At 53.1% G+C, this 61,832-nt stretch overlaps 4 protein-coding genes across 8 annotated transcripts; 3 read left to right on the top strand and 1 right to left on the bottom strand.

Moving 5' to 3' along the window:
* Positions 1–2,141: 2,141 nt before the first annotated feature.
* CD93 (CD93 molecule) lies at positions 2,142–7,363 on the top strand. Its single transcript, XM_068675181.1, has 2 exons — positions 2,142–4,019; positions 6,232–7,363. The coding sequence occupies exons 1-2, from the start codon at positions 2,500–2,502 to the stop codon at positions 6,245–6,247; spliced, it is 1,536 nt and encodes a 511-aa protein (XP_068531282.1). The 5' UTR covers positions 2,142–2,499; the 3' UTR covers positions 6,248–7,363.
* Positions 7,364–11,551: 4,188 nt separating this feature from the next.
* THBD (thrombomodulin) lies at positions 11,552–14,830 on the top strand. The gene has a single exon (XM_068675179.1). The coding sequence runs from the start codon at positions 11,693–11,695 to the stop codon at positions 13,346–13,348; it is 1,656 nt and encodes a 551-aa protein (XP_068531280.1). The 5' UTR covers positions 11,552–11,692; the 3' UTR covers positions 13,349–14,830.
* On the bottom strand, positions 14,217–27,645 carry SSTR4 (somatostatin receptor 4). Of its 4 annotated transcripts, none has more exons than XM_068675175.1 (3): positions 21,959–24,841; positions 18,048–19,179; positions 14,217–17,864 (listed from the first exon to the last, which is right to left on the bottom strand). In XM_068675175.1, exon 3 carries the CDS (start codon positions 17,301–17,303, stop codon positions 16,104–16,106), a length of 1,200 nt encoding a protein of 399 aa, XP_068531276.1. In that variant the 5' UTR covers positions 17,304–17,864; positions 18,048–19,179; positions 21,959–24,841; the 3' UTR covers positions 14,217–16,103. The 4 variants fall into 4 exon arrangements, with proteins under 4 accessions (XP_068531276.1, XP_068531277.1, XP_068531279.1 ...); XM_068675176.1 differs by having other exon boundaries at positions 18,048–22,117; positions 22,215–24,841; XM_068675178.1 differs by lacking the exons at positions 18,048–19,179; positions 21,959–24,841 and adding an exon at positions 27,498–27,645 and having other exon boundaries at positions 14,217–17,351.
* Positions 27,646–57,277: 29,632 nt separating this feature from the next.
* On the top strand, positions 57,278–61,717 carry FOXA2 (forkhead box A2). Of its 2 annotated transcripts, none has more exons than XM_068675173.1 (3): positions 57,278–57,569; positions 59,064–59,133; positions 59,674–61,717. In XM_068675173.1, the coding sequence occupies exons 1-3, from the start codon at positions 57,487–57,489 to the stop codon at positions 60,934–60,936; spliced, it is 1,416 nt and encodes a 471-aa protein (XP_068531274.1). In that variant the 5' UTR covers positions 57,278–57,486; the 3' UTR covers positions 60,937–61,717. The 2 variants fall into 2 exon arrangements, with proteins under 2 accessions (XP_068531274.1, XP_068531275.1); XM_068675174.1 differs by lacking the exon at positions 57,278–57,569 and adding an exon at positions 57,797–58,325.
* The last annotated feature ends 115 nt before the right edge of the window (positions 61,718–61,832 follow it).

Genomic DNA, 61,832 nt, shown 5'->3' with positions numbered 1-61,832 from the left:
GAAAGAATTTCTCCCATTTCTTCCAGTAGGAAATTTTGAATAAAAACAATTCGAGATGGCATCAACGTATTTTCTCCCCCTCTCCCCCAAGCCAGTGCTGGGGTTTGGCTGCTGAACCAAAAGGCTCCATAGCTTGCAAGTGCTGCAGATCAGATCGCTGGGAAGCGGCAAAGGGCCTGGGTCGAATTTCCTTCCCTCTTGGCCTGCCGCCCTTTCCTGTCAGTCTGTCCTGTCCTGTCTGTCCTGCACTTCCTCGCCTCATTCCCGCTGTTTTTAACACTTTATCTAACAACCTGCTTGAGGCAGAGAAGCCCAGCTCAGAGCACCGAGCGGCTCTTCTTTCACATCTCCCTCCTCGTACACTCCAGGACCTGGCTTGGCCAAAGTGAGGAGAAAAATGGGCAGATAAGGGCCTGCCGCCAGCTGCTTCTTCTCCAACAGGAAGCCACTAACCACATTAACACCAGATTCAAACTCATTTTTCTCTGTGTGCTCCTCTTTCCCCTCTCCTTTGCATCTTACTTGGCCAGAAGAGTCGGGAGGGACACCTCCTTTACCTACATGACACTTTTCCCTTTGCTTGGTGAAGTCAGTTAACGTCCCCAGTGCTGGCCCAACCGTAGGTGTCATGAGATCTTGGTGACTCCAGCTGCAGACCTCTCCTTTGGACTGAAAGTCTTGGCAACCTTCAAGGCCTGAAAGCCAGCGCAAGTACTCCAGCACCCAGGTGTCCTTCAGGAATGTTGTTCATGGGCAACAAGAATAGAAATCTGTAGTCTTTAGTTTTTTGGAAACTTTCATATTTAAGGTATGAAAGGGGGAAGTGAAAAACGAGCTTTCTTGGTTTTGTTCCTCAGTTTGATCGCTCTATCTCACTACTGGGTAACTTTGCTAACTCAGCACATTAAAAAATTAACAAATAACAAGAGTGCTGGAAAGAACATAGAAATAATGGTAATTACGGATGCCCACTAAGCAAAAAGGAAGAGACGGAGTTGCAGGCCTAGACGTTAAGATCTGCATCAGCAGCTGAGAGAAGAAAGCTCTCAGAGAGGAGTGTGGGGATGCAGACAGGTGGGTGGCTGTCAAGGGGACCAGCCATCCTGGAGACAACTGCTCTTCAGCCCTGACCGAGACCTGTGAGGGTGCCCCCAATGCCCCATGAGGGGTGGCAGGCATGAGGACATCCCCGATTGCAGGTGTTTCTTATTCCACCTCTGCTTAACACGCTGCTTTTCCCTGCCTCCGGTGGCAGCTTCTTCATGTGCCAAGACACTCTGCTCCTCATTAGAGCTTTGCTCCTTTGTTATTCCACCCTCTCGTGTACCATACGTTTGATGATTGTGCAAATAAACTGCCCCATGTTGCTTGATGCATACGAACCCTCTATCAGCTGTCATCAAGCCTCCTCAGCCTGTTCATCTTCATCCAGGGATCTCCAAACACTGAAGGGAAAGTGAAAGGAGCCCTGTGTCTGGAGAGGCAATTCTGCATCTCTTCTTCGGGACGGGCCATTACTCATCTCCACTGCCTCTAAAGCTGTCACCATCTTGACCTCGGCGCAGACACTGCTCTAGCTGAAATGCAGCAGGCAGGAATCAGCTTTAAAAGGACAGTTTGCAGTAAAAATAAAAAAAATAATAACAATAAAGTGATGTGTCTGTTTAAATGTTACAGCACACTACACTAACATCTTTGTTCTGTAATTGACAGCCTTCTGCAGAGCTGCTGACACCAACAAAACCCAGCTGATTTTCTGCCCTGCACTGGGTTCGAGGTCAAGTGAGGAGTTATTAAGGTGGAGCGCGGCAGCAGAGATGCTCACCCAGGGCCTGAGGCCACTGCAGTGCTTCCTCGGCTTGGGAGCGGGTTCAGCACAAGCGAGCGGCTTGGCTCCCTCCTGGCAGCCTGGATGTTCTCATGACCCAGCTCCTAATCCAGGGCTCGTCCAGCTATTTAAAGCACACCAAGAGGGGAAAAGCACGTTGGAAATTTAGTCTGCTCATGAGACATTGCGCCAAATATTCAGTCTCTTTCATAGGCAGACAGCGAGGGATCCCACGGCTTGTTTTTTTTTTTTTTTTTTTTTTTTTTTTTTTCCCCGCTTTTAGCAAATGCATGGTTGAAAACTACAAGGCCCTTTTAGGGATTAGAAAAATTATCTACTGGGTGAGTGAGGAGAGTAAGCCCTCCAAAACCAAAAAAAGCACGATGTAGGCTACTTTCTCATACAGAAAAGCAGCACCGGCCAAAATAAAGAAAGTCCCTTTGCAGCGAAACGTCTGAAATGGGAACGAGCAGCCTGCCTCGCTGGAGGAGAAGAAACGGAGGCAAACATCCCAGCTGTGTCCAACAAGCAGCGAGTGGCGCAGCCACGCTACAGGAAGCAGTGGCCTCCGGTGATAAATAGGAGCCCCGGCAGCACAGGATACGAGCAGGGTGAGCGCGGCGAGCCGAGGGGATGTGAGGCAGTGTCTGCCCGTCCGTCCAACCAGCAGGATGGCCGCAGCCCTGCTGCTGCTGCTGCTGCTGCTGTCAGTGGCGAGGAGCGAGGACGTCGAGGTGCTCTGCGCCGGCACTGCCTGCTACACGCTGCACCGGGACAATCTGGGCTGGAATGGCGCCCAGGAGCACTGCCGGAACAACGGGGGGAACCTGGCTTCAGTGGGCAGCGCGGCTGAGGCCGAGCAGCTGGGGCAGCTGATGGCAGCCGGTGCGGCCAGCATGGCCTGGATCGGGCTGCGGCTGGAGCGCGGCCGCTGCATGCAGGCCGAGGAGCCGCTGCGGGGCTTCAGCTGGGTGGCTGGCGGGGAGCCCGGCAACTACTCAGCCTGGCTGGCCGAGCCCCATGTCACCTGCCTCAGCACCCGCTGTGTCATCCTGCGGCCTGCGGGCCCCGACGGCCGCCTGGGCTGGGTTGACCGCTCCTGCCGTACCGCGGTGCCTGCCTTCCTCTGCAAGTTCAGCTTCCAGGGGATGTGCGGGCCCCCGTGGCTGGGGGGCCCCGGCCAGATCACCTACGTGACGCCCTTCGCGGTGCGCAGCCCCCGGATGACGGCAGCCCCCTTTGGCTCGCTGGCGGAGGTGGTGTGCGAGGGGGGCAACAGGCCAGCCTTCACCGTCTGCAAGGAGCCGCTGGAGGGGGGTGGCTTCGCCTGGCACCCCCCCGGGCCCCTCTGCCCTGCCGGCTGCACCCACAACAATGGGGGCTGCCAGCAGCTGTGCCTGGAAGAGCAGGGGCAGCCCATGCGATGCGCTTGCCGGCCCGGCTACATCTTGGGCCCTGACATGACCTCCTGCCTGCTGGAGCACGCCTGCCACTCCAACCCGTGCCAGGGGTCCTGCCAGCTCCGGCCTGGAGGCTTTGAGTGCGTCTGCGAGACCGGCTACGTCCTGGCACCCGATGGCCGCCGCTGCCTGGATGTGGATGAGTGCCTGGAGGGGCCCTGCCAGCATGAGTGCCACAACACGGCCGGCAGCTTCAGCTGTGCCTGCCGACCTGGCTACCAGCGTGATGGCAACGCCTGCCTGGATGTGGATGAGTGCCTGCAGAACCCCTGCCGTGGGCTCTGCCGCAACCTGCCTGGGAGCTTTGAGTGCCTCTGCCTGCCCGGCCTCCTCCCACAGAATGGCAGTGGCTGTCCCACCACCCCCACTGACAGAGAGGAGCCTGCGGGCACCCCAGAGACCACCAGCATCCTCCAAACAGCAGGCGCCCCATGGACCACGAGCACTCGCAGCCCTTCTGCCACTCCTAGCAGGATGATGCTGCCAGCCCCCACGGTGCTGGGGTCGGATCACAGCCCCGACCACAGTGCCGACGGCCCCCGGCTGCTCCTCTACTACATCCTGGGCAGCCTGGTGGCCATTCTGGTGCTGCTGGCCTTTGCCCTGGTCGTGCTGGCCTGCAGGAAGAGGGCAGCCAAGCGGGAGAAGCGGCCAGCCAAAAATGCAGCGGACAACTACTGCTGGGTGCCCGAGCAGCCAGAGAGCCACGGTGGGGCAGGCGGTGAGCGCAGGTAACAGCACCCGCGCCTCCGGGGGAGCAGGGATGTGGAGCTACAAGTGGCAAGGAGCGTGATTTGTAAAGGGGAAAAAAACTGGGGGGGGGGGGGGGGGCAGGGGTGGGGAAGGAGAGGGGTGATGCTATCTGTCCAAGATGATTTTGCATGCCTTCACATCTGAAAGCTAGTCTTGGGGCTTCAGGGAAGGCAGGACCTGATTCTCTCTCAGAAAAGGCAGGTCTGAGAGGCAGATGCACAGATATGAAGGCATCCAAAATCATTCCTCATGGCAAAAGGTCTGGAATGTTAGCTGATGTATAAACCTCTGCTCCTTGAAGTAAAGGGTTAATAGGGAACAGACAGGTTTAGATGGGATGGGGTTGCAATTACCTGCCCAGGTTGCTCTTTAGCTCTGCAAAACCTAACTGGGCTTAAAAATGTCAAATGTGAAATATTGATTTGGCTTCCAAAGGAAAAGCAATTAATTTCCTGTGTCATTTGGTCTCCCCTGCTTATATTTAAAATGCAGGGGTGCAAAAGCAGCAGTTTCCCTGCTGCCCTTCCAATCTTTTGTCATTCCAAAAAAAATGCTACTGTACCCCCCCCCCCCCACTACCTTCTCTACACTGCAGCAGGAATCTGCTGTTCAACCCCCATCTTCCCCTTGTTCTCGTTGAAATGGGTTTCAAATTCTTAATCGTTTTACTAAGGCGAGAATCAGTAACTGCAGCCATGAGCAGCTAGTTTTTGTTGTTGATGTTTTTTCTTTTTTTTTTTTCCTTTCTTTTTTTTTTTCCTTCTAAAATGTAATTACAGAAGTAATCAAGTAATTGAATGAACCTTTTTAGAACTCCAGCAGCACAAACCTCCTCCAGCAGAGCAGGGACTGTAAGGGCAGTGGAGCTCTTCAGCCCCACACCGCTTCCCAGAGCCATACTCATGCCTGTGTGGGTGCACCGCTTTTGGTGGAGTGAGGTAGCGATGCTCACTCCCAAAGCATCAGACACCCTAAAGATAGGAGCTTAACCACCTTGCTGAGCTTGGGAGGTAAGAGCTTGCAGGAAAGCTGCAGAACCAGACCTTTTGAACAAGGGGCCAAGACAGAGAGCATAAGATAAAAAAGGTAGGAGAAACTATATTTAGGAAGAACCATTCTCCCATTTGCAGTTTATTCTGAGCAAACACACTTGCAAAGTACACAAAACAATGCTCTCCTTCAAACTCAGCCAGACAAAAGACCAGACTTTTCCTGTTGTATCATATTTTTTGGGCAGGATCCCTTCCTGATTGCTTGGGCTAAGCTTGTGTGGGGCCCAGCCTGAATGTTTTTTCCATCCTTTTCCCCGTAAACAATGCACTGGATATTGTATGTTTGCTAACTACTGTATAAAGCTTCTAACTTCCCTTCAAAGCAAATGCTCTCTCAGGGTAAAGCTGCTCCCCAGTTTCAGTGCTGCAAAGCAGAGGGAAGGTGCATCTCCCTTTGGGTTTGCATTGCCTGTGAAGCAGAAAGGGCAGAAGGAGCTGCTGGCCTCGCTACCAGCTCACAGGGAAATGCAGGCACCTGCTGCAGCACCACAAAGACCTGACCACTGTGCTTTGGGGAGCAGTCCTCTTCGTTTTGCTGGGACTTGATGCGAGCAAGCACCTTTCACCTGAGCGGGAGGGAGGCATCACACAGCCTGCACCGATGGTACAGCCTCCAAACAGGACAGGAAGATTTTTCCTGGCTTGCTCCATGCTTTACTAGAGATCAAACTGTAGGCTTGCTCCCTTGGAGGAGAGGGAATCCTGTAGGTTTGAAAACAGTCTCAAGTGAGCACTGGCATCATTGCAAAATGCTGCCTTAGCTCACCAGGAGTACATCTTCCAGGGCAAGCAGGGCTAGCTAGCTTCATTATGTACCGCAGCAACCCAGAGCTCTACAAGGCAAAAAGGTGCTAAAGAATAAGCATGTGATTTGAAGGGTACACAAGTTTCCTGAAGATTCTGCTGTTTTTATTGTATACTTGAGGCTTAATTGCAACAGAAATGGGAACTGAATACAAAGGATTTTGCTGTGGGCAGCGACCTGCATCCTGTTCTTCTGTGTGTGGAAGAAACCCCTTTCCTGCTGTTTTTAATTCTTCATTTCTCCATTGTAAAATAAAAAAACAGGAAAATGTAGCTCCTAGCTGATAGAAATGTTTTTTTAATGTTCTGTTCATGCTTCCTTTTCTCTGCACAGTGGTTTGGAGAAGTAGTGAATGCAGCGGTGGCATTCTTGGAAGTCCTGCAGAAAGTTCATACCGTGTCTTTGTTGTGACAACAAGCCAGCAGAGCATTTGGAATACATTAATAAATTAAACGAATGAATAATCCTACTGAAATCAGTGGGACAACCTACGTACATAAAATTAAGCCTGCACGGGTGGGCGATGCTGACTCAGGGTCTGCATGGGGAAGAGGCAGTCACAGCGATGCACCCCACAGCTCAGGGACTGCTTGGCTTGCTTGATCAAAAGCTGAGGTGTTTGCAAAACCTTAATAGCCTCGGGAGTTTTTCCTGCCATGTTTTTCAATTACAGTATCCATTAATTGTTGTAGGTAGCACACTGATTCCACCCTGAAAAATGGAAGAGGAGGCATGAATAGAGACTCAGAGCTGGTAAAAACCTGAGTTAATTATTCCAGAACCCCCTCAGTAAAACCTATAATCCTGATTCCTTCTACAGACTTTTGTATTCTGATGTGTGTACTGTGCTACCAGTGGAGTGTTGTAGTGGGTCCAGCAGAGGGAAAACACTAATTTGTGCCTAGGTTTAGGTCAGGTTCACTCAGGTGAGATTATTTCCTGATGTAGCTTCCTCCCCCAGGTGCCAATACACCTCCCATCTACCTGCTTTCCTCCGTGAAAGCAGCAGAAATGTTTTGGTCCTCATCAGGGAGTTATCCAGGGCCTGGTGAAAACCATGGGCTAAAGCAAATAGAAATGGGATCAGACAGTTTGGTACCCCCAGCATAGAGCCAGAAGAGAGGGGATGTTCAGCATCATCATTCCATCTGTATAGATGAGGTTTAGTGGTCAGCAAGACCTGTCTTGCTGTCAAGATGGCAGGACTGGCCAGCCAACGTGTCCGAAATGCTTTGAATGCATCAAATTGTTTGTAAGTGTTAATTGTTAGATTTTTATGGTCCAGAATTAAGATGTGCCTTGTCTTTCATGAAAATTGCCTATCAGTATTGACTTTGTCATCCGTACAGCAATGGTACAGCACTAAAGCCACACAGTTGCCTTCAACTAAAAGAAAAAGGTTCTCTCACATATTGAATAACACTGCTACTTTGCTGATGAAACACCAAATAAAATCTGAACAGAATGTGTCTTCAGTAATTTTTGATACATATATCATCAAAACCTAATCACTTGGTACATGTAATGAATTTCTCACAGCACAGGGCAGCACTAACAAATCATCCCACCGTCGGCGCTCATCGGGCACACAGCCACGCCAGTGGGATCTCAGCCTTTTGTGGGTATCTCCCAGGAAAGGCCAGCCTTGGAAGTCTAAAGGTTAATACTCAAAAGACAAGGGAAAAGCCTCAACAGCACAGGAAACCACTAATATCACCCATGCTTGCAGCGACATTCATGTGGCCCTTGACCAGTCACTGGCATTTTCCCTAAATAGCATTTAAAAATAAACAAGAAATGGACACTACACGTTGCGGTGGATGTTCAGTGCCTCCACACTCCCTAAAGAAGCATGTCCAGCCTTGCTCTGGCTGCCCTGGTATTGCCCCATGAGGATAAGGCATGGTCCTAGTAATGCGATTCATTTTGCGTGGCTGAGGAGCAGCTGAGGTCAGTGCATGTTGCATGGGAGCAGAGGTCACAGGGTTCCTCCTGGAAGGGCTTCACACCCAAGCCAAAGGAAAGGAGCACAGTGTGGTAATTCAGCCACCCCCAGTACTTTTTTTTTTTTTTGCCATTTCATGAGGAAACGTGCTGCAAGAAAACAGCCTCCAGCAGAGGAATTCAGAGAAAAGGTATTGAGTAATGTTAATATAATCTACAACAATACCATGTGCCTTGCTTTCAGTCCCACAGAGTCACACTATGCAAAACCAGATGTTTTAAATGTCTGCCCATTTCCTCATTTTATTATTTATATATATATATATATATATATTTGTAAATACTTCTTGGCATTTGGCTCCTTGAAGTCCTTCTGAGGCTGATAAGCAAGGCTGGTTCCTTGCCAAGGAGATCTGAGTGCTGCTGGTGACAATGTGGGGGAGGAACAAGGGGGGGTTCCTGAAGAAAGACCCAGCACGCTCCTTGGGTGGCTCCAGCTGCTGTGCAAGCCCTTGGTATGAAGCAAGGTTCAACAGAAAGCTCGCAGCAGAGGTTCAGAGTGTCGTGTAGTCACACAAACAAAACTCTCAGTATTTCCCCAGTCCTGGGACCTCAAACTTTGTCCAGCTGAGCAGAGAGGAGCTTAAAACACACACAGCTCACATGGAGGCAAGGGGCACTGCTGCTGAGCCACTCTGACCCCTCTGAGCGCTTCCCAGCTCTTCACAGCCCCTTCTTCAGGGCTCTCCCTGCAACCAGGAGGTAGGATTTCCTAAAACCTCGCTGGAGGATAAAAATCCAGCATTCCCAAGTGTGCCCCCTGCACCTGCACTGAAAATACGGCTTCAAGAGGCAATGGAGACACAAGCAAAGATATTATTTTCCCTATTAAAAACAAACAAACCCCTTCACCCATCACGCGATGTGACCTCCCCAACGCTGCCTTCTCCAACACCATTACAAGGAAAGCAGCCTAACCAGAAAACTGCCTTAAGTAGTTCTCTTAATTGATCTGCAGCCAATTAAATGCCCTTGGTGCAGATGTGCTCTGTGCCCTGCCGGCTGTGGGATGGCCAGGCTGGGTGCAATCAGGGCCAGCCACATGCCCTGTCAGGGCAAAAAAATATTTCAGACTTATTTTTATTTTTTCCAAAATTTGAAATCCCTGTTTCTGAGGCCGAGCCCCCAGCTGAGGCAGGCTAGCAGGGTAAAAATCTTGTCATAACATCCTCTCATTTCTGCAGTCAGATTTATGGCTTGGCACCTCTGACGCCGTGCTGCACCTCTCTCTGCAAGACACGCAAAATCTGCTTGGCAAAGCTGCAGGAGGAGCTGTGTTTCCCAAATCCAACACGCAAGCCAACAAGATCCGCATCGCATACCCCATAACCACAGGTCAGCCCCCCCGGCCATACCCGCTGCCAGCAGCCCCCTGGCAGAGGGGTGACGGTGACATTTCAGATGACTCAGGCTGCAGTCATGCAAAAGGTTATCACAATGGACAGCCGGCAATAGCCTTGCAATAACTTTAAATGGCAGAGCCTCATGATTAATCCACTTTTATAAAGCGGGATGTCAGCAGGAAAGGCATTTCTCTGGCTGTGACTCAGCCTGTCGGGGCCACATGAGCAAACGCCTGTGGTGGTTGGAGGCACCGGAGGGAAACGACCATTGGAACAGAAAAGCGTTATCAAAGCATGGTTGCCCTCAAGTCTCCTGCCCTGGGGACGTGTCTCCGCTCCCGGCAGGCCTGTGGCTGGCTGTGGGAAGGGACGCGGGCACACAGCCCATGGCTTGAGGGAGCACTGCCTGGGCACTGCCGCAGCTCCTGCTGGAACGCTTCAAAGCACTCTTCATCACGCGGGCTTGAATTGACACTTATGTTCGTATAATATCTTAAAAAACAACAACACCGATTTTTTAATTTTTTTTTTTTTCACTGATTACATTTTATCTTTTTGCTTTTTCCGTTGTTTTCTCTGACCCTTCCCCATTATTTTGCTGTGTTCCTTCTGAAAACAAAACAAACACAACAAGAAAGGAGAAGAGAGTTTAGGCACAAGAAGTGAAAAAAAAAAAGGACACACAAAATGAAAACAGGGGAAAAGCTCTTATTAAAGTGAAGGCAAGTCAGCATTACCAAGTGTCAGTGACAACTTCCCTCCAGGACAGCTCTGGGAAAGGGGGGTTTGCTCCTTCTGCAGAGGTGAGGAGCAGCAGAGAGTGATTTATTTTCACCCAGGGAGCAGCAGGTGCTGGACAGATCTCCTTTTTGAGGTCCCACAGATAGATTTGTCCTGCTCCAAAGCAATGGACTGTCCCATAAAGTCAGGGCAAGGGAGTCGCCCTGGGACAGGGAGAGAGCCCATTACAGTTATTAGGGTTATTAATGACAGCTATTACACCTTTCCCCCATCTATCCCTTTTTCCCCACTTGGAGTTGCTGCCGCCAGCCCCCTGGGGGGCAAAGAGGATGTCTGAGGAGCCGAGCCGTGATGGTAAATGAAATAAATGAAGTAACCTCCCTGCGGGAAGCGGGATGAGGCGGCATGGCCCTGGGGCTCTGCGTGGGTCCCCAGAGCTGACTGCTGCGGCTGAGCCTTCCAGGAAAAACACCGCTATTTAAACTGGAGAAAAAAAAAAGGCTGGATGCCCTTTTCCTTGAGTGGTGAAGCTTTAGATGTTTGCTTTTCAATTTTATTTTGCTCTTGGCTATGTTCCGATCATAGAGGTGGATCCTGCAAGGACAGGAACCTGGAAGGGGACAAGCTGTTGCAGAGCCTGGAGCCGTGGCTCTCCCTGTACTGCTCGGATGTGGTCCTGGCTGACTCCCTGCCACCTGTCCGGCTCTCTGTCCCCATGCTGCTTGGATGTCCTTCCAAGCAGGACTAGAAGGCGAGCGGGGGTCACAGGGCCTCACTCTGTTCCCTGGGCACTGCTGGACCCCCATTGCCCCTCTCCCAGCTTGGCCTTGCTGTGCCAGGGGCTCCTTGGCAGTTCCTGGCTGCCCTGTGGTGCTCTTTCTTCTCCTTCTCTTCCTCTTGGGTCTCTTTTCCTTATGCTCTCTTCTTTTTAAAAACTATTTGCTGTCTTTTCTGTTTCCTTTCCTTTCCCTTTCCTTTCCCTTCCTTCCCTTTCTTTTCCCTTTCCCTTTCCCTTTCCCTTTCCCTTTCCCTTTCCCTTCCCTTCCCTTCCCTTCCCTTCCCTTCCCTTCCCTTCCCTTCCCTTCCCTTCCCTTCCCTTCCCTTCCCTTCCCTTCCCTTCCCTTCCCTTCCCTTCCCTTCCCTTCCCTTCCCTTCCCTCTTTACGTATATTTTTTTTCTATTTTTCATTTCTTCTATTTCTCTTTTTTTTTTCTTTTTTTTTTTTTTTTCTTTTTCTTTTTCTTATTTTTTTTCTTTTTATTCTCTTCTAGTTTCTTTTCTTCTCTTTTTTTTTTTTCTTTTTTTCACTTTTCCTTCCCTCCCCCGCCCACCCCCGCGGCACCCAGCCCTGCCGCCCTCCCCCCGAGGGGGCGCACACCTCCCCTTCCCCCCCCCCCCATCCCCATCCCCATCCCCATCCCCATCCCCACCCCGCGGGAACGCCCGGGCGGGTCCTGCCCGGAGCCTTGCGGCGCAGGGGGGGGGGGGGGCCGGGCGGGGCCGGGGGGCGGCGGGGATTTACTCAGTGCCGGGGCCGCCCCCGCCGCAATCCCTGGGCGCAGCAGCGGCAGCGGCGGCGGCGGCGGCGGGGCCCGTCCCCGGAGGCGCTTCCTTCCTGCGGCGGGCGGCCGGGCGGGCCGGGGCGCCTATAAAGCGGCGGGCGGCGGCGGGGCCATGCCAGAGATTTGCCGTGCCGGCCGGCCGCCATGCGGCGGCTCCCGCTGCTGCTGCTGCTGGCCGGGCTGCAGCCGGCGCCGGGCGAGCCGGAGCCGCCGGAGCCGGAGCCGGCGGCGGTCGCCCCGTCGGGGGCGCAGTGCCTGGAGCACGACTGCTTCGCCGTCTTCTGGGCGCCGCTGCCCTTCGCCGCCGCCAGCACCGCCTGCGAGCGGCACGGCGGGCACCTGATGACCGTGCGCTCCACCGTGGCCGAGGAGGCCATCGCGCTGCTGCTGCAGAGCCGCGGCGGGCGGCTGTGGCTGGGGCTGCGGCTGCCCACCGCCTGCACCCAGCCGGAGCAGCGGCTGCGCGGCTTCCAGTGGGTGACGGGCGACAGCCGCACCGACTACGCCAACTGGGGGCCGTCGGGGCGCCGCTGCGGCCGCCGCTGCGCCACCGTGTCCCGGGAGCTGCGCTGGGAGGAGCGCGGCTGCGAGGAGCCGGCCGACGGCTTCCTCTGCGAGTACAACTACCCCGACAGCTGCCCGCGCCTGCCGCCCGCCGACGGCTTGGCCGTCGCCTACCGCACGCCCTTCGGCGCCCGCGGCGGGGAGTTCCTGGCGCTGCCCCCCGGCAGCACGGCGCTGGTCCCGGCGCTGGGGCTGGAGCTGCGCTGCGCGCCCGCGGCCGGCGGCGGGGGGCTGCGCTGGGGCCGCTCCCAGCACGGAGCCTGGGCCTGCCGTCTGGCCGGCGGGGGCTGCGAGGGGAGCTGCGCCGAGCCCGAGGGGCGGCCGAGCTGCTCCTGCCCCGCTGGCAAAGCGCTGGGCCCCGACGGTCGCGGCTGCGCCTCGCCTTGTGCCGGAGCTCCCTGCCAGCACCACTGCGTGCCCAACGAAGGCAGCTTCCTCTGCATGTGCGAGGCCGGCTACCGGCTGGCCCCCGACGGCAGCAGCTGCGAGGACGTGGATGACTGCACCGAGTCGCCGGGGCTGTGCGAGCAGGCCTGCCTGAACACCGAGGGCGGCTTCGAGTGCCGCTGCCACAACGGCTACGAGATGGTGGGGGGGCACTGCCAGCCCGTCTCCAGCTGCTACGCGGCACCCTGCGAGCACCGCTGCGAGGACGTGCCCGGCGGCTACCGCTGCAGCTGCATGCCCGGCTACGCCGTCCACCCGCACGAGCCCTCCCGCTGCGTGCTGCACTGTGAGCACAGCCAGTGCCCGGCTGAGTGCAGCTCCAACTCCTGCTACTGCCCCGAGGGCTTCGTGCTGGAGGAGGCCTCCGGCAACGACACGGCCATGTGTGTGGACATCAATGAGTGCGAGATGGGCTACTGTGAGCACAACTGCACCAACCAGCCCGGCAGCTACACCTGCCACTGCCTCGACGGCTACGTGGTCGTTGACGGGAACCACTGCCAGAAAACCCTGCTGGAAGACGGCTCCTCGGGAGACTTCGAGCTCTGGACGCCCGGCCCCAGCCGCAGCCCACCAAAAATGGAGCACCTGCACCCCGGTGCCCTGGTGGGCATCGCCGTGGGCGTCCTGTGCGCGGCCCTGGTCCTGCTGGCCGTTGGGTATCACCTGGCCAAGAAGCGCTGCCGGCCGCCCGCCTCCATGGATTACAAGTGTGGTAACCCCCACGAGAAGGAGATGGGACTTCAGCAGGTGACCGCGGGCTGTGCCGCCTCTGGCCAGAAACTGTAGGGAGACCGGGTGGGACAGAGCGAGAGGGAGGAGAACTGGAACTGGGTAAAGTTTATTTTCAGCTCCCCTTCCCTCCCCGGTTTTGTAATGGTAAAGAGAATTCAGGAGAAGCTGTGATCACCCCCACCACCAAAAAATACGTGCTGCTTTTCAGCTGGCTCTCGTGAACGTGTGCCTCGGTGAGCGGGGAGGGCTTGGGGCACACCGCTGCGCAGTTCCTATTTCTGCTCCCTTCTCCGAGCCCGCGGGCGGGGAGGCCCCAGAGGGGAGCTCTGTGCTAGGAGCAGCCCCGCATGGACCTGACTCGAGCTCGATCTGCCTCGCCACGGGGTGGGAGCATGCGCCCAGCAGCTGCCTTGAGGACCGTGGGCTGTGGGAGTTCGTCTCGCCTGAATTTTCCCTCTTCTCAGCTGGAGAGCGCCGCAGGCTGGGGATGAAGGCTTGCCCAGGGCGAGGAGGAGCTGGGATGCTCCAGCTTTTGTCTGGATTTGGTTTAGTGTTTTAAAACAGATAAACGATGGGAGAAGGAGCACGGGTCTTTTGGTCAGTATTTGCCTGCCCTCTGTGCCCCCATCACCATCATTGGCAGAAATTTGATCACTTTTTCGCTTCCCCATTTTTTGCGTACGTATCTCTGCGCAGCTGAGCACTTTTCTATTAAAAGGGGCAGCAGGCACCCTGCTGGGTTTCATCGTGGGGCGGGGGAGGAACGCTAGTTTCTCTTCCTTTTGACCATTTTGGGACTTTCGGGGGGTGCGGAGGTTAAAAGGGGATACTGAGAACGCCAGGGTAATTTTTTCCGTGCTAAGGAGGGTTGTTTTCAGCACCAGTGAGACCGTGCCTTGTGTTCTCCACATGTCTTCCGTCGTTTTCTGCCGCTGCTGGATTAAACTGCTTGTTACAGAGCAACTTAACCCACCCCTCCCATCCGCAAGCTTTTTTCCTGTTTTTTTTTTTTTTTTTTTTTTTTTTGTGTGTGTGTTTTTTTTTTTTTTTTCCCTTAGCTTTAGTCCAGGGATGAATCTAATTCATGTCGAAGTTCAGTGGCAAAACTTCCCAGTGGCATTCGCAGGAGCAGGATCCAGCACGGAGCTGGGGGAAGATCCAGGGAAAGTTCTCCGTGGGGTTTTCCTGGGGGGTGAGATCAGGGGCTGGGCTGCCGGGACTGGCAGTACGGGTCTGGGAGCCGTGCCGGGGTGAGCAGTGGAGCCAGTGCTGAAGGCTTTGGGCCCCGTTTTGGGGCTGGGAGTTTGGGGTCAGGGCTGGAGGGGCTGTGCCCCCCGGGGATGGAGCTCCACCACTGAGACAAACACCGGCTGCGTGAACTGTCGCTTTCCTCATGTAAATGGTTGACCCTGCTGTTTTATAGACCCAGCACGTGTGTAAATATTTATTTATTGGAAATGTACCCTACGCAATGCACAATCACGTTGTGATTTTGTGTGTAGACCAATAAAGCTTTTACCGTCTGGTTTATAGAAACCTGGGACCGAGCTGTTCTTCCTCCCCTTCCCCAGCCTTCCCTGCCTCCAGCCGACGTCTCGTAGCCTTTCCAGGGGCCACAGGCTCCAACAAAGCAAAAAAGGAGCTGTGGGCTCTTAGCAGAGACTCGGGCTGAAAGCACGCCCTCCTGGTTGTTTCCCCAGCAGGATTAAAATAGAAGGAATGAACCATAAATAGTGGAGAACAAGAATAACGTTAAAAGGACAAAGTTAAAACCAAACAAGCTGGAAATGGCTAATTTAATGCTACCTCGGTGCAGCCCGGTCAGTGCAGCTCCAGCGCCGGTCTTCAGTTCCTATGGCTATGTGCTCAAGATGCCCTTGAGGGCGATGCTTGTCTGCAGCAAACGGAGTAAGCAGGGCTTGGGTCTCCCAGGCTTTCTTGTGGAAAATGCCCAAGTCCTTTTCCTGGGGAATTTTTAGGGAGGGGAGGATTTTCTGTTTATGGGACCTGAAGTTTATCCTTATAGATGAAGGGAAGCTCAGGGCTCCGTGGCACCTGCTAAAGCTTCTGCTGAAGCTGCTGTTAAATTTGGCAGGTGGCTTTTTTTTGCCATGACCTCCGCTCCTTCAGCCCACTTTCTGCCCCATGAGGAATTGCAGCCCTGCAGCAGTTCACCAGCTTGGTCCCGTGTGGCAGTGGTGAGCCCAGGCTCGTGGGACAGGGCGCATCCTTGCCGTGACAGCAGCCTGGTGTCCCCCATGGGCAGCAAGTGTCCCCGCAGCCTGGGCAAGGGGCTCCTGCCTAACTCTGCCCTCCCATAGCACCCCCCTTCCCCCCGAGGCAGGACCTGGCAATTAGCCCAATTACTCGCCTGGTGTCAAGGGGCCACAGCGGAGGCTCCTCGGTGGCAAGGGCGATGGCAATGATGACTCAGCCGAGGCTGTTAGCTGTGTGACGGGCCAGCGTTATGGCTTTTTATTTTGTTGGGCTGCACAGCACGACTGGAGAGCACAGAGCACTGGGGGGAAGCCCCAGCCCAGCGCCTCGAAAAGCAGGGGCAGGAGCAAAGTCATCAGCAAAGTCGTTCTGCAGAGCAGCCCCCGCTTTTCCCCAGGGGGAGGCGGCCTGGCTGTGCACATCCTCCCCCCGTGGCTGTCCCCACTGCCTGCCAGGGGACGGGAGGAGCTCAGGATCTCTCCTCTGTGTTTCACAGAGGGCCACATCTTCTCCCCAGACCAGTGGGAGAACTCAAAGTGTCGTCCCCCATCGCAGAGTTCAGGCGCAGCGTTTCCAGTGGCCCCTGCACACCCTAGAAGGTGGTGGTCTTGGCCAGGAGGGTGCCAGGCTTGCAGCAGGGCTCAGGGTGTGCGGGCTCCTGCTGGCAGGGCAGCGACGGGCACATGCAGCCCTTGCCCTTGTCGTCACCCCGGGGCACGGCGCAGTAGTCAAGGGGCTCTTCCTCCTCCTCCTCCTCCTCGGCGGCCCCCGCCTCAGCGTGGCAGCAGCAGAGGCTGGCGTCGAGGCAGCGGCGCAGCACGCCGTGGAAGGAGTGCCGGAAATTTTCGGAGAGGAAGCCGTAGAGGATGGGGTTGGCGCAGCTGTTGGAGTAGCTGAGGATGAGGGAGGCGTTGTTGACCGTGGCATCCAGGCGGCCGGGCAGCAGCAGGTTCACCAGCTGCACCACATAGAAGGGCATCCAGCAGACCACGAACATGGCCACCACCATCAGCACCAGGCGCGTCAGCTTGCCCTCAGAGCGCCGCCGCTGCTGCCAGCCCACCCGCTGCGCTACGGCCCGCATCTTGCCCACGATCAGCAGATAGCACAGCCCCATGGCCAGCACTGGCAGCAGGAAGCCCAGCAGGGTGGTGTAGACCACGAAAGCGGCTGACCAGGCCGGGCTCGGCCACAGGAGGTTGCAGGCCACCGCCTGGCCGTCGCGGGTGGTCGCCGTGCCGGCAAAGATGGGGATGGGCGAGGCCACCAGCAAGGAGAGGAGCCACACGCCCCCGTTGACGATCTTGGCCACACGTGGGCGGCGGTAGGTGGCCGCCCGCAATGGGTGCACCACGGCAATGTAGCGGTCCAGGCTGAGCACCGTCAGGCAGAAGACGCTGGTGAACATGTTGAGCCCGTCCACGCCCAGCACAGTGCGGCACAGCGCCCGGCCGAAGGGCCAGTGGTGCAGGGCAGCTGAGGTGGCCACGAAGGGGATGCTGAGCATGAAGAGCTCATCAGCAATGGCCAGGTTGAGCAGGTAGATGTTGGTGGCTGTCTTCATCTTGGCGTAGCGCAGGATGACGAAGATCACCAGCGAGTTGCCCAGCAGCCCCAGCAGGCACACCAGGGCGTAGATGCACTGGATCACCACCATGCCGGCGATCTCGCCCGCCCTGCCGCCCCATGCCGATGGCCCCTGCAGCTGGCCAGCCTCTGTTGAGGCTTCACTGGTGTTGGGGGGCATCTCGGAGGTGGCCCAGAGGGGCAGCTGCTCAGCGTCGACATTCATGCTGGGGGTGGCCCATGGGGGGGGGACACCGGCGGGACGGGTGCCAGCCTGCAGGCAGGGCGCAGGGCAAAGAGAAGGGGACAGGAGCTGCGGCGTGTGGTGGACGTGGGGCTCACTCCCCTGCCAACCCCACAGATTGTGGCTGAGGGCCCCCGTGCCCCCCCAGCCTGTCTGTCCCCTCCCAGCAGTGTTGTACCCCGGGCCAGGGGCCCCCTGGTGCACTCAGGGGCGGTGGGGAGGGAACGGCTGCAGCGTGGGGCACCCTGGCAGCATCGCCTGGGAATCAATGCCACCCTCTGCCTTAAGGAACCTGTACGGATCCTAATGGTTTCATTATGCTCCCCCCCCCTTCCCCCCCCCCCCCAAGGGAAAGCAAGCAGAATGTGAAAGCAATCTGGCGATATTTTACCTCTCAATCCTCCAGGGATTGAAAGACCCCCCCCAGCCCGCTGCTGAGGGGCAGCGGCGGGCGCTGCGAGCCACGCTGGTGAGGAGCTCCAGGGGCTGCTGGCAAGGTAAAGTCCTGCTTGACCTGGATCAGATGACCGGCAGGATCCGAACCTTTTAAAGTGAAAGACAGACCACGCTCTCCGGTTTTGAATGCAGGCGAGTCTCACTCGCCCGCGTCACCTGTGCCATGTAAATAAGCTTTCCCATATGAATAAATAAATACGTATATATACAAAAGCCGATCTCTGATCGATGCTCTCCACTTGCCAATCCAAAACAAAGCACCCGACATACCCTTCTCCCTTCCCTTTCAGGTTTGCGGCGTTCCTCTTGCTCCGGCCGTGGCCGAGGGAAGCGCGCTCCCACCCGCCGCCGTCCCAAGCCCGCTGCGGAGGCGGGGATGCTGCAGTCCAGCACCGCGGCAGGGAGGGCCTTGAGCCCCCAGCTCCGAGCGGGGGCTGCGGGGGTCCCCCACGGGTGGGAGGCGATGGAGGCCGGTTGCCCTGGCGACGGGAGGGAGGCAGCGCGCCCCCCGCGCTCGCTCCCGCATCCTGCCGCGCATCCCTCATCCTGCTGCACATCCCGCATCTTGCCACGCATCCCGCATCCCGGGGTGGTGGCTGCCACAGCTCCTGCCCAGGTCCCTGCCCCAGAGCCCGGCCTCGGGCAAAGAGCTGGTGGAGGAGGGTGCAGAGAGCGGTGACGCACCCAAAGCCTCGTCTGAAATCAGAGCCTGGATGGAATTCATGGTGCAAAGGGCGAAAGGGGGCCATGTATAAAAGGGGCTCAGAGGGCTGCAAAGCCTGTCCCAGCCAGGCTGAGCTCTCAATGTGACACACAAGATGTTTTCTCCCCAGCTTTGGGTAAAAATTGACTCACGGAAAGCTGACCCCACAATCAGTAAGATTATAAGGTAGGTATGCTTGTGCAGCGCTGGGTGGCACGGGGGGTAGTCCCACCAAAGCCGTGTGCCCCTAACACGGCGACTTGCTTTGGTTATATGCAGTAAAGACTTACATATGCATGACGTTTCCCAGTGTGCCTATACATATTCATGACCCGTCCCTGCTTAGTATTAAAATTAGTTCCAAGAAGTTATTTCCATAAACTCCTCCCTTCTGCGCTTGTGCGGTGCCTTCTGGTGGTGGGCGCTGAGGGTCGTGGGGATGAAGTAAGATGTCTTCATCAGGGCTGAACTTTTCACATCGTCTCCTTGCGCATGCTCCCTGGTCACAATCTGGGCCATAAGGTTGCTTTGGTCCGGTTCTCCGGATCTGAGGAGCCCCTGTTATCTCGAGGCCTTGCATGTTTGACATCCTTTTTTAAGAACGGTCCTCCTTGTCTCTGAGCCCTTGGTCACAGTCTGAACCGTATGGTTGGTTCGATCTGGTTCTTGGGGTCCCAGGGGCTCCTGTTATCTGGAGGCCTAAGCTCAGCGCAGGCACATCGCAGATGTAGCACATATTAAGCAATGAGTGTTGCCTACATATTCATTCTTAATCAATTGCTCCCTAATTTCTAATCCCATCTTTCAGTCCCCCCTTTTCTGGAAAATCTAGTAAATTCTTTTACTTTATACAAAAATTCTTCTTCCCAGTCTCTATGATATGTACCCTTCAATGCCTTGCCATGTACTTTTATCAAGGAAGCTAATATCGCCATTCATTGCAACAATTTCCAATTACAAGCAAGTATTACAAAAGACAATATTAAACTTATACCAACTAATATCAGTAAAACAATAATTGGGTGACACAATGTGTTCAAAATCCTAGTTGCAGTTGGTGACCATCCAAAGAGTGCGTCCCACCGGTTGTGATTTTTGTCTTGTTTTACTCTTTGCAAAACTCTGCTTATTTCCTTTGTATCATGATGGAAAGTGATTGGAGTCTTCTCCCCATTTTCCTGAATGCTTTTTAAAATTTTGATCAGGTCTTGGTGTTTAGTTGCTTCACTAACGTGAGGTTCATCCCAATAGCTGTAGGTAATAACTTGTGATACAGTGTGTTGTTAGACTTGATCAACTGGTGGGATGCCACTGGTGCCAAATATAGAAAATCACACTCGACGATTCTAACGAAGTTACGAATACAAAAGTTAGAATGATTTTTGCTAGGGAGAGTTATGTTCTCCTTATCTACTTCTACAAAAGCACAAGCAGTTCTTAAACACACACAGCCTTGACCAATATATACATGCACAGTCTTTTGACTAGTATTTGGACGAATTTCAAAGTGGCAAACACCTTGCTCTGTGTCAAGACATACATCCTGAGCATCAATTGTGTTGCTTTCACAAATAAATCCTTGTTGTTCCCAAGTAATGAATGATTCTAGATTTACAGACTGCCATTTCCCATTCTCCAGCTGTGCCCATGTTCTATGCTCCGAAGGATAGAGCACTGTCTCCTCGTGGTTTAATCCTAGTGCAATGATGGGGTGGATAACATAAACTGTGCCATTACGTATAGTAAGCACAAAGGCAGTGACCATGTTAACAATGGGATCAGAGGTAAAATTTACCAGAGTCCACCAAGATTGGAACTTCTTCTCAAAATCATTGGCATTGTCCCAGTCTTTTGGACTTCAGCTAGAAAAATGCCTTCACTTCCTTCCCTAATGATCAAGGCAGCTGTTCCCTGCATCCATAACTGTGCTTGTATACAACTAAGAGCTAAAGATACATTATCTTGAACCATACTAAGTACACCTATTATTAGTTTGTGTTCTTGGTCTTCAGCCTTTTCCCATCTCGGTAACACCTTTGAAACTTGCCATTGGCTAGTTCCCAATGCAAATAAGGATGATTGTAGTGGTTGTTCTAGTTTTGTCCCACTGTTGTAGGAAGTACAGCCAAAACCAGCCAATTACTACAGTCGGTGTTAATATAAAATTATACCAGCAATCTGATTTACCTGGGCAGATACAACCTTCTTGTTGGCCACTTTTGGAAATCGGTTTTACTAAAATCCCCATTACTTTCTCATCGGTCATTCCATTAATCATTCAGCACTCTATTTTAATTTCGTCCCCTGTGGTTCTTTGGTGTGTCCACTCTTCCCCTAATTTTTGCCATTCTTATAATGCATACAAATGGTCACCATTTTTTTACCAAATAACCATAACTGCTAACTTTCCATTAATGCTCTTATCCTCTGTTGTTACGGCTTCGGGCCAAGACCACTCACCATTCTGTATTATCATAGAGGCACCTTTTTGAGTCACAATTACAACTTATAAGCCATAGAAATAAAACAATTCTGTTAACTAAATTCCTGCTAACTATATTAGTAAATACTCCTGACCACAATGTACTCATTTTGCTCGACTGAGCTTTAGTTTCAGTTCACCATCACCTGGCGTCACTTTCCAGGGGTCTTCTGGAGCTTTCTTCACTTGAGAATGGTGAATCCAGGCACTCTGTTCCTTGATCTTAATTGCGGTGAAGGTTGCAAGGAGCACCTGGTATAGCCTTCCCACTGTGGTTTCAAAGTTTTCTCTACAAGAGACTCAGTTACCTCTCAGGCTTTGGCAGTCCTGGTGGGGAAAGCCTCTGGCCATCCTGAAAAGATATCTGTTAACACCAGTAAATATAGACACCCCCTTTTTCTTGGGAGTTCAAAAAAGTCAATTTGCCACTATTGCACAGGCCCATGGCCTTTTCCAATTTGACACAGTTTTGGTCTGGGGGCATTTTTGGGGTTAGTCTGGAGACAAAGATCACATTGTTAAGTTACTTGAGTGATGGTAGCATATAAGTTCCTGGCAATATTTTTTCCAATTAGATAGTTATGCAAAGCGTCTATTCCCCAATGTGTTTTCCGGTGTTCTTTCTTTACCAGTGACCACAATAAATTGGAGGCGATGACTAGCTTCCCTTCCCTTCTTTGGTAATAGCCCATCCCTCTTGGTTGTATTTTCCTTTCTGACTTTCGATTAATTTATTATCCTTTTTGTTATACACAAGCTTACCTTCAAGGGGAATTTACCTGCCTGGAATCAGGGCTCCCTCAGTTGCTACCTCACCTTCTGCTGCTTCTTTTGCCTCTCTATCTGCCAGATCATTTCCTTTCTCCAATTCTGAGCTCACCTTCTGGTGTGCCTTAATGTGCATGATTGCTACCTTTTCAGGCAGCTGAACTGCTTCCAATAATCTCATTATTTAGTCCAGATTCTATTACGTCTTTGCAAGTGGTACCTGCATACCTGGCATGTTGTTTTCCGCTGATGACGTAGCTGCTCCCATATTTCCACATCATCAAAAGGAGTGTCCTTCAGATCTGGATGGCTGGAGTAGGTAGCTTCAGTGGTCTCCAGGCAGTCATGGTGTACTGGCTCCCCTTGGTTTCTGCTGAGTTCAGGAACCTTTGTGGGGAAAGCCAGTGACCACCTTTCACTTCCAGCACTGTGGACACTGTGTGAGACACTAGCACAGTTATTTTCTGTCCCAAGGTGAACTTACGTGTTTCCTGGATATTTAGCACCACTGCTGCAATGGCTCTGAGGCATCCCAGCTATCCCTTGGCAGCAGCATCCAGCTGCTTCGAAAAATAAGCAACTGCCCTTGGATATGGGCCCAGATCCTGTGCTAGTATTCCCAGAGCAATCCCCTGTTTCTCAAGAGAGAAGAGGAAAAATGGTTTATTCACATCTGGAAGTCCCAGAGCTGGGGCTGACATGAGAGCCTTCTTTAGTTGGTCAAAGGCTTGTGTGGCCTCCTTTGTCCATTGGAGATCCCTGTTCCCATTTGCAATGAGCGCATACAGCAATTATAGATCCACAATCTGCACCACCCCATCATTCCCAAAAAGGTTCACAGTTCTTTTATTGTCTTGAGTTTCAGGGTTTGACATATTGCTTCTTTACGATCATGCCCCAGGGTCCATTGTCCAGCACTAACCTCATAACCCAGGTAGGTCACCTTCTGCTTTACCACCTGAGCCTTTTTCTTCGATACCCTGTACCCCTGTAGTCCTAGAAAGTTTAGGAGGCTTACTGTCCAGGCCACACATGCTTCTTCTGTCTGGGTGGCTATAAGGAGGTCATCTATGTACTGCAACAGCCTTCCTTCTCCTGATGGGGCTTTCCAGGTCTCCAAGTCCTTTGCAAGTTGTTTTCCGAATAAGGTGGGTGAGTTCGTAAAGCCCTGAGGCAACCTTGTCCATGTGAGCTGTGTTTTGCACCCACACTTAGGGATTTTGCAATCAAATGCAAAGATTTTCTGACTGGCTTCATGGAGAGGGAGGCAAAAGAAGGCATCCTTCAGGTCTAAAATGGTAAACCAAGTTAGTTCTGGTGTTAAGAATGTTAATCAATTATCGGGCTAATTCCTTCTCTGTCTTCCTTTTTCAAGGGGTACTGTTTAAGTGCATTTTTTGCCTTCCCTGGTCCATTAGAAGATCATACTCCAGAAAACACTTGACTTAGGATTTCCTCACTAATTTCCTCTTTGGTCTCAATAGCTGTCAATATCAAACTCAACACTTCCACATATCTTCGATCATTTACCTCCAGAATAATCTCCCCATTTTTAAATGAAATGGTTGCTTGTAATCTTTACAATAAATAAATGTCTCCCTAGGAGTGACTCCAGGCAGTTGGGTATGTATAGGAACTTGGGAATGCCCCACCGTTTCCCATATTTATATTTCAATGGTTTGCAGAAATATGCTATTTCAGATTGGCCAGTTGCCCCCTTCACTACAATGTAATAATTCCCCACTGATACTAATGCTTTATTTAAAATAGAATATGTTGCCCCCGCATCCACTGTAAGTTCCACCTCTTTTCCCTCTTTCCCCAGCTTCAGTTTTATAACCAACGGATCTGCTGGGGTAGATTCCCAGAGTCCTCTTTAGTCGTCTTTTGCATGTGTGACCACCACCTCCCTTCTCCGGTTCCCTTTTCCATTTCTATTCCGTTCTGGGCATTCCTTTTTCCAATGCCCAAATTTCTTACACAGGGCACATTGCTCCTTGCAATGCAGCCCCTATTTGGGGCTGTTCCTGTCTGGTCCTCGTTTTTCCTTCTTCTCTAATAACTGCTATCAGCCTCTTCTGCATGTTTAATTGAGGAAGATAACAGTCCTCTCTCCTTCCAAATTGCCCCGTGTGCATGCACCACACCAAAGGCATATTTCAAACCTGTCCAAATGTTTGCCAGCTCAAAAGCTCTTATCAAGGCAATGATTTCCACCTTTTGGGCTGATGTTTGTTACCGCATATCCTGTGAGGTGAAATCCCTGGCAGACCAAGCTGCTGCCATCTATATACCAATCCTCCACATCTTCTAGGGGTGTTTCCTTTAAGTCTGGTCAGATGGAGTATGCCATGTCCATGGTCTTGATGCACTCATGAATGGGTGATCTGGAAACTCTGTTTCTGAGGAAAGAGGCTGGGTTCACAGTATTAGTGCCGAAAAAATGTAGTGAACTAACAGTCCATTATACACATTCCTTTTCTTCTTCAGTAGCTATCATTTGCGTATTGCAACAGTGTCCCCTTTTCCCAAAGGGGTCTTTCAAACTTCAAGATCACAGTTCCCGAATATGGTGGGGCTATTCTTGAACCGCTATGGTAACACTGTCCAAGTAAGCTGAGTTTTCCATCCTCTATTATTATTTTCCCACTCAAAGGCAAAGTTTCTGGTTTTCAGTTGCCACGGGCAGGCAGAAAAAGGCATCCTTTAAATTTAGTACCATGAACCAAACTCAATTGTTTTTCTCATTTTGTAATTCCAATCATTTTTCCCAATTTAAATTTCGAGCATTGCAAAAAAAAAAAAAAAAAAAAGCTTTTTCCTGTTGGCCAGTTGCTCCTATTACATTTACAGACTAATTAACACAGAGAAAGAAGCTCCCATAACCGACAAAAAATTCAAGCTTCACTTCTTCATTCCCTAGCTTTATTTCAACCAGCCAACCTGCTAGGCTAGATGCCCCGGCTCCCCATCATTCCTGACTGTTGTAAGTTTATCCTGCAACCTAATACAATTTCTTTCCGATATCAGGGGTTGATTGCCCTAGAAAGAGGCTAACCAATTGCCTCTGTTTGTTTTCTGAAGCCGGGTCCAAATTTTATTTATTTATTTATTTATTTATTTTCTCTTTGAAAGTTCTTTCTCCAGCACCAAAGGCTCAGTCAGGGGCCAACTTAATTCCATACCTTTTCCCTCCAAGATACTGAAACAATATATCAATATACAACATTTCATCCCATTTTCCTCCCCTCAAAAACATTAATTGCAAGATAGCATTATAGTCGATTGATCCATAAAGTGGCCATTTAGCTTATACAGTGGCCACCATTGCTTGCAATACTTAGTGAAAGTCCTCTTGCTTTGTGTCCCCCCAGTTCTAAGAATATCCTTCAAATGTGCCAATACGCACCCGAGGAGGCTTTCTTTAAAACGTCTTTGTTTTGGATATTACCCATTTCCTTGATTTTATTTCTTTATTTATTACTATTCCTTACTAGTTACTGTCCATTCTTTCAATTTCCAGGCAAATCTTTTTTACTGCAGGTTTTTACTGATCTTCTTCGCAAATGTCCCAGTTCTCTGGGATTAAACTCTTCTTCCCACATACAAATTTTACTATTTCAGATTATTAATGAGCCCCGTTCCAATCACAAATCCACGGGACTTCAGGAAAACATCCGAAGCCCTCAGCCTTCCATCTTCTAGACAAACATTTCCACCTTTTCCACAAAATTTACATTTCAACAAGATCGAATTTCAAGCCAAATGACAATTTTTCTCATACACTTTGTTAGTCAGCCCACACAAAACAAGGAATCACTCCTGTGTATCCGTCAATATGGGGGTTTAAAAAGGTATTGAGGCCTTAATAAATCCACTCTCCTCCTTCTTACCAAATTCCCAGGGCTCAAGCCCAAACCACCAAAGAAATGACTCTCTCCGTTCTACCGCTTTGATAATCAGTCAGCCCCCTTCCCCCCTCTCCCCCCCCAGTACTTGGGAAACCGACCAAACACCACAGCAAATACACCAACACTTCTCATCCGTTTAGTTACTTAGATAATGCTCCCGCCTTTCTTCTTGTCACACTCAAAGAAAGCACTTAAGAGCAAAAAAGCTCATAAGATACACCGCCAGGCCCATATATTGGGCACCACCAATCAAACCTTGGATAAAACAGCCCTTCTTTTTGGTCTGTCATCACATGTCACATCTCATTCATACCACAAGAATATAATTTAGAATGATATTACCAAACAAGTAATATACCAAGCAAGTATTGTCTCTGACTGTGTTCTTCATGGAGTGACTTATTACGCTTTGTTTCAAACCCATACCCTTACACAAATACTTTTCAACACAAAATACCTGGACATTTAAGAATAAGACGTACAATTATTAACACTCCAGTTAGTATCCCTCCAGCAGATGAAAATATTATCCAGGTAACCTTGTCACAATTGTGAGAGGCCCGCTTACCTTTCTCCTGCTTCTTATACAGGCATTAGCAGGTCTGTCCTGGCTCCCAAAACCAGGACGCAGCAGTAACCTTGGATTTGCTCGATCTACTCCCAAGATCGCTAGCAGCTGGTGTATCGGTCAGCAAATCCCCCTTGACCACTCCATCAGTCAGCCTGTAGGGTACCCTCCTCCCTTACCGGGACTATGCTGCACGCCAGTCGTCTCTGCGCGATTTACCAGCTGCCCCGGCCACGCGTACGACTTACAGGCCTTTCCTATACTGTAAAACATACCATTTGTCTGCAGCTTCAGGAGGTCTTCGTCTGCTCCTGTGGTGAGCGGCTGAGAGTGGAGTCCCCTCCAAGCAAAATAATCAGGGTGCACCTAGGGGCGTCCGCTCCGCAGCCGATCCCACAGCCGAGCAGAGTGTCTCCTGGCTGGCTCACCAAAATGACTCACGGAAAGCTGACCCCACAATCAGTAAGATTGTAAGGTAGGTATGTTTATGCAGCGCTGGGTGGCACGGGGGGTAGTCCAGTCCCACCAAAGCCGTGTGCCCCTAACACGGCGACTTGCTTTGGTTATATGCAGTAAAGACTTCCATATGCATGACGTTTCCCAGTGTGCCTATACATATTCATGACCTGTCCCTGCTTAGTATTAAAATTAGTTCCAATAAGTTATTTCCATAAACTCCTCCCCTCTGCGCTTGTGCAGTGCCTTCTGGTGGTGGGCGCTGAGGGTCGTGGGGATGAAGTAAGATGTCTTCATCAGGGCTGAACTTTTCACATCGTCTCCTTGCATATGCTCCCTGGTCACAATCTGGGCCATAAGGTTGCTTTGGTCCGGTTCTCCAGATCTGAGGAGCCCCTGTGATAGCCTTGCATGTTTGACGTCCTTTTTTAAGAACGGTCCTCCTTGTCTCTGAGCCCTTGGTCACAGTCTGAACAATATGGTTGGTTCGATCTGGTTCTTGGGGTCCCAGGGGCTCCTGTTATCTGGAGGCCTAAGCTCAGCACAGGCACATCGCAAATGTAGCACATATTAAGCAATGAGTGTTGCCTACATATTCATTCTTAATCAATCACTCTCTAATTTCTAATCCCATGTTTCAAAAATCAATTAATTTTTTTTAATAAAAGTGCTCCCACCGGGACCTGGCAAAGCATCAGTGCTGCTTGTGGCCACCACCCGCAGGGACTGTCCTCCCAGGGGGCTGAGCTGCAGGATGGGGAGGGAGGCAGCCCCCCAAAGCAGCATAGAGCCCCGCTGCACACATGTGCGTCCCTGTGACTTTCTGACTTACCTGAACGAAGCTCACGCACACGCTGTCACTCCATCCTGCACTGGGACATCACTGGAGCAAGAGAATTTTTTCTCACTTGCCTGCATTTCGTGCTCCCAGGTCCCTGCATTGGGCAACCTCCTGTGGGAGATTCTGGGAAGTCAGGAGGGAGCAGAAAGCTGACAGACAGCTGAGTGAGCAAGCACATTTGTGTGTGGAAGGGATTTTGGCCACAGGGACAGGGATATTGACAAATGCATATATTATATTACTGAGAGCAGGCTTTACATGCATGGGAACGCAGGTGTGTGTTTCTTCTTGGTGCTTAAATATACGACCATAGTTAATTGTGCAGCTGGCAAAAAATTTGGCGAGGACATACTGGCTTAAATTTCACGGAGGTGGAGAAGCACAGCAGGGGCTGGTGCCCACAGCTGCAAACTGTGCAGCAAGGGGTGCCAGAGGGGGGAGCGCGGTGGCGGGTCCCCTGTGCCCACAGGGTCTGCCTGGCTGCGCGCAGAGACCTGGGGGGGACGCGGTGCTCCAGGGGTTCCTGTTGCAGACGGCAACCGGAAAGTGTGTAATAAAACAATGAAACTGCCTGCGGGTTGCATCGAGCCCCTCCACCTCCCAGGAGGAACAGGAAACTTGTAAACGCTCTTTACTGTAACGGAGGAAGCTCCTTAGCGGCGAGTGGGACTTTTGCTCGTATCAGGCTGCTGGTACCAGTCCTTCTGTGGAAAAGGTTTGGGTGGGGAAGAGCAAAACTGCTGCAGGGATGGTTAATTCTTAAAATAAAGTGCACCCCATTTCCCCCAAGGTAGCATGAAGAGATATTTTGATAGGGAAAGAAAACCAACCCCAACTTGAAACCCATGGCCTGCAATAATAAAAGCTGTCAAACGCCTGTGCTCTCCCCAGGAGCTTCACTGCAGCCATCAGCACCATGGGGGCAGTGGTGACATCCCCTGAGGCACCGGGTCCCAGCAGGGCACACAGATCCGATGTCTACCTGTGGTAGGGACACCAGCTCCAAGCCAGATCCCAGCTGGGCTGCACACAGCTCTGCCCAGGGAGCGTGGAAATGAAGGGGAGATTGCTGACAGTGCGTGGGGAAGGCAGACACCCCCAGTTTGCACATGGAGATGATATTTTGGATGCTGAGCATTCACCCAGCTGAGTTTGCAACCCACTGACTTAAAGCCCTGTAAAAGCAACGCCGTGCACTTTTCTGGGCATGCCTGATGCTGGGGGCAAACGCTGGCCGCATGTGTTTTCCCCTCCAAAGGCAGTGTACAATCACCGCTAGCGAAACATTTGTAAAGCCCAGCCTCCCTTGCGCCCTGCCAGGTCTCCCAACAAAAGGCAGTCTATGCCTTCTTTTTAGTGGCTGCAATGAAAAATCCACCTTGAAATACAGCCAAAAGAGGTAAAAACAGCCAAGCCTGGCCTGAACGCCTGGCCCGCTGTCACAGGCGAGGAGGGAGCAAGCAGTACATTGTTGTCCCCACTGGCGGTGGCACTGGGACGCTTTGCCACCCGTGGTGTGCAGAAGAACCAGGGTCAGGTCTCCTGTGATGCCCTGCAGCCCCCGCACCCCTCTGCGTCTCAAACCACCACAGAACAGCAGCTTGTTGTTGCAGGGCCTGGCTACCTCTGCAAGCTCGGCCAGACCCATCCATCGGAGGAGCAGCCAAGGCAAACAAATAAAGCAAAACAAAGTAATCCTTTCGGGCTGGCCTGAAGAGAACAAGTCTTGCTCTTCTCTGGCCCACGGGAGAACCCAGTGAAGCGCAGTGCTAGCTAGAACAGGCCTTGTTTCCTTTCCTTTTAGGAAGTTTTTGTGTTTTATTTATTTATTTATTGGTAATCTTTCCTACAAAAAGGGAAATGTGGTTTCAAAGTGGAACAGGTGAAATATTCCGAATTGAAAATCCCTGACACGTGTGTTTTAGAGTAGCTCCCTGTGCTGCGGGGAGGGTTGCAGCAGGCCTGGAGGTGCTGCCTCTCGCCGTGACAGCACACGGCTGCACCCAGCAGGAACAGCCACACGGCCGACGTGCTTGCCTCAAATTAGGCCGATTTCCATGCCTCACTGTTAACGCAGACGCTCCTCATGATAAGGCATGTATCATTTCCTTCAGTTAACAGCCCCCGTGGCTGATTACCTCATTATTACCAGCCTATGACTGGTTTCTAATCAGATTTTCTTTCCAGCTTCATTTCCAGCTGCTGGGTAATGGCTGGAGGTGGAAGGGTTCCGGGTGCCCTAGGGTTGAGCATCCCTTTTAGCGTGTAGGGTCATCCCTTCAGCATGTAGGGACATCCCTGTTTAGCACATAGGTACCCCTGGGCTGGGCTCATGGTCCCACTCCTCGCTGCCACTCTCCATGTGCCTTTGCCTCCGCGGCAGAGCCCCCAGCACGGTGCTTGAGCTGAGGCTAGGAACATGGGGGAGCTTCTGCCCATGTCCAGCCTGCGCCCTGCATTGCCCAAATCCCCCTGGGGGTGCAGCGCCCTGCTGCAGCTCAGCAGGCGGTGTCTGGCCCAACAGCAAACTGCAGCTGCTTTGTCAGCATCCAGTAGCTGCTTTCTTTGCTAAAAATAGGCTAATCCCTGCAATAAGATCTGAATTAATATATGTGACATTGCCAAACACACATTTTCTCAATTCTTAGCCTTTCTAGCTTGAGCATAAAACCCAAGCTCCTTTACTTTGAAGCCTTTAAACACATTTCTTTCTGGTTTCACTTAGGCAGAAGCCAAAAACCTGAACATACTGAGCCGTGTGGCTCTAGACGGGACAGATGAAGCAGGGCTGGAGTGGAGCAGACGGCTACGGGGCTTTGGCGGGGCTGGTTCTGGGGAAGAGGCATCACAGGTGGCTTGCCCTGACAAAGCAGTAGCTAAGGACAGCTCGCCCTGAGCCAGGGGCATGGGGGGCTGCAGGGAAGGAGGAAACTCGCTGAAGGGTAAATACGGGTGGGAGGTGCTGCTGAGGTTTGGCTGGGAGTCGCTTTGTCCCTGCCTGCAACAGCTGGCTTCATAAGTAATAATAATATAACGATCACCATATTGCACATGTATCATAGTTATATTAGTATAATAACAATAATTCACAAGTTAGCAGGAATGTGGGGCAGCATCCCTTGGGAGAGGGATGGCCAAGGCTGCCCAGTGTGCCCAAAGGAGCACAAAGGCAGGTTTCTGCACGTAGTTTTGCTACAGCGTGGGCCAGACAGGATTTTGTCTGCATTGCTCTAACCTGATGCCTGGGGAGGCACGAGCCGTCACCAACCGTGTCCTTGCAAACCAATCTGTGCACAGAGCCACAATTTCAATTATAAAAAATAAATACATCACAAAATCGGGTAATGTCATTACCACTGGAGCAGAATAGTCAAGCACAGAAGGAAAAGAGATTTAAAATATATTAAATCATATTATAGGGAGGTTGGTTTTTGCTGCTTCCAGTTTCTTGTGGGAGCAGCCATTGCACTGCATATCCCACCCTTTCCCCCGGGCAAATCTGTGTTTTATTCAATTATTGTTTTCCAAAAGAGCTGGCAGAAAGCCAGCGGAAAACTATGACATTCAGACATGAGCTCTAGCCTCCTGACTGCTCAGAGGTGGAGGCTCCTAAAGCCCTCCACTGGTGACTGCTCAAAGATGTAGGAGCGTGCACGGCCGTGTTGAGAGGCTGAGAGCTTGAAGCAATGGGCAGCAGCAGAAAACTCCCATTTTTTCCCCAGTCTCAAGGCGGCTGTGCTGGGAGCTCCATCTGCTTCCCTTTGAAGGCAGGGGGAAGGCCCCATCCCCGCTGAGGCACTCGAAACCTGGCGTTGCAAGCAGTATCATTTTCACATTTTCCCCTGAAAGCTCCCCCTTGCAATTTGCTAAACGAAAAGCACGTTGTTAATCCTGGATAGAAGCACTCCATAAAGCCAGGTACGTCTTTACTACTCTCTCTCTTTAAACTCCTACCAAGGCCTTTGGGATTTAGAGTTGGCTTTTGGGGAGGCAGAAGCAGGAATGTGGATTTCGCTGCTCCTGCAACCTGGACCCTCCGTGGCCAAGTGCTGCCTCCCACCTCAGAAAGGAGAAGCAGCCACCAGGAGTGGTGCTCGGCACGCACAGCGCTGTGCAGCATTTGGACATCTCCCATTGCCTCATTTTCAGGGAAAAAAGCAAACAGCAAGGACTGAGGTTCCAGCTTTGGCACTTCTGAACCAGATGCTGTCAGAAATGGGAAAACCAGAGTGGTTTATTAGGGAAATCTTGTAGTGATGCATTTCCTTGATTTTATTTTATTTATTTTTTTATTTTATTTTATTTTATTTTATTTTATTTTATTTTATTTTATTTTATTTTATTTTATTTTATTTTATTTTATTTTATTTTATTTTTCCCACGCTTCCCTCTAACGAAGTAAAAGCAATGAAAAAAAATAAGTTTGCATCAGGCTCTGTACTGAAAGCTGTTTGGTTGTCACACTCCAAAAGTGCTCACTGAAAACCTCTGCCAAGCTCTGTTGCCAGAGGATAGGACGTTATCACTCATTATTCCATTCTCCTACAGCACACAGCTATTTCTACAAATCGCCTCTGTAAAAAAAAAAAAAAAAAAAAAAAAAGCATTTAACATAAAAGTGACAATAGAGTTCATGGAGATGTAAACCATTTCTCCAGGGTTTAGGATTTCCTGGCAGAGTGCACATATCCTTTGTTTCTGAAAACAAGGATCAGCAGAGAGCACCACACCTTCGGGCGGTGCAATGAACTTTACCAGCAGCGAGAGCCGTGTGTGCAAGGCTGCGGCTCCTGCTCCGCTCCGTGCACGGTGCCTCTGGCTGGGCCTCCATCCTGCCCCCTCCTTTGCAATTCAGACCAAAGCCAACGTTTTGCATTTTTCACTGGTTTTGGGCAAACACGCGCCCACCCCCGTGACCAGCAGCGGGGCGCAGACTGCAAAGGAAAGCACTCGGTAATATGCTGGTGACCTTGGCTTGGGCACAGCAGAAACAAAAGCTGAGCTATTGCCCCTGCAGCTGCTGCACCAGCACTTCACACCCCTATTAAATATAATATATATAATGGTATATAAGTTGTTTTCACATCCACCTGCACCACCTGCCAGTACTGGCTGGCAGCCTCAGCTCAGGGTTCGTGGATGCAGCAGCCCTGTCTGGCTGCAGGCTGGCTCCGAAAACAAGGGCAAGGGGAGGGAAGGGAGCAGGAGCCAGCAGCGCCCAGCACTAGGGTGTCCCTTGGAGTTCCACTGCCACCAGGACACGCTTGTGGGGAAGCCAGCCCAGCCCTCGATGAATTGTTTGGGCAGTATCAAAGGGAGCTTTCATCCTCCGAGCGCAAGGAGCCTCTCCCTGGGCTGGCAACTCCCTGGTGGATTGCGGGGCCGGGAGATGCTATCGGAACTGCTCTCGGGGTGGTGAGGAGCGGGGAGTGCCCAGGAGGGACCCCAGCCCAGGGCTGTGGGATGACAGATGGCACATCCTGCCTTTGTTTGTGGTGGGCGGAGGGCTGGGGAGGCGCTGATAGCATCGTGCTGAGCTTGCTGCTGGCTGGAAGGGCCTGACTCTCTGCAGCAAGAAAATAATGTCTTTTTTTTTTTTTTTTTTTTTTTTCCTGGGTTATCTCCGGAAATCAGCCTGTGGACACATGTCGGAGGTTTATCTTGAGCACAGAAGAGAAGGCTTTACTCTGGCAGACGTCCCTGCCTTGGAGCCCAGCCTGCCCCCTTTGCCAGGGGACATTGCTCCCAATGTTCCCCATTTACAAATTGCAATTTTTATTTTGGAGGGGCTCGGGGGTAGAGTCACTTGGGAGTTCTGCTGGCTGCATGGCCAGGTTTGCTCGGAGCACCAAACCTGGGCTGCTCTCTGGTTTTCCTTCTCCCACCCCAGTGGCAGTGGCTGTGGCTGTTGCAGTGATGCTCTTTCTGAAATGTCAGTGCTATTCCTTCCAACTGCAAAGCCATCAAGCCAAAATGCAGGTCATTAGGTTTTCAAATTTCACATATTGTATATTTTTCATGGATATTCCCCAGGGGTCATAGTTAAAAGCTATGAAAACTTATCTTTATCATAGATTATCTCTGGTTTCAGCAAAGGGTGGGTGTATTAAATAGCATGAAAATCACTCTGGACTTTTTTTGTTCTTCAAAACATCTTTATTTTACAGCTTTCCTACCATATCTACAAATCCTCATTCCTTTGCATCCTCATCAGCATTTATGACATCCCTTTATATATATTTACTTTAGCTCAAGCGGAGCAAGGTAGTGCTGCTGGGAGTGTTTTGCAGAGCCCTTGCAGCCCCTGTCCTTTCAGAGACATCAGCCTCCAGACTAGTTTTCTCCTCAGGCTGCAGAGGGGAGGCAAAGCCACTGCTGGTGATGTCAGAGGTGCTGAGCACCTTTACTTGGAGGTGCCAAGCAAAACCGCTGGCATGCAGAAGTGTGGGATAGAGGGACAGCTGGGTGGCAGTCAGGAGCATGTCATTTAAACCACAAACACTAAAATGTGGGCCAACAGCAGGTGCTGAAAGTCTCTGATGGTTTTGAGGGGTTATGCTTGGTCACGTAGGTGACCAAAAAATTAAAACAGCTGCAAATCAGCTGGAGATCAGGAGGTGATGGGAGAAGCAGCAAAAACTCTGAGCATCACCATTAGTGGTGGGGACAGCTCGGCTCTGATCATCCGATCATGCTGTTTGGCAGTCGAGAGTTGTCTTGGCTGGGCTCCATCCTTATGTCAAATATTGGGGAATGGGAGGAAAAGGCTTGAAAACTTGCCCAGCGTGGCCAGGGTGCCATGGAGCGAGCCCCACAGTGCTGCTGGTGCCATGGTGAGATCGGGTCAGTGCTCAGTGCTGGGAGCAGAGAGAAAGTGGCGGTGTTGTGCCCCAGAGCAGGGGAAGGGAGCCGCTGGCAGAGGATGTTATTTTATTCCAGGGACCAGAGTGGGCCTCCATTAGCTTTTTAGGAAAAAAAAAAAAAAAAAGAAAGAAAAAGAAAACCTGATTTTCCTGATATTGTTCTGCACCTTTAAAGGAAATTCCAGGACCAGGAGCCTTCAGTGGAACAATGAAGCAAGCCAGGGAGCGGTGAGGGCTGACAGGGCAGGTCCCTGTGCTCCCGCCTGAATGCCATTTCGGAAAGGAGAGGGCTGGGGGGGGCTGAGGGGGCCCAGGGACAGGGCTGGCCAGGCTCACCCACACGGCTCACATGAGAAACACAGGGGAGAAGCAGCAGTGCCCCTTTGGACACCCTGCTGGGTCAGCACCCTGCCGCATGGGCTATCGCAGTTGGCAGAAGTCTGAACGCTGGTGAGGGTCTGATGAGCCGTACGTCGTGGTGCAAACACCTTCTCCACCACGGTGGGGTTGGGTGGGAGTTGCCGGTGGGGTCGGGTCCGTTGGCACCTCAGTGATACCCAACGTGCTCCCTCTGCAGCAGGCATCCGACAGATGTGCCCTAAAAAAAAAAAAATTGGGACAAAATTGTGTCTCCCTGCAGTTGGTCTGCTATTAATTAGCACTGAACGTTTCAGCCGGCTAAGCGTCAGCATGCTGGCTCACTCCTTCTCCTTTGGCATCTTCCTGCACTGGTGCCAGCCCTGCACAAAGGAGATGGCCCTGCAAACTCTTTAGGAAATGGCACTGAGATGTGAGTGCCGTTTGGGTGGAAAATGGGATTTGGGCCTGCCGTTGGTGCTGGTCTGTGGCCACGTGGCATGGCGAGGGGCTGCTGTGCCCGCTGCCCACCACCGCCCCTGCCCCTCACTCGGTGGTGTTCTGCAGATTTGTGAAGGGGCGAGGGCTTGCTGGTGGACTGGCAGGGTAAATGTGCATGAGAACATGGGAAAATGCAACGTGAGCTAAATATGCTTCAACATTTTTCAGTTATGCTCTGTCTTCAGCGTTTGAAGAGGCTGGTTTGCTCCTCAGAGCTGCAGCACGTTGGCCCCAGCTTGTACCCCAGTAGTCCGAACTATTGCAATCACCACCATCGAGTGAGTGCCAGCAGCACTGTGGCACAGGGAATTTCTTCCAGCTGACAGCAGCAGTGCCATCTGGTGACACAAAATAACAGCAGACCGGGCGCATTGTGTCAGAAATACATAACTGTGTTTTGCCTGCAGCCCTAATGGCAGCAAAGACTGTGCCTGGGGGATGTGCAGGCTTCGCACAAGCAATGCGGTTGTGCTCAAGCAATGCATTGTGCACAAGTGATGCACTGTGCACAAACTATGACCCTGTGCATTGGGGATGAGTGAAAACCAGTGCAAATGAGGAGAGCATTTCCTCACTCAAGTCAGCCAAGGTCAGTGTCATGTGCTGGAATTCTTATTTCAAGCAATAAATCCTTAAGCCCAGACTTGCAGGAGCTCATGAGGAGCCACAGGGACAACTGAGACCTCTTATTAAATGAATGTTCTGCAATTATCTCCCCCTTGTGCCTCACTATTCCAGAACCCTGCTGGAGAATGCTTCACCAGGGAGCATCCCAGCACCCCAGCGTCTGAGCAGCTCAGCATCCCAGCTGAGGTCCACAATGCCCCTCATGCCCAGCGAGGGGCCGGGAGCTGCGTCCTCCCCCTGGCCACAGGCTGCAGCTCTTCTCTGCGCTTGCAGCACTGTGCTGAGGTGCAAGCCTGGCTTGCACTGCAGCACGGATCCAAGAGGCACAGTTGAGTTTCACTCATCGCTTACTGCTGGCCAACACACACATTTCTAAGTGAGCAAACTGTTTGCAGAAGTATTTCTTAGAGCTTCCCCAGTTCTGCCAGTGTCAGACACATCCGCCTCGTCCTTCCCACATCTTCCTTAGCAGCAGATCAAGTTTCTTTCTTTTCATACTCAGTTTGCTCTGAATTAAAAGGAAATAAATATGCTGCAGAGATTTCCATGACCTGATTCTGAACTGCTAATTCAGATGGACAGTTTCAATGCACGTTAGCGTCTCTTCAACTCACAAGAATGAACTGAATGTGTCTTTCTTTGTAATGCCTGCCCACCTCTATCAGCAAAATCCCAGCCCATGCAGGGTGCCCCCCACACAAGTCCCGTCCTGTCCCCCAGAACAGCCCTCTTCCCAGCCAGCCCCACAGACATGTTTGCAGGAGGAGGGTTTGAACCTCAGGAAGCAGCATGAGTTACTGTGTGTCAAAAAAAAAGAAGAAAAAACCCTGCTTGAACTGAGGGCATCTGACAGCATGTACTCAGCCCCAGCCAAACTGAAAAAAAAAAAAAAAAAAAAAAAAAAAAGCCAGGGTTCAATGACTCAGAAAGTGCTTGCTTTGCTAAACACATCGAAGTACCTTCCTCTCACTCAAGGGAAAGGGAGAGGAACTGGCTGGGACCCAGGCAGCCCTCTCTCCCTCCCAAATATTTTGAGTTATCAAAAAGCCTGAACAATTTCAGCTGAATCAGAACAGTTCCTGGCAGTTAGTAAGACATTGCTCATAAGCGAAACGTCCTGGTGTGGCCACGTCCTCCCAGCTCTGCTGGCAGCAGGACTCACAATGCTGCTACCCGAACTCCAGTGTGTCCTCTCCTCCTCCTCCTCACCAAGTCCAGGGACTGGGTTCCTGCAGGAAGGGGGCTGCTCAGCTTGTGCAAGAGCTGTTCCCATTGTGCTGACAGCATGCTGGACACGTGCTTTCATTCCTTATCCTGGCAGTACCCCCAAACTAATTATCTTCTGCCCCAAAATCACAGCCAAGGGATTAGCCCCAGGTAGCAGGAGAAGCAGAAGAGCCTATGGATGCTGAGGGAAAGGTTAAGAGATAGGGAGCAGGCAGGTCTCTGTATTAGCAGCTGAGCAGTTAAATTAATGGATAAATGGGGGCTCATCAGGTAGGCATCTGGGCCGATTGCTGCATTCCCATATAAATGCTGCAGAAGGGGCTAGTCCTCCTGTGGGAGGTTGGGCAGTGGGGTGCTGCTCCCTGCTGGGTGCTCCGCAGGGTGAGCAAAGCAGAGGGCTGCATGTGCTTTGTGCAGCTCTAAATCAAATCTGGCTGGGATCTACATGCACCGCAGGAGTACCCCCGACAAATGAGGGTTAGCACATCACTGCCTGGCATCCTACCACAGCTGGTCTCAGAAAAGGGATGACAGTGGAGACTTGTCACTTGCGTGGGGCACACGTAGAGTGCCCCGGCTTTGGCAAACCCCTGGGCAGCCTTTTCTTTGGTGAAAAGAGGAACCATCTACATGGTAACACGTGCCGCTTGGCTTTGGCTATGTCAAAATGTGGGCTCCTTGCCCTAGGAAACGGCAGAGCTTTGGTGAACCCAGGGTGCCTTTGTCCCACCTTTGGCAAACCCCATTTTCCTTTTCCTTGCTAAACAGAAGAAGAAGGATCTATGTCACAATGCGGGCCTCTTGGCCTTGGCTACAGCAAAGTGCGGGCCACTTGGCAAAGCTTTGGGAAACCTTGGGCAACTCTGCCCCAAATTTGGCAAACAGCTATGTCCTTATCTTTGACAAAAAGAACGATCTACAGCAACATGTAGGCCTCGTGGCCCTTGGCTATGGCAAGGTGTGGGCCTCATGGCCTCAGCAATGGCAAAGCTTTGGCAAACCCTGGGTGCCTCTACCCCAGCTTTACCAAAGCCTGGTGTGCTTTTCTTTGATAAAAAGATGTGTGGTAAAACATGGGCCTCTTGGCCTTGCCTACAGCAGAGTTTTGGCAAACCCTGGGCACATCTGCCCTGGCTTCGGCCAAAATGGCTTCATTTTCATAGTTGAACAGGAAAAGAATGATCTAGGGAAGATGCGGGCCTCTTGGCCTTGGCTATGGCAAGATTCAGGCCTCTTGGCCTAAACTATGGAATAGCTTTGGCAAACACTGGGCAACTCTGCCCTGGCTTTGCCAAACCCCAGTGTCATTTTCTTTGATAAACAGAAGAACTATCTGCAGCATGATGCAGGCCTCTTGGCTTTGGCTGCAGCAAAACTTTGGCAAAACCTGGGTGCCTCTGCCCCGGCTTTAGCAAACCCCAACATCTTTTTCTTTGCTAAAAAGAAGAAATATCTATGTCAAAATGCAAGGCTCTTGGCATTTGCTACAGCAAAGCATGTGCCAATTGGCCTCTACTGCAAAGCATTGTCAAACCCTGGGCGTCTCTGCCGCGGCTTTGGCAAACACTGACATCCGTTTTTCTTTGATGAAAAGAAAAAGAACCGTCTACACAAGATTCAGGCCTCTTGGCCTCAGCTACGGCAGTGCTTTGGAAAACAGTGGGCATCTCTGCCCTGGCTTTGCCAAACCCCAGTGTGCTTTTCCTTCTTGAACAAAAGAAGAACAATCTACAGCAAGACGCGGACCTCTTGACCTTGGCCACGACAAAACTTAGCAAACCCTGTGCTACTCTGCTCTGGCTTTGGCAAACCCCAGTGTGCTTTTTTTTTTTTTTTTTTTTTTTTTTTTAATGAAAAGAACAATCTACAGCAACATGCAGGCCTCTTGGCTTCAGCTACAGCTGTGCTTTGGCAAACCCTGGGTACATCTGCCCCGGCTTTGCCAACCCACCTTGTCCTTTTCTTTTCTAAACAGAAGAAGAAAGATCTACATCAAAATGCAGGGCACTTTGCCTCTATTACTGCAAAGCTTTGGCAAACCTTAGGTGGCTTTGCCCTGCATTTGGCAAACCCCGACGTCCTTTTCTTTGATGAAAAAAAAGAAAGATCTACGGCAAGATGTGGGCCTCTTGACCTCATGCACAGCAAAACTTTGCAAACCCTGGGTGTTGCTGCCCTGGCTTTGGGCAACACCAGTGTGGTTTTCTTTGCTGAAAAGCAGAAAAAAAAAATAAAATACATGGCAAGATGGAAGCCTCTTGGCCTCGTCTATAGCAAAACTTCGCAAACCCTATGTGTCGCAGCCCTGGCTTTGACATACCCCAGCCTCATTTTATTTGTTGAATGGGAGAAGAATGAGCTTGGGCAAAATGCAGGCCTCTTGGTCTTAGCTATGGCAAAACTTTGGCAAACCCCATGTTCGTCTGCCACAGCTTTGGCAAACCCCAGTGCTATTTTGTTTGTTGAAAAGCACAAGAAAGATATGCAACAAAAATTTTGGCCTCCGCCCTGAATTTGGTGAAACACGGTGGTGTCATTTTCTTTGAAGAAAGGCAAAAGAGTAATCTCTGGTAAAACCTGGACCTCCTCTCATTGGCTACAGGATGCATCTTTAGCAAATGCCCAAGTGGCTCTGTCTAGGCCTGGGCTTCTCTGTTTGGTCTTTTTTTTTTTTTTTTTTTTTTTTTTTTTTTTCCCCCCCAGAAGGCAGTACATTTATCTTTGGTAAAACCCATGTTTCTGTAATTTGATTTATGTTAAACCCCAATATCAGTTTCTTTGCCAAAATGTAGATGATGCATCAGTGGCAATACCTGGGCAGCTCGGTCCTGGTTATGGTAATTCCCAGGTGGCTTGGCCCTGGTTTCATTAAAACACAGGATCTTTTTCTTTTCCAGACATCATCTTGGGCAAAGCCAAACGGGTGCTTGGCCCAGGACTCAGCAAAGGCCAGGCTCATCATCTTTGCCAAAAGGCAAGAGTTTCATCTTCAGTTAAACCCAGGCTTCAGTTAACTTCTGGTGAAACCTAGAGGTCTTTACCTCAGCCTCAGTGAAACTCAGGTTCATTTTCTTTGCCAAAAGGCAAGAGCTGCATCTTTGGCAAACACCAGCTGGCTCATCCCCAGTTTTGGCAAACACCGGGATCATTTTCTTTGCCAAAAGGCAGGGGATTTGGATTTGTAAAACCCCATGTGAATCTGTTTTTGCTTCATCAAGCCTCAGGCTCCTTTTCTTTGCTAGAAGGCAGGAGGTTCAGCTTTGGCAAGCCCCAGGCAACTTTCAATCACTAAATGCAGTTGTCTGGTACCAGGACAGACCCTTTTTCCTGGTCATTGTTAGGAATTTTTAAGCCTGTTGCACTGTGTTGGTTTTGGAATTGTGGTGTTTACTGGCTCTTGGGGCTTGTTCTTCTCGGTTTCCTGCATGCTTGTAACATATATAAATCTTTGCTGCCCTCTCCTGTTAGTTCTGCTTTAAATCCCAAACTTCCTCCACTCTGCCTTGCAAGCAAAACAGGGAAAGACAACTAGATGGAATCCTGTTTATATTTTTAAAGGATTTCCTCTCTATCTTTAATCTCAACTATGTGGGGCTGCACTTAGAGCATCATCGTTCCCTTCTTGTGGTGTTCTGCAGGGCTGGAGCTCGCAAGATCTTGAGACTGTTGGCTTGTCTCAAGGGACTTGGTAAAACTGGGCTGCTCGTTAGGAAGCTCTGTCTGTCCAGAATATTATCAACTGGTGATGTTGGGCCAGCTCGGGTAAGGCCCAGTACTTTGGGAGGGTCTCTTCCAGTGTAGCTATGGCTGCTGTGTTTTCCAGAGAACTCTTGTTTGAACTATCACACCTCTTTTAAGTTTTCATTTTCAAGTGCTTCATGGGAGGAAAAATTGTTTTCAGGAAAGCAACCATTTTTGGCAAATGAAAGAATTTAAAATACTTTTCTATTTTTATTTTTATTTTTATTTTTATTTTTATTTTTATTTTTATTTATTTTTATTTTTATTTTTATTTATTTTTATTTTTATTTTTATTTTTATTTTTATTTTTATTTTTATTTTTATTTTTGAAAGGGGGGTAGTAGGGAGGTGGGTGGTGTGGAAGGCCAGCTATGCTCCTACCCATGCTGAGAATCCCACTTCTTCCAACATGCTGTGCCTCCCCCTGGGGTCCTGCACAGGGTGAGGGATGAATTGAGCTGCCTGTCCTGCTCTGCTGACACTCCCCAGGACTTTTAGCTGATGATTTTTCACTAAAACACCTGGATCCTCCAAACCTGGTTTTGCTTCTGTGCAGCATCACCTCTATTTGCAGAAAGCAATGAGGCTGTGATGTGAGCATCCCTTGGCCTGTATCTGGGAAAGCTCAGGCCGGTGCTGGATGCATTTTGAGCGGCAAGCTGGAGTGAGCAGGTATTTATTTACTCGGTCTGGGGCATCACAGTGGTGTTACTTATTCCTGCCCTGGCTGGTGTCCCAGGAGCGCCTGGGCGCTGGCAGCCCCTCGGTGCTGGGCAGACACTGCTGCGTTTCAGAGCCCCGCTCAATGCCGCTGTTTGTGCTCCTCCGAACGCTCACGCCTGGGGATGGGGCAGCTGCCAGCACAGGGTGCGTGGGGCTTGGGAGCAGCCACGGGGCCATGGGGGGGTCTCCAAAACTCCTTGTGTCCATCCCTGACCACCCCAGCCAGCTATTGCAGAGGGGTCTGCGCTGCAGTGGGGGGGATGCAGCACACATCCAGCCACTGAGTTGCTCTGGGGTGCTGGCCAATGTACACAGGACATGTCTCAGGAGCCAGGGTCGGCCTGTGCTGCCCTGTCTGACCCATCCATGCTGCCATGTCCCCAGCAGGCTGGCCAGACGTGGCACTGTGGGGCTGCAGGGGGGCTCCCAGGTATGGACACCCATGGGGTGTCCTGTCTGCCTCTGATTTCTGCCTTCCCGAAGCCTGCTTCATGAAGGGTTTGGCCCTTGCGCTTTCTTGTTAATAAGTTATTTTTGTTTGAGCAGAGCAAAGTACAGTTTTTGTGTACCTGGGCAATGGCCTAGATTTGTGGCACTGGTCTCCATTGCTGAGAAATGCTGGCTGCTTTGGGGTGAGATAGGGCAAGTTTCTCTCCCCTCCAGCTCAGTTCCAATCTGATTCCTTCTGCATTCTCAAACCTTGCCTTCATTGCCATAAATATTCTGATTTTGTCATGAAATGCTGAATAAAGCGCACAGAAAAACTAAGCTGATGAAGCGGGGAGGGGGCACAAGCTGGCATTGAGCAGGTGGGGATGGTTATTCCCCTTGAATCCGGTGGATTTGCAGAGCGCATGCCAACAGGTATATTTAACAACCTGAAATCAAGAGAAACTGGCAGGCAGCTAGGTTTGCCGGGCTCTTCAGTTCATCTTCAAGAGCCCTGTTTGGCTCTCGATGAGCCTGGGCGATAGAAAGGCAACAAGGCTGTGCCTTAGCCCTGTGCCTGCCTGGCACCACTGCCTGTTTACCATGAACCTGCTCAAAAAATGTCTTCCAGATTTGGAGGGATGAAAGCTGTTTGAGAGGATATGCAGAATGCACTAGCTGAGAAATCTTAATTAATATTTAAATAGCACAGTGGAATTTGTCTAAATCCCGCTAGATTAAATGCGAGCATGATAATAGATGAGCTTGAATTGCTGATGGAAATTGCAGCAAGTCATGCTGTACACAAATACAAGGGCCAAATTAGTGTTCGGAGGCTTTAGTATCTGGTCCATATGCCATTATGCAACAGCCACGGTGCTTTTCTTCTTGATGGGAATTGTAGTTTATTCTTTTATTTATAGAGAGAAAAAATAGCAAGGAGGAAAGCACTAAGAGCAGGTTAAACTCAAACAGAGCTTGCAATCACTAAATCTTATGGTTTTCCTAAGTTCCTCACTGGAGATGATTGGGCCATTTCCTGAAGCCCATGGCTAGTGTGAGGATTTCTCTTGGGGGGGGGGGGGGAAGCTTGGTTCTCTGTGGTTGCAGGGGAAAAAGAAAACAACTCTAAAGATTGACTAGTGAAACCTTTCACCAGCAGAAAATAAATAAGACCAAACGCAAACAATTTTTGAACCACTCTTTTGAGGCTACTGATATTCTTAGTTATTATGACTGTTACTTGTGTATTTGGAAAGCTTGAGCCTTGCTGTTTATCAGCTATCCTGGACGCGGTCGAGCATCTCTGGGCAATTGCTTCCCGCTCAGCAGCTGTCAGTGTTGATGCTGCTACCTGTCTTGCTGCTGCGGCCAGGGCTGGGCTCTGGGACCTGCTATGTGCTGGTTCAGTGAGCACCCTGGATAGGGTCATGCTGATCACCTCTGTCAAGAGCCAACTTGAGCTCAGATTCCAGCTCTTTCACGTCTTCTAGGCATTATTTGCAGCTCTCAGCAAGGCCAAGACAGGTACATCAGTGTCCCTCTGCGCTTGTGGGCTCAGCCCCTGAGCCGCTGTGGTGCCATGCAGCAACAGCAGGGGGATGCTGGCAGCAGGGAACAACCTGTGGGCTCCAGGCCTGAAAACTAAAGCATTTACCTCCAATCTGGCCAATTCTGGGCAGAGAGGAACACAGCCAGTACAGAGATGCATTTATCCCCTGATGCTGCTTGCTATAAGGCTAATGTGACATCATTTCTCCAGTCACTCACACCATATTAATTTAGCTGCACCTTATTTTGGAGAGCGAGAGCCTGAGGCTTTGCCATTTCCTATGGTCTACTAAAGCCGGCTGAGGTTTCCTGGCTGCAAAGACAGAGAAGCAGGCAACTTTCATGGCAGGGCACCGCCAAAACCGAATGGTGGATGAATAGAGCCCGTAAATAGAAAAGCTGGAGCAGCTCCCTTCGCAGAGCGTCTCTGCCCGAGCACGCACACGCTGGCTGGAGACAGCTGGGACACCAGGGAGCACCTGAACCCTCAAGGGATGGTGGCTGCTAGCTACAGGGATGAGTTCCAGCACCCAGAAGCATCCCCAGCTGCTCTGCAACACTAGCTAGGCTTCAGCACTGTGCCCTCGCTGGAGGTGTGGGGTGCTGTGGTCCAGCTGGTCCCGCAGCCACGCACGGTGCTGCCAGTGCATGGCTGCTGTTTAGCTGTTTATGCGGTGTCAGAATGAGTGAATCTCCCCTTTCCCAGTGAATCTCCCCTTTCCCAGCCCTGCTGACAGCCGGTGCAGCCCGTCACCTGCTGCATGCTGTGGCGGCACATCTCGCTGTTTGCACTGTGTGGAGCCGCCAGGCAAGGAAACACCCCTCTACTTTCTCAAGTCTCTGGCACTCACGGAGGAAGGCCGCTACCACCTCAAAACCATTTGCAAATAGCTTCTGTTTGCTCAGACAAATACTGGAAAAAAATATTTTTTTTTTTTTTTTTTTTTTCTTGGCGGCAGTGTGTTTATTGCCCTCTGTGCGTTAGCACAGATTTAGCCCTCAAGTGCTGGTGAGCACCCTTCCTCATGGTCTGCTTTCAACGTGGCCACATTCTCAGCAGTTTTTAATTGGTGATTTTTACAAAGTGCTGCAAATGCTGGCTTTAACCCTGGCTGCAGCCGGCATCCCCTGGCTTTACCTGAGAGATACAGGGCAAGTCCTGAGTGCTCCCTGCCCAGGTTGTGTGCTGGGGACGCTCTGAAACCCACCCTGGCCTCGGCTTATTGAGCTCAGCACTCACCACCTCATGGACTTTTCTGCTTGTATGCACAGCTGGCGGAAAATAACTACCTGGGGCATTAGCCGTGCGATTGAACTACCCGAGGAAATGTTTTTTCCTGACTGCAGGCCGGAGCGCGGTCTGGCAGCTGGGAGAGCAAAAAGAGGCTTTAAGGCTGGGCTGCTGTTGGCCTGAGCAAACAGCTGCCTGCTGGGGATGTTACCAGTGCTGCTCCCTTTTTCTCTTTGCTTCTCGGCATCCCCGTGCCCAGCAGGGATGCCGGGACCTGCCTTCGTCTCCATTTTATAGTCATTACATTCGGCCCAACCTGGAAACTTCATTTTTGGGGAAGGGCATTTCAAAATTCTGTCTTTTTTCACACATCAATCACTTGTCCTCTGGGCCCCTGCCTTTTTCTAAAGCAGCCAGGCTGTTTGCTGGCCACCCGTAGGAACAACCAAGCTGCAGTAACAGTGCAGCACATCCACAGGCAGCCCCTGAGCGCTGCAGGAGCTGCCCTGCCACCACGGCTGCCTTGCTCAGGACACAAATCCTCTCCCATTTCCCCTCCTGCTGGAGAAAAACACTCAGATCCTAAAAGAAAACACAGGATTTTACTGTGTTAGGTTGGGGAATTCAAGTGAGCTCGAATTTGGCCAAATCCTGTAAAATTTTAGTGGGATTTGGATAATAAACCTCTTGAAAATCCTAGCAAAAGGGGTTTCCACAACAGCAGTGGCTTTTCTTCTGCCCCCTCTGTTTTATCTAGGAGGTGAACAAATAAAAACAACCAAGCAAGTAAGGGGGAGGATGATGCAAGGGGCAGGAGGCTGGTATCTAAGCTATGTTATTACAGAGAAAATGACCTGGCACTGAAAGAATTAAAATAATGTCATTCCTGTTTGCTCTGGCTCATTTTTAATACGCCAGTCACCTTGACATTTCTAAAAGAATTTTTCAAGTATGTAAGTTCAAAAATTATGCAACTTGACAAAAGGAAGGGGGATGTGTCAGGCTGGAGGAATAAATTCGGAGGCAGTGGCAGTACATGGCCGGAGGGGAGCTGGGCTGGATGGGGCCAGCTCCTGCACCCGGGACTGGGGATGGCCTGGGGATGTTCCCTGTGCTGGTGGTGGGCAAAGTGGGTCTGTTTGCCACTGTCACCTCCTTGGGAGACACCACCATGGATGTAAGCCTAGCCTGGCTTTTCAAAGATTCTTTGGACATTAATTGCTGTTGTAATTCAAAAATGCTGCCAGAAGCGAAGTGGAGCAGCTGGTAGCCTTGCTCCAGCATCCCTGCTGACTGCAGCCTCTCTTCCTTGGGTGCCTGAGCTGGGACAGGCGGTTTTGAGGGGCCTGATCTCCAACCCCATGGTCCAAGATGAAGCTGTGCGATCGCTCACGCTGCAGCTATGGAAGAGATCATTTGCCTGTGTAATTGTATGCTTTGCTGTTAAGCGTATTGATTCTGAAAAGTTAATCAGACAATTTGGAGCTGCTATATCTAAAAACATAAAATCCCATTAAACTGATTAAATTAAAACTGAATCCATCTTAAATAACCACATGCAACTTAAAATTGTTGAAATAGCATATTGTATTCAAATAAAATTATTTCAGTCAAACAAGGCCGTGGATACCTTCTGCCTCTCAGATCACGCCCGTGCCGGAGCTGATGGCAGCACCCCTATCGCGGTGCCTTGGCTGCGTTTTGGGACCATGATGATGATGAGGAAGGGCTGTCTGTGATAAACCCCTGGGTGGTGACGCTAGGGTGTGACTGATGGGCAATCGGGACCTCTCATTGCAGCTTGGAGAAAACTGGTCTGTCCCCAGAGACACCAGGTCGACTGACCGCATCTGAGCCGGGGTACACTTCACAGCACATCGCGCTTAATGCTGAGATCCATCTGCTTGGGGGATGGCTGCCTAGAAGTGATGTTCTTTGAAGTAACTGCTCGTCCTGGGTGCCTAACTCAAGGTGGTGTTTGGGGCCAGTTTGGAAGTGAAAAGGCCTTTGGGGAGGCTGTAAGGTGCATTTCTCATGCCCGCATTTCACGTGCAGCAGCCGGGCATGGCACGAGCAGCAGTGCAGTGTGAGCAGGCGCTGATTTCTGCAGCCCCCTGGCTCTGCCCGCTGTCCCCACTGTCCCCACTGACCCCACATCCCTGGGGTCAGCCCCACACCAGCTTTTTGACGTGAGCTGTTTCAGGTGGGCACCGGGCTTTGGGGAACTGGCTCTGTCGCAACACCAGCGCAGAGGAGTATCAGGCAGACACGGCTGTGGTAGCTGATTTCAGCTGTCTGAGGGACAAGAAAAGCTTTTTTATCTGCTGGGAGCTGGGTTCAGGATTGTTCCTGATTGCATCACTCAGCTAAAGCAGTGCGGAGAGCTGGGTGCCTTATATTGCCTCTGCGATGTTATCATCTGGCACCAGCAAAGCAGGACTTGTGACTCGGAGATAAGTAGAAGATTGCTCAGTTAGTTTGCTTCCAAATTTGTTTATTTTCCCCTTTTTGAGACTACCATCTCTCCTTCTTGATAAGTTCAGATTACGAGCCAACCTCTATTTATTTTTAAAGACAGCACTCCTTTTCACCTTTGCAGTGGAGCAACTGTAACAATAATCACATCCCTGCGAGGGAAAATGCCCACGGGAACGCTTTGCATGTGCTCAGCCCTGGGGTGCCGGCACGGAGGAGGGCAGGGGATGAGCTGCTGCTGGAGGCCAGCAACGGGTGCATCCCATGGCAGGGCCTTGTTCAGCTCCATAGAATAACGACATAGTGCCCACGGGTAGGATTTCACCTCGGGTGGATTTAGTGGGAGTTTTAAGGTAACTTCTTCACAACCCCACTGATTCCTACCTGACCGTGCTGACCTGGGCTGGGAGGATTGAGAGCAGCGGGCCAGAAGGACTGAGGACACCCTGCATAGACAGATGCTCAGACCCCAGCCGGCCCTTCTGAAGCCAGGGTGCTAAATGCAAGATGTTTTTCTGTCAACAGGGGCTCAAAGGCAAAGCCTGGTCCGTAGTGGCTGTGAAATTCGGTGGCTACAAGCCTCATTTCCTGGCGTGGGAGGCACATGCCCCGATGCCTGTTGGGGCACACATCCATTGGTTTCCTGGGACCCTCCTGCAGCCATCCTTGTGCTGAGGGCTCCCCAAGCACTCCGATCCACGTGCCCTGTGGTGTGCTTTGAAGGCAATCCCTGCCGACTGACCACGTGCAGGACTGGCTTCCCAAATGCCAGGCTCAGGGGGCTGGCACCAGAGCACAGAGGTCACTGCTGGTAGAAGTGAGGGGAAGCAAGCAAGCAGAGGAGTCCAGGCCTGTTCTCTAGCACGTGGTTTTCCTCATGCATGTGTCCACCAGGAGCCTGGACCAAAAGCATTGCCTTTCCCTAGGCTTTACCGAAGTAAACTGCATCTTGTCACCAGTATGACCTCTACAAAGACCCAAGGCCACTGCGGCTCGCTCGGGACCGTGACATATCTGGGAGTCATGGGGGTTTGAGGGCACAGAGGGCTTTAATCCCAGCAGGGAGGAGAGGAACAGGCAGCAGCAGTGCACAGGGAGGGCTGCGGGCTCATTCCTCTGCTCTCTGGGCCCTGGATGATGCTTCTGCCTGCGCAGAAAGAGTGCAGCTCCTGAACCTTCCCGGCAGCATCTGTTTGCCTTTGCTGGCCCCAAGGAGCGGGCAGAGAAGGTAGCAGCATGCTAAATTTCCAGCCCTGACCTCTGCGGCACTGACACGCTGCTTTATCTCCTCCGCAGTGGCGGGGGTGCTTTTGGCAGCATCCCGAACAAAGGACACGCCGGTGGCCGCCGTTTTTCACAGTGTCGTTCATGGCTGCGAGCTGCCACCGGAGAATAAATCCTGGCCCCCTACAACCGGCGGTGGGGAGCCTTCCTCCCAAGGCCACCAGGTGCTCTGAGCCCAAGTGGGAAAGCCTCCAGCATGGGGAGAAGAGCGTGCTGCTCCCAGGGATAATGAATCGCCCGTTGGCTGAGGGGTGCCATTAGCATGTGTATGCCGGGGGGCTCGGGGAGCAGCGGGGTGCGCGGGTGCTTCCTGAATACACATCCGTGCCTCCTCGCCCGCCCAGGTGCTGTTTGCCCACCCGAGATGCTGGCGCGGGAGGAAGAGGAGGCAGCTGCGGCCGGGGGCAGGAAGCGTCCTCCTCCCGCTGCCGCCCCAGGGGCCTGCATCACAAGGCCCGGGGCATTTCCTCGGCGGGCAGGCTGTGTTTGCCGGAGCCCCCGGGAAGCTGATGAGGTGCTAATGCAAGCGCTGCCAGCAGCTTTTCAGCCTGGAAGCCACCAGCAAACACGGATGGGAGGCAGCGAGGGGCTTATGCCCACCGCTGCTCTGCTCCTGGCTCCTGCGGCTTACTTGCAACCCGTGCAGATCGCAGCGGTGGTAGAAAAGCTGCCTCCAGCTGGCGGGGGGCAGAGCGGGGGGAGAAGGCAGAGTTTTGTAGGAAAGTCGCAAAAAGCCTAGTGGCGAGGGGCTGCCGGAGTGCCGGGTGGCAGCGAGGCGATCGGGACAGACGCTGCTGGAGGGGAAATGGGCAGTAGGGGGCAAGGGCTTGCTCCCTTCTCCCCCCCCCCAGTATGGGCACCCCAGCAGGAGAGGTGCCAGGTGCAAGAGCCAGGGAAAATCCCAGCCTCTCTCTTTGCTTTGTGTCTGTTTTAGTTTTTTTGGTCTTTTCCTAGGTTGTTGTCGCTTGCTCGTCACTGTGCCGCCTGACCTTTCTTCCCTGATTAAAGAGCCGCTCTCTGGGGCATCTTCGGGTATTAAAATAACCGTGTGATGTTGGGAGACACGTTCCTGCTGCTTCACCATATGCAAACATACACAAAGTATGCAGCTGGATATAGAAACCGTAACCCATGCACTTCATTTAGTAAGTGCTGATGGACACGGATGTGCACCCTGTAGATCCGTATCTGCAGGGAGATAAGGGCGAGCAGCACCGCCGCTTACAGAGCCGGGGCTGATGAGGTGCGAGGTGGTCCTGCCTCATTGACAGAGCCATGAGGGCTCCATGGGGAGCTCTGACTGAATCACGGGGGTGATGTCCTGGTGGGACAAGGACCGGTGGTCCCAGCTGCCTGGCAAACGGCTCTCCTTGACCAGCGAGGGCAGGGAAGGCAGCAGCCGTGCCACGCACAGCTCCTGAGCAAAGCTGACCCCAATGAGAGGGACGATGTGGTAGCCTGCACTCAGGCCTGCAGCCTTGGGTGTGCAGCAAGTATCAGAGGGAAATAACGCCAAATCCCCCCGTATTTTGGCAAAATCCCCTGATTTTGCCCAAATCAGGAAAAATCATCTTTTTTTCCTGAAAGCCCTTTTTCCAGCCTAATGACTCATTTGATTGTTAATGGGAAGGAAAAAAAAAAAGGGGGAGGGGGGGTAACAAACTGTCTTCAATCACATCTCTCTCACGTGGGAAAGTTGCAGGTTGTTTGGTTGGGTTTTGGCAAAAAAAACCAACCTGGCAGCTCTGCATGGTGCCCTCTGCAGAGGCTCTGAGATCTGTCCAGGGGGGTCCTGGGGGTGCCCAGGCACAGCCTTGGGGACCTGGCCCCCAGATGCCATTTGCTGGGGGCAGCCCTGGCATTATGGGTCCCGCAAGGATCAAGGCGGCATCGCAGCTCCCTGGGGGCCTGCCCAGCCCTGCCACATGCTGCCATGTCCCCGGGCAGGAGGCACGGGGGTGTCCCGGGGCTGGGACAGCACCGCCGCCACCGCTCCACTGTGCCTCTCCCCACCGCACTCGACAGATGGAAATAGCAGCAGCTCTGTTGATTTACAGCCACGGCCCTGACTTTAATGGGTTGTTTTTGCTCCCCAACAGCTACGGATTGGGTCTTCTTTTTTTAACAAGCCTCTCTGTTTCCCTGCGCTCAGCCCACTCACGCCTTGAAACAAGGGCGTGCGGGGAGGCGACGCTTTGCCCTGCCTGCTGCCGGCACGCGCCAGCTGCCCTTGTCTCCCCATAGAGAAAACAAACCCAAATCCTGGGAGCATAAAAGGGCTTTGTCGGCATCTCTGTTCGGCACTGCACGCCCTGGGGATGTCAAAGCGGGTGCCCCCGCCGCGGCCACGCTGCCTCCCCAGGCAGCCCGCGCAGGAATGCTCTCTGCCGCCGCAGCCTGTGGGTAGGAAATAGTTTCCAGGCAAAAAGGCCTCCCAGTGTATTCCACGCTGACGGCTTCCAGCAGCCCTCTGTAGCCGTCTTGTTCTGCCGCTGCCGGGACACCTACCCAGAGGAAGAGCGGAGACGAAGGTGGGAGAGCTTTAAAAAGCTCTGGTTAATTTTGTTCCAGCCTGGAGCAGCCCCACGCCTGGCTGGAGGGCTTCAGGGGCTGCAAAGCGCTCAGAGGATGCTTGGGCTAGAGCCTGTGGCCAGGCTGGCTTTTTCAGGCAGAGCCTGTATAATGCAGGGGATTAAACCCTGTGCAAAAAAAGTGGGAAAATACCAGGGGCTCGGGGGACACCTGGCCCCTCCACAGGCTGGGCTACAAATGTAGGTCAAAGCCCTCTCCTCGCTCAAATCCGGTGACGACGAGGGTGTTGCAGGTTGGGCTGAAATATGTACCTCCAGCTCTTTACTCTGGCACCGAAACAAAACCTACTCAGAAAACTGTGAAAAATAAACCCAGCTTGTGAATGCAGCTGATTGGAAGTTTTTCCAGCAGAAAGTGCTGTCCTACCCGTGTAAAATCACTCCTCGGGCGTGTGTTGATCTGGGCAATGTTTCATCTGTGAGAAAAAAAAAAAAAAAAAAGAAAAAAGATCATAGCAAGGTGGGAGAAATGTTTGGAGAAAGCCAGAGCCGCCTCCTCCAGCCCGCCGGAGGGGAGCTTTTCCATCGGCTGGAGCCGGGCTTTATTTAGCAGCCCGCCACCTCGTACGTGCTGCCGTCGCAGGGGGCGAGAGGCGTGCACTGGCCCCAGGTGGGGATGCTGCTGGTTTGCTCCCCCCAGACACCCAGGGATGCTGACGGTGCTGGAGGGAAAGGCGGCGGTATTTTTAGGGGGAGAGGTCCCCAGGGGAGGGCGGGTGCTTCCAGGCAGAGCACCACCCTGAGCAGGTGCCCAGCGCTGCTCTCCAGCTCTGCTTTCCCTCTTTTGAGGAGAGGAAAAAAAAAAAAAAGAAGAAGGGATTACTGAGTCAGATAAAGATTTGTTTGGCCAAAGTTAAGCCAATCTTACAGCCAGAGCTCTTCCAGCTTCCAACAGGGCAGGCTGGGATCAAGTTTTCCACCTGGCAGTGCCAGGGGCAGGATCCATGGGGCAGCAGCTGCAGGGATGCCCGTGACCGGTCCCCCTGTCACTCCCTGTCCCCTGCAGGGTGTCCCTCTGAGACCACCAAGCCTCTGTAACCCCACTGTGCTGGCTGAGGGCTCTCAGAGCACCGGTGCCACATCGGGCAGGGTCTGACCCGGGCTGGCACTAGCCCCTCGTGCCAGGACAAGCGTTGTGCCATGCTTGCTAATTAAACAGAAACGCGCTTGTGTGACCGTGCCTGACCCAAGCCAGATTTATGGGGTGATCCTGCAGGGCACAGGGCTGCTATTAGTGGTCATGAAACCGCAGGCTCGCAGACAGGCTTCCAGCCCCAGGCAGCTTGTGTTTTTCGGAGCAGAAATCTCCGCTCTGGCTGTTTTGCCGGTGGCCCTGCCAGGGACACCTCGTTCCCGCGAGCCGCCGGCTCCTGTTCCCGTGGGGATGGGGCCCTGGGAGCAGCCACCCCCACTGGGGGCTCCCCCAGCACCGGGGGGGACAGGGAAGTGCCGGGGGGGGACCTGCTGGGCCTTGGGCAATGTGTGCCGCCTCACTCCCTGTGCTCGGCGGAGCCGTCGCGCTCGGCGAGCGGTTCGCCCTGCTATTTATACCCGCAGTCTTTCAGTATAAATGAAGCTATTTTAAAGGTCTTGGCCAGGTATAACTGGTTTAAACAAGGCTGGTAATGACTCAGAGGGCTATAAATGTCCATCAGAGTCCTCCGCAAAGCTCTCAGCCTGCTGAGGGGTTTGATCGCCTCGGCAAACAGACTCTCGTCACGATAAGGAATCCCATCGGGATCAGGCAGCGTGTGCGCCTGAGCGTCTGGCATCACCCATCCTGGCACTGCCTGGCTCTGGTGCCACCAGCAGGGACATCTGCAGCCAGGGGAGGGGACCTGGCTCAGGTCTGGAGATGGCTGCACCACTGAGCAGCTTTGGAAGGGCGCGTCTCCACTGCAATGCGCCTTGCTCCCCATCTATTACCTGGCCCCACAGGTGGGCACCCACAGCTGTAAGGTTAATTGCGCTGTTCCTTGAAATATCTGGGGCTTCGCTGAAAGCGCAGATACATCTGTGCCTCTGCAGGAGCTTGTGCTTCTGAGGCTCTGTGGGGACATGGGCCTGGCCGCCCCATTTCCCACCCCGGTCCTGCTGGGAAGCATCCTCTTGCTCTACCACCGCCTCCTCTGGGCTTGTGGTGCAACGCTGCTGGGGGGAGCAAACCAGCCCCATCTGATGGATGGAGGTAACCCCCAAGGCTGTAGGGACATGGCTGGGGCTGCGTTGCCCCCACTGAGTGATGGAAGCTGCTGTCTTCTCCTCATCTGCCTTCAGACGGCTCTGGGCTGGCTGGCCTCCAGCAGAAAGGGGTTTTGTTGAAAAATAACAGGGAGGTTTTGAAGCAGGGGCTTTTGGGAGGAGTATCCACATGCAATTTGTCTGTTTTCTTCTTGTAAAACCAAAGACATTTCAGTTTTCAGAAACTGATAATTAAACATAAAAAAATATTTCCCTTACCAGAAGCCATGGCCTGACCGCTTTGGTCAGCCAGGTAAAACCTCCCCCGGGCTGCCCGCGCCGGCTGGGGCTCAGCTCATGAAACCAGCCCTGCCGGGGTTTCCCGTGGGTGAGGACACCCTTTTTCTCTTCATTTCTGCCCAGCTCTGCAGAGCATGAAAATCAGCATCATCGGGCATCCTCCCCAGCACCCTCTTCTTCCTCTGCTCTCTGCAACGAGGGCTGCTGGCACCCTGGTTGTCCCTGGGAGGCCCCAGATGCCGGGCTGAACGTGTTAACTTTGGCTTTTTACCACCACCCCTTTCTCCCCGCCATCACTCCAGATGCCTGCGCATCTTGTTTACCCAGCAAAATGTGCCGGTGTAGAAAATCAACGGGGGCACTGTCACGTGGGCCACGGTAAACAGCCAGCAGATGCATTATGTTGATTTTGTTCCAGAGCCTTTCCAGAAGGCACCGTCCTGCTGACGGGCTGCGCATGGGCACCACATCCCCCTGCCCATCCTGCCCAAGAAGCATCCTCGGGTGCCGTTCGGCACCCCGGTGAGCCCATCCTGCTCTCCTGAGCCCCATCCCCCAGGGACCCAGGTGGCTTTGTTTCCCCCAGGTGCACTCTTTGGGCATTTCCAGTGTTTTATTTGACCTTGTGGTGCTGGCCACTGATTGCAGCAACTCAGTACCTTCTGTGGCACGTTGAATAATTACGGTGTGGGGAGAAACATTAAAATAGCACCTGGGGTACCGAGCATGGCAAAAATAGCCACGCCAGCCGTGGATGGAGCGGCCGCTGCAGGTACGTGATGAGGCACGGCGGAGCTGCACTCAAGGGGAGGTTCCCTGTAAATGGGTTTTTGTTTGGAACCCAGGGAAAAAGAGTGCAGGAATTTGTGCATGTGAAGCACCCCTCAAAGGCTGAAGGTGGGGAGCAGGTGGGCTCGGCTTGGCTGATTTTAGTTCTGATGGTGCCCCACTAGGAGCACAGAGACCCTCCCGCAGGAGCTGTACGGAAAAGCTTTTCCAGAAATTTTTCCCACTGCTTTCAGGGCCGTGTCAGGACCACGGGGAATTTGGGAGAAGGCACATGGCCAGCACTCTGCGGTGCCTGCACAGCCTGGCAGCAGGGGATGTCGTTCCAGGATTACAGATGTTGGGTGCCTATCCTTGGGCTCTTGATAAGGTATTACCATTGCTAAAGTTTTGCATACTCCTGGCTCATCCTTTGTTGGACTTGTTAAAGCCTCGGAAAATATTTTCATGAATTAAGAAGCCCCATTAAATCTTGAATCTAATTAGGAGAGACTTGGCGGTGGAGTTCTTCAAATAGTTAAGTCAATATTGCACAGTGTAATTGTAGTAATTCCCCAGCGGTGCCGCAGCTGACGGCCTGTGTTATTGTGTAGGTAACTCCGCCGAGAGGGGGAAATCTCCCCCACCGCAGAATGTCACTTATTTAAATGGTTCCCATCTGAGTCCTTGAATGATCAAAGGATATCGGTTCCTGGCAGGGCCAGCAGAAATTACAGCACATCTCAGGGACCCTGCAAGCATCCCCGGCAGCAGCATCCCGACAGGCGGCACAGGAACAATGCTGACCTTGTGTGCGGGCTGCCTGAGCCCTGCTGCTTCCCAGCCTCGCCACAGGAGTGCCCAGAGGGCTTTGGCGAGGGGGCTCAGCCTCTCCCCAGCAGGTTTCCTCCCTGCGGAAACGGGGATGACGACGGGGAGCAGTTGTCTGCTCTGCCTGCTGGGGCAAGAGCTGCCCGGGGTGCTCCCAGCCCAGTTGGCCTTACAGAAGGCAACTCCCGGGGATCCCCTAGGGAAAAACTGGGAATAAACCAGAGAGGGTGGGAGCTGCAGATGCAACTCCTCGGCCGCAGCTCCCCTGTCCCCTTCCCTCTGACCCACTGCCTCCCACAGCTTCCTTGTGCACCTCAGCGCATCCACCTGCCTCGTCAAGGGCAGGCCTTGTTAAATCCTGGCCATAATTGTGGCCGCCCGCTCGGCTTTTGTCTCCGCTGCGATCTGCCGTGTGCTCTCCTTCTTCTTATTAGTATTATAATGCCTCTCTTCTGTAGGGCAGCGACAGTTTCTGTCTCACAGGAGAGCAAGTTCCTCAATTAAAGAGAAAAAAAAAAAAGCCACCGCATTTATTGGGAAACAGCGGTGCAATTGGGAGAGTTCATTATATTGCATTAATTATGATCATTATCAGGAGAAGGGAGATAATTACCCTGTTTGTTGTCAAGAGTAAGGTAAGGGGGGGTATTTTTTGATTTATTTATTTTTTTATTTTCCAACACACAGATCAGACCGGCAAGGCGATGCCGCTGGCAAAATGCCTTCACCCAGTGCCCGCGTGGCTGTGGCGGGAGAAGCAGCGGGGATGTGCTCGGCACCGCCGGCCTCGCCGCCACCAGCGCGAGATGGAGGTGGCTGAGGCTGCGGCAGCTGCTGGCCAGGCTTGGCTGGCCTCCTGCCTCCAGGCAGGGAGCAATGGCTCCTCCAGCCATGGCTTCTAATGCAAATAAAAATCTAATTTCAAAATTAAATGTAAAATAAATATTACTTAAATATTAAAGAGAATAAGTCGTTTTTTTAAATGGTCGATGTGTTTCTCGGGAACCCGAGCAGACGTGTTTAAATAAGACACCGCTTAAATTTTTTCAATTTTTATCATCTTAGGTATTTTAAAAAACGTCTCTTATAAGGGAATAGTATACACCTTACTGCCTCTTTTCCTATTCCGTTAAGAGAGATTAATTTTAATGGGCAGCCCCAGGACAGTGGCATGGGAGGCTGCCCTTGTGAAAGGAGGGAAAGGGAGACGGAGGCTGCAGAGCATTCCAAGCCCTGCCGACCAGCAGGGGAAATTGCCCCTTGGAATGAGCAGCAGCGAGAGCCCTGGCTGTGCATCTGCCTCCTGCCACCCTCAGTTCCAAGGTGCCAGACTCGCTCGGAGAGTGCTAACATCCGTGCTGTGCTGCCGTGTGGGGTCGAGGCCCAGGGGGGGCTGCATTTGTTGGCACGGGGACACCCTCCTTACAGCTGCGTTCCTCCTCCCATGGCGTTCACTGTGGAAAACACATCCGTGCGTCCTGGGCTTGGTGGCCAGCAGGAAAAAGTGACGCCAAGGCTGAGCACAGAACGCCCCGAACCACCCCAAATTAGCGGCGAGGGGGGAGCTCAGCGCACAGGGTCTCAGGAGCAACGCAGTTGGCCGTGGCCAGTACCCACCTGGCCAAATTTCCTCTCCCGTGACCCCAGAGGAACAAAAAGCTCTGTGGCATCATCTGGCTGTTTCAAACAACACCCAGGGGATACTTTTGGGCCCCACTGGCCACACGTCGAGGGAGCTGGGGCACAGCACGGAGCCGGCCCGCAGGCTGCAGGCGGGAAGGTGCCACCACGGAGACGCGCCGGGACCGCCGGCCCCTGGCAGCCGCTGCCGTCGGGGGGACCCCCGGGGGCAGGCGGGGTGTTCCCCCACCCCCGGCCCTCCGGAATGGGGGACAGCAGGCGACAGGGGGCGCCCCGCCACCGCTTTTAGCTCGCGGGACAGCGGAACGGGCCCTTCCCGGCGGGGGCCCCGCCGCTCGCCCCCCTTTTGGGGGCAAAGCCCCCTTTTCCTGGCGCGTCCCCGCATGTCCCCGCCCTGGGGGCAGCCCCATCGGGTCGCACCTTTCGTTTTCAGCCGCCCCCCAGATCCCCGAAGGCGGGCAGGCGGCGGGAGGAGGCGAGCTGCCCCTATCGCCGCGGCTATCGCGATAGGAAGGTGCCCTCCCGGGGCCGTTTTCGTTTGGAGCTGGCTCCGGAGGGTGCCGGGGCACGGGGAAAAGTCCCCCGGGCCCCTCTTTAGGTGCCCCCGCTGGCTGTCGGGTCTGTGTTAATGTTTAAAAACTAGCGCCGGCTTCCGCCGGTCGATGCTTGGTTTTAATCCCGGGAGCAAAACTAAACAAATAAATAAAGGGAAAGGTCGGCGCTGCCCGTTTTGCTTTGCAGGCAGGTAGGTATGGCTGGGGGACGTGCGAGCGAGCCCACGGCGGGCCCGCATCCCCGGGGGCAGGAAGGAGGCGGCGGCAGCCCCCTGCCCTCGGGGCGGGCAGAGCCGCGCTCGGAGGGGCAGCCGCAGGATGCCGCCGGGGGAGGCAGCGCCCCGCGGCTGGGAGGCGTTTGGCCAGCAGACGGTGGAGGGGAGCGCTCCGCTTCCTCTGCCTGGGAGGGAGGGCAGGAGAGAAGGAGGGAGGGAGGGCAGGACGGAGGGAGGGAGTCGCTCCGCCGCTCCCCGACGGCCGCATTCAGGCAGCCTCCGCCGGCGGGAGCGAGCGCGCCCGGCAGCGCGGCGATGGAGGGGCCGGGGGGCTTCCGAGGGGCCTGATTCCGCCCGTGAGGCCGGGGGGGCCGTCCGTCTGTCCGGCCGGGCTGCGGGGCGCTTCGGCTCCGCCCCGACGGCGCCCACCGGGACCCTGCAAGCGGCGCCGCGGGGACGGCGGCGAGGTCCCCGGCGGCCCCGACGGCTCCGATCGCACTCCGCCGCCCGCCGCGCCCCCTCGGCCGCCCTCGCTGTTTGTTTTAGTTACGAAATTGCTGTAGGAACTCGGGCAGAGCCGCGGGAGGGGCCGGGCGGCCGCGCCGGAGCCGCAGCCGGAGCCGGAGCCGAGCGGCGGCTCCCGGAGCCCGGACCGATGGGGCAGCGCCGGGGCGCGGCCGGGCGGGTGGCGGCCTGAGCCCGCTCTCCGCCGAGCAGCCGCGGGGAGAGAAGGTGCGTGCGGCCGGGGGGCGGCTGCCCCCACCGGGGGGGGGCCGGGGAACCCGCGCCCGTCGGGGCTGCGGGGCGTGGGGGGAGCGGCGGCCGTCGGGGACGAGGGGCGGGGGGCGTCGGGGCCCCTGGGGAAGGGGGGGGTCGGCTCCGGCAGAGCCCCCACCCCCCCGGGGAAGGGAGGCGGGGGGCGCAGGGAGCGGGGCCGGGGGTGCCGCCGGGGTGCGGAAGGTGCGCGGGGGGCCGCGGAGGAGCCGCTCCCGCCTAGGTGTGAGCTGATTATTCAAATGGGCAGCCGAGGACCTGGGGATTGGAGGCTCGCCCGGCCGCTCCGTGCTATATCACTCGAGCACCCACGTCACTGCAGCACTTGTCCTCCTCTTCCTCCTCCTCCTCTTCTTCCTCCCTCCTCCCTCCTCCTCCTCCTCCTCCTCCGGCTCCTCCGTCGCCTCCGGGCGACTCTTCGCCGCGAAGCGCTGCGAAAACCCACCCAAGGAGCAAGCCGCGAAAATACCCCCGGCCCCAGCGCCGCTCCGTGCCCCCCCCCTTCCTCCCTCCCTCCTCTTCCTCCTCCTCCGGAGGCTCCGACGGAGGGAGCGCGGCGGGGAGGGCTGGCGACTTTTTTTTTTTTTTTTTTTTTTTTTTTTTTTTTTTTTGGGTGGGTGGGGGGGGGGGGGGTTGCTCTCCGTCGTCGTTTGTTGTGGCTGTTAAATTTTAAACTGCCATGCACTCCACTTCCAGTATGCTGGGAGCGGTGAAAATGGAAGGCCATGAGCACACGGACTGGAGCAACTACTACGGGGAGCCCGAGGTAAGGAGGGAGCCGAGGCTCCGCCGCCCCCCCGACCCGGCCCGGCCGCCCCCCTCCCCCGGGGGCACCCCGATTTTGTCCCTAAATGTGGGGCAGGGCGGGGGGCGGCGGGGCCGGCCCCCCCCCGGGGCCGAGCGGGGTGCGCGGCTGCCCGGGCGGCGTTTCGCGATTTTTCCTCCTCCCCCTCCCCTGCCCCCCCAGGTATTTTTCTCACTTCGTGCAGGGATGTCCCTTCCCCTCCCTCCAGCTCCCCGGCATGGACCGGGCGGGCTCGCTGTGGCCACGTCTTTTTTAATATCTGTATTTTTGGTTTTCATTTCAACAGCCCCCCCCTCACGCCCACCCTCCCAAGATTTAACCCTTTCCAGCCCTCTCCAGGGCTGCAGAGGCTCCCTGGCAGGCAGCGACCCGGGTTGGGGTGGGGGTGCCCCCGCACTGCTCCCCGTTTGGGGGGCTGCCCTCGTTCCTGGTGGGGCTGCGCACCCACCCCCTCCTGTCCCCCCCCCAAACCTCCCTCCTCTCTCTTGCTTGCCTCCACAGAGCTACTCCTCAGTGAGCAACATGAACGCAGGGCTGGGCATGAACAGCATGAACACGTACATGACCATGTCGGCCATGAGCACCACAGCCAACATGACGGCTGCCACCTCCATGAACATGTCCTATGCCAACACGGGCATGAGCCCTTCACTCACTGGCATGTCCCCGGGTGCGGGGGCCATGCCCGGCATGGGTTCGGCTGGCGTGGCGGGGATGGGTGCCCACCTGAGCCCCAGCATGAGCCCGATGGGGGGCCAAGCAGGCTCCATGAACGCCCTGGCCCCCTACACCAACATGAACTCCATGAGCCCCATCTACGGGCAGTCCAACCTCAACCGCTCACGGGACCCCAAGACCTACCGGCGGAGCTACACGCACGCCAAGCCACCCTACTCCTACATCTCCCTCATCACCATGGCCATCCAGCAATCGCCCAACAAGATGCTGACGCTGAGCGAGATCTACCAGTGGATCATGGACCTCTTCCCCTTCTACCGCCAGAACCAGCAGCGCTGGCAGAACAGCATCCGCCACTCGCTCTCCTTCAACGACTGCTTCCTCAAGGTGCCCCGCTCCCCGGACAAGCCGGGCAAAGGCTCCTTCTGGACTCTGCACCCTGATTCGGGCAACATGTTTGAGAACGGCTGCTACCTGCGCCGCCAGAAGCGCTTCAAGTGCGAGAAACAGCTGGCCGCCAAGGACAGCGGTGGGGCGGCTGGCGGGGCAGGTGGCGGGGGCAAGAAGGGGCCCGGGCAGCCACCGAGCCAGACCCTGGGGGAAGGCAGCTCCTCGGGTGGCTCCGAGGGCTCAGCTGGCGCCGAATCCCCCGCCAGCGCCTCGCCGTGCCAGGACCACAAGCACGCCCTGGCTGACCTGAAGGGCACGGCGGGGCTGAGCCCTGGGGAGCCTGCGGCATCGCCAGCGCAGCACCTCCTGGCCCCCCCGCACGCTGGCCTGCCCCACGACGCCCACCTCAAGCCCGAGCACCACTACGCCTTCAACCACCCCTTCTCCATCAACAACCTGATGTCCTCCTCCGAGCAGCAGCACCACCACCCGCACCACCACCACCACCACCACCACAAAATGGACCTCAAGGCCTATGAGCAGGTGATGCACTACTCAGGCTACGCCTCGCCCATGCCCGGCAGCCTGGCCATGGGGCCCGTAACGAACAAAAATGGCTTAGAGTCCTCCCCTTTAGCCGGAGAGACTTCTTACTACCAAGGTGTGTATTCCCGGCCCATCATGAACTCCTCCTAAAGGGCCGAGGGGAAAGCTCCCCTGGTGAGGGGGAAAGACCCCACACCCCCGCGCAGTCCCCTAGCAGAGCGATGGACTATGAACGCTGTTGAGCACGGTACATATACATATATCTATCTATCTATTTTTATTTTGTTTCCTTGGCTCCAGATGTTTGCATCCATTCGGGAAACAGCAGGCATGTCCTGCAAGCACCTCAGCCTGCGCTGAGGGCAGGCACGCTGGTCCTCCCCCCCCAGCCCAAAACCACCCATGCCTGGGGGGCTGCGATTCCCGTGTTTTGCCTTGTGGGGTGGTTTGTTTCAGTGGGGAGGGGCGGGTTGGGGGTGCGGGGAGGGGAGAGGGGGGTTTCTGTTGGGGCTATTTTTTTTTTTCGTTGTTGTCGTTGCAAGGAGGTATAAATATATCTATTTTTTTTGTGTGTGGAAGTGACGGAAAAAAAAATACCAAGCAGACAAACAACAAAACGAAACCCTCCTTCAGTGTGAAACCCACGCTAGTTTTGAATTCAAGGACCAAAAGTCTTGTAACGTTGTAAAAAGGGGGAAAAAGGGGAGGGAAAAAAAAATGAAAAACAAAAAAAAGAAAAACATTAAAAAAAAAAGTCAGGATAGATCGTTGTAATTGAAACAAACGCTTGATGTTACCGGGAGAGTAAACTACTTGGATCTGATTAATTTATCGTTTCTGTATGCTTTATTTATGGCTTATAAATGTGTATTCTGGTAGCGACTAGCCAGATTTTCACAGAACTATATTAAAGTGTTATTGGCGGTTTTTTTTCCCGTGCATCTCTGTTCCACCGGGACTCGCCCGTCTCCCCAAGCCGCCACGGAGCCGCGGCCCGACGGGGCCCCCTGTGCCCGGCCGAGCGACCCCGACGGCGCGGCGCTGCC

This window comes from Anas acuta, chromosome 3, assembly GCF_963932015.1.
Source record: "Anas acuta chromosome 3, bAnaAcu1.1, whole genome shotgun sequence".
Lineage (NCBI taxonomy): Eukaryota > Metazoa > Chordata > Aves > Anseriformes > Anatidae > Anas > Anas acuta.
Note: the sequence above shows the minus strand (reverse complement) of the source record. Positions and strands in the feature narration are given on the sequence as shown.

Coding starts and splice junctions, on each gene's coding strand:
- THBD (XM_068675179.1), top strand. CDS start 11,693: ATGCGGCGGCTCCCGCTGCTGCTGCTGCTGGCCGGGCTGCAGCCGGCG.
- FOXA2 (XM_068675173.1), top strand. CDS start 57,487: ATGCTTGGTTTTAATCCCGGGAGCAAAACTAAACAAATAAATAAAGGG. Junction 57,570..59,063: donor CCGTTTTGCTTTGCAGGCAG/GTAGGTATGGCT, acceptor CTCCACTTCCAG/TATGCTGGGAGCGGTGAAAA. Junction 59,134..59,673: donor ACTACTACGGGGAGCCCGAG/GTAAGGAGGGAG, acceptor TTGCCTCCACAG/AGCTACTCCTCAGTGAGCAA.
- CD93 (XM_068675181.1), top strand. CDS start 2,500: ATGGCCGCAGCCCTGCTGCTGCTGCTGCTGCTGCTGTCAGTGGCGAGG.
- SSTR4 (XM_068675178.1), bottom strand. CDS start 17,303: ATGAATGTCGACGCTGAGCAGCTGCCCCTCTGGGCCACCTCCGAGATG.